At 39.4% G+C, this 72,089-nt stretch overlaps 1 long non-coding RNA gene across 1 annotated transcript; it reads right to left on the bottom strand.

Moving 5' to 3' along the window:
* Positions 1-43,562: 43,562 nt before the first annotated feature.
* Positions 43,563-49,210, bottom strand: LOC144994439 (uncharacterized). Its single transcript, XR_013657977.1, has 3 exons — positions 44,739-49,210; positions 44,501-44,631; positions 43,563-44,402 (listed from the first exon to the last, which is right to left on the bottom strand). It is a non-coding gene; the product is annotated as an uncharacterized LOC144994439 (long non-coding RNA).
* Between the last annotated feature and the right edge of the window lie 22,879 nt (positions 49,211-72,089).

Raw genomic sequence — 72,089 nt, 5'->3', positions numbered from 1 at the left:
ATGCCACAAGAAAGTGTTAAATTTAAACGTGCATCTTTAAGATGTAAACCTTCAAAATGCTTTCAAAAACCACAAAGGACAAATCAAAGATAATATAAACCCAAAGATCACATTTTAACCTGTCTTACCATGTCTTAAGGAAGCGAGTTTTCTGAGTAACAGTTGTTTTGATTCGTTTGGCTGATTTAAGACTTAGCAATTTGTACAACTTCAGTCCTATTTCTAAATGTGAAAGTCACTAGTGTTTTTCCTTAAACTTTACTTCATGTTTGAGTTTTTCTTCAATCAGTATTTACGACTGACAGTTTCTTGAGAATACTCCAATTAGATGAAATGAAGGTGGACATTTCTAAAAGTAAGTGCTGCCTCTCAATCTTTCATAAACAAAATAAAAATTGGGCGAACGCATCAAGTACCTATTGAGTCTATGGCCTGAAAATTGTCTCTTTTTTTCCCTTTTATTAGATCGATGGCAATGCCATGATATTTACCTGAAGTCTGCAACACTTTATTTCCACAGGCATCCGTACCGACCCATCAGCCGCACACAGGTTGAGCAATTTTTAGCATGACATTGAAAATTCCCTTTGATGTTCATGTGGAGGAAGTCAGAGCTGTTTGCTAATCAGTGAGTGCCAACAGAATAAGAACTGTGCGTTTCAGTCGTACAGAAGCGGATGAAGGAAAACAAACACGTTTGAGCCTTTCTGATTCAGCCTCACTAAATTTACCTGATATCATGCAACTTTTATATATCACAGCAATTAAGGGTTTAAATGAACGCTATATTATATGTAATATTGTAGCCTGGACGGAATTGCAGTAAAGACAACACATCCAGATTAAAGGAGATGAAAAAAGAAAGAGGGGAAAATGAAAATGAACAAAAAAGGTTGTCAGTAGTGTTTTTGTTGGGATTCATTCTTTTTTTATTTTTTTTTACCTTAATAAGCAAAATATTTGGCTGATATTTTTTCCACACATACTCTTACCTTTTTCAGTAACCATAAAAGCCTAAAGCAGCACCTACCCCTTAAGTCATTGTAAAAACCGATAGTTTTGAGCTTTAAATGATGGATGAGGAGGAATAAATCAGATGGTGTCTCCTCAATCTTTGCTACCTACTTCCTTTTTCAGATTTTCCCCCAGATGGACTTCCTGTGTTGCCCGAGAGACTATTCATCACCATGACAACCAAGTACACCACCTGCAGTTATTACTTGAGTCCGTTATTATATGGAGAAAAGCTTCTTGATGTGCAGCACCCTGCAAATTGCACACACTGTAACTTTGGAGCTTGACTGTTCACACAAAAGAAAAACTGAATTTGAACAACTTCCTGTCCCTTTTAAATTCATTTCCAGTTATATTAATCCACAGAACTCAGCACTTTGGCTTCATTATTATTATCTTTTTTTTTTTTTTAATTGCCACCATAAAGCAACTTTTTGTCATAAATTGAGCTTTGATGCTGTATGAAGAACTAGTGAACTGGTAGCGAGGAATTTAGTCACAGGCATGATAACACAGGAGCTGAGAGGTAAATACCCAATTAAACCAGAACACTCACACATGCTCTGTAGTCCAGTTGTTCCGCTGATTAAAAAAAGATTCCCTGGGCATTCAGTGCAGTCAGACGCTTTCATTAAAATACATACAATTAGACCAACAAGTACGAAACTGCTGATAAATAACAAAAGAATGCACTCTTGGTAATAAATAAAGAACTTTAAATATAATAAGCAAACTCCCTCAAACAGATGTTCTCCCATGCTAAAAATCCAAGTCATTATGTCAATTTGTTACTGGTCATAGAGGGACACAAAGGACACAAAAGAAGGAAATGAAATCCGACAAAGCATTTAAATGCTAACGACAGTATCAACTGTAAAAATATATAAAGAAACATTTTCTCAATGTATAGAGTGTGGAAGATTTTTAATGTGTTGTATAATTTTTGGGGTTGGGAACAATTTTTTTGTCCTTTTTTATTTTGTCTCTAAATATGTGCCCTATATGGACCCATCAGATGTGAGGTTCATCTTCAAAAGACCCACAGTTGGTCTGCAATGGAAGAGACTCCACCACAATGTCAGAATCTTTAGAAAAAAGTAGCCACGTAACTGTTTTGTGGCACCAACTAATCACAAACATCATTAGTGTCGCAGTGAAGAAAGACAAATGACTTTCATTATATCATTTCACAGCAGATAGAAGGAAAAGAGATCATTAGAGCCGAGTTATTTCCCAAGGTAATCTTTTGTCTTTTTAAGCAAACAATCACAACATATTTAATAAAAGGTTTTTTAACTTTAATTTATGTCATAATATTTGAGTCTACTACTGATGTTTGTGTCGTCAGTGTTTCTTGCGTGGTCTAGAGGGATCCTATCGCACAATGGGATTTCAGGGACAAAAAGGATGAGGACTTTGTCAAGCAACTGGATGACTGCAGCAGTCTACGACAACTTGCCATCTTTTTGAAGGAGACAAAATCCAGATGTCAACACAAACTTGCACACTGAAGTATAGTTACATGTGAATATGGCCATGTCTTTAGCTTCATCCAAATTTCTACTGATTGCAGTAGTAATAAATTCTGCAACTGCATCAATTTCTACTTAATTGAGGGAATCATTCTCCTATTAATGAACTTAGATAAACTTTTACCTATTAACATGTTTGTAGCAATTATTAAAACCTTAAAAACAGCTTTACAAATTGTTAATATCCGTGTTACTCAAATGAAAACATATTTAACATAGATATTTAGCAATTTAAAGAGCTTACTTTTAGCAGAAAACATGACCCACACACCCTTTTTGCAAGCATGCTTCCACAGCAACATTCAACACTTCCCAGGTAAACTAATTATGCAAGCCGGCAAAGATGAGAACAAATTGAATAAAGGGCTTTTGCTTAAAATAAAACAAGCCACTAATGGCTGAAACATAACACAAATTCTCATGATGTTAACAAAACATCACACAACAAATACAAAACATAACAAATATCACGATCTACATGACTGTACAAAATGAAAACCATACTCATCAACCCCTCCCTTACTCATCAAGATAGTACAGCACAATATCTCAAGAATTAAATTATCTTGCGTCCAAATCCTCAGTTACAGGTTGTAATTTTTACTTTTCAAAGAAATGTTACACCTTTTTGTCCCATCCACTTTAGTATACACACACAAACTGTGGATGAGAAGGTTCTACTTCCTTCATTCAATCAATTCAATCCAATAGAGCAGATACAGTGGGACAAATACCTGACAGTTGCTGACCTTGACAGTTCTCCCACTGAACTTCAATTGTGAAGAAGTTCTTTCTTCCTGTTGTGTCGCGAGGTTGGTGCAGGACCCAGATGTAGAGAGGCAGGGTGTTCCAAAAAACAAGGGATTTTAAATTTAACAAAAGGCGCCTCCAAGCAGGGAAACTAGAAAACCAACTGACGGGTTACACAGAGAAACAGGGTAGCAGACAGTATGGACTAGCACAAGAGGAAGGCAAAGACAAGACTTATATACAAACAGAACTGATGAGACACAGGTGAAATCGATCATGGGAGATTGGGAACATGGAAGTAAACCTCAAACTAAGACAGGCAGGAAGAAACCTTCAACAGAAGACAGAAGGTTAAATTAACACACAAAAAAAAAAAAAACTACAACACTTCCACTTGCTACCTGCAGTATTGTCTCTTGGTTGAACTGGTTAACTCTATCAAAAGACAACTGTCTAATTACAGACCTCTCTCTTCTTTTTAACTGGGACAACTTACTAAATCAGAGACTGACAAATACTTATTTGTCTCAAACAAGTTTGAAGTAGCACACTTTCACTGGGACACATTTCCAGAAAAAACTATGACCCAAAAAGCACAAGAATAAATAAGAGCAAATCTTTGGAATATTCTGAAGTGGCTTTTTATGAGTGCTGATTTAAGCCCAATAAACATCAGTGTTTTTCTTTTTTTTTTCTACCTGGATAGTGCTCGCTTTGGAGAATGCTACCACCAAAGGAGCAGCTGTGGTAGCTTTTCTTAGTGATTTGGTCTACGATAGTCTTAAGTTAACTCCTAAAAGTGCTGTGTATAAATCCAAACCAAATCTGCAAATAAAAAAAAAATGTCTTCAAATGGTCTTACCCAGAATTCTTATTTTAAGAAAAGACTCTAGTCACTGCTACCGAAAAACTGTCTTGATAGGATCGTTTTCTTGCAAGAAAGAAAATAGGACTAATTTTCTTGAACCAACAGTGTATTTATTTTCTTAAGGTTGAGTTTTCACTATGCAGAGTTTTATTCCTGCCCATTATAGTTTTTTTTCTGTATAATATACATTTTATGCTCCATGTGTCAACCAAGCTGAGGAAGTACATTTGTGAAGTTGCATAAGAAAGTGTGTAACAAAAAAGCAGCAAAAGAGACTCAGTGAAGCAGCATGTAGGATGACAAGTGGTTATGCAAGTGGACATTTCTGTATGATATAACAATAAATCCCAGCTTGCTGTATAGACTTCTTTTTTAAGTAGACACATGCAGCAAGGAATTGGGTCACTTTCCATGTTATTATAATGTGACAGATCAAGTCTTCCCCTACGTGTTTCAAACTGCATGGTACCATTGTTTCTGTAGACACTTGACCAAACACTGTTTATTTGGAAGTGATTGATTCGCCACTTTAGATAACTTGAAATGGGGACCAACAGATGTCCGGTTGGAGCTGGTAGAACTCCAATAAAAATCTGTGACTTTGTCAAGTGTTCTGCTTCCTCTTTGTAGTGGTACTTATTTATGAAAGCAGTTGCTTTGCTTTGAAATGTCTATTTAAAAAAAAACAACAATGATTGTAGACAATTAAATGTAAATGTTGTTTTTGATCAACTCGGAGCTGCAGTCTGGGTTAGCTAAAACAAAAACAAGAACAATGATGACACAAACCTACAAAAATACATACATACATACATAGACATGATACATAAGCATATTCTTAAAAAACTAGATGAGCAAAATCTGTTATTTAGATGATTTCTTGTAAAGCTAAGGTCATTGAACTTTTACAGAACATAATGAGGGGAAATTTTGATCTGGGGAACTGTCACTGCTTTAGGGCCAAGGCCAGAAGCAGAGCTGGATCCACATAAGCATTGAGCCCTCAGGTGATGCCGCATGAGAAACCTTCATGCCAACATTATCAATATAGACACACATGCTCAGCAGAGCCTTCAAAAGCAAGGTCACACAGCACAATCCACAGCCGAATCCATAAATTTGGCCTGAAGTCATGCTATTATGCAATCTGGAAGACTTCAAAGTTCTCACACAGACACTTGTTATTCACAGTTACTGTTTGTAAAATAGGAGGTTGCAACTAAGAGGAAAACACGGGGAAGCTTTATGCAAACCAAGACTTTAGTCTGTTCAGCTCTATCATGGAAGAAGATGGAAAATCTCCCTTTTCTCAATTCCTGATTCAAATAAATGAATCATTGTGAGACTTCTGCAAAGTAGGATGAAGAGATGAACAGCAAAGTCACTTTTTTAAAATCCTTTGGGTAGTAAAGACTCTTCTGCACCCTTTATGAAAGTCTGTCTAACAACTTTAGCAATAAATTTCAGTTTAAAATCTGAACTAAATCTGATGAATAAATTTCAGATTTTGTAAATATAGTGTTCTCATGTGTTTTGTGAACTTGGCAAAAGCCTTTGACTGTGTTGCCTGAGAGAATTTGTGGGTAGTATTCTGGGAGTACAAAACAAAGATCATTGCTCGCAAGACCATCTTATGGAACGGAATTGCCCCGATCGCTGGGAAATCTGACACAAGCTGATGACATAATCCATGACTGGAATTTTACATCTGTAGTGCAATCAAACGCAAATCGCACCATTTAACCTGGATTTATTTTGAGCAATTAGAGTTTCCAATGATGGAGCAAACTCTGTCTACAAAAATGTCTTTTGAACACAGCAAATGATGAAAACCTAAGTGCAGAAGTTAGGAAATACCTAACTTCACACACAGACGCAGAGAGACAAAGAGACACAGAAAGAGCAGATGATGAGAAAAAAAGAGAAAATTTGCCTGCCTCATTGTGCACCTGCGTGTTCCTAGACACAGCAAGTGGATGATCAAGTTGTCCTCCACCTTTAAAATAAACCCTGGAGACAATCGCATCTCTTGAAAAGCATAAATGTTACTCAGAAGTGCATCGTAGTTATCCTAGACAGCAACCTTCAACACCTAAAGAGCTAGTTGGGGTTTGTCCCTTATGACAACCCAGCAGGAGCCACAAAGTCTTATTTCACCATTTAAAAACAAAGACACCCATTTGCATAAATGTTTTGGTGCTATAATGACAAATCAAATGAACTATGGTTCTCTGACTTAAATAAAACATAAGGAATAAAAAGCATTTTCCAAAATATGAAACTTTATAACTTTTGACAGATTAGCATGACTTCCTTTCCACATTAAAGACACCGTGTCCCACATAGGATCATCTCAATGCAGCAAATGTAGTATTATAGTGTGATGTCAGCAGTAATAATAACACCAATAAATAAAAATAAAATAAATAATAACACCAATTTATTTTACTTTTGTGGTGCATCTTAGACAGAAATGTATAAGTCTAATGAACTAAAAATAAAAAAGGAGCTTATCATGTGACCTTTACCGTATTTTTCCAACCATGAGGCATATTTGAAATCTTTGAATTTGTTCAAAATTAAAAAATCTGCCTTATAATGCGGTGTGCTGTGAGTATAAATTCCGATTTTGCTCACTTACTTTAAATTTATTGAGCTCAAAAATCTGTGTTTCGGTCTGACTTTGGTGAACACAGAAGGATTGTTGGATGGAGATTTATGACTGCCATAGTCAGGAGTGATGCATACCCTCCTGCAACTGTTGGTGAATGAGTTAAATTAAGTTGGAGTTAGTTTAGTTTGCTACTTACTTTTTAGCTTTACAGTTACTTTTTAAAGTTAAAAACATTTGATTTTTCTTCAACCAAAGAGCCTCAACGGAGGGCTCAACCGCATGTTTCAGACCCCTGAACTACACCACACCATTGTGGATACAATTGATGCATTGGGTGATTGTTGTAAAGTATAAACTGGGCTTTAGTGAAGTTAAGCCAAAAGTCTACACCTGTCTCATCCCAGACGGCACGTGAAAACACCTCTTCTTACTTTCTGATTTATTGTTTTATACTAGATTCAGACCATTAGTGAGTCACAGCCTTTTTGTGGCAATCCGAAAGAATCTTGAATTTAGATCCCTTGTTGTTTCAAGAGGAAGACCAAACATGAGGTTCATGAATGTAGTGAATAAAGGCCTGAGAGTGGTCGAGGAAAAATGGGATTAAATAGACGTGGGAAAATCCAGAATTTGTTCTTGACAAAGAATATAAAACATTTTCATCATGGGAATGTTTCTGCGTCTTCCCAGAATTGCAGGAAGAAGTAGCAGAGGAGCGGGATGTCTGGGCTTTCTTAATGAGACTGCTGCTTTGTCACCCAAACCCCAGAAAAAGAGGTAGATAATGGATTGATGGAGCCTTTATTTTTGCTGAGCTTCTTTAAAAAATGACAATAAATACTCATCTTAAGAAAGACAATGACAAATTAGCTTTTCATAACACAACAGTTACAGTAAGGGTTAAAGTCAGAAAAGAAGCGGAGGAGTCTATGTCCAAAACTTAATCTGTGATGGTCTCACAGGAGCGGGTAACCTTTATTTGACTTCATCAAATGACAGAGACAACTAGAGGATGTGAGTTGTCCTCTTAAAATATGTCTCACTGCACTGATTTTATTGAAAGGCTTGGCTGTTTGTTTCTCTTGAAGTCTTTGATCAGACATATTCTTTTAATCAATCATGCAGGAAACAATTGCACAGAGTTGTTTTGTCTAGATAATTATGAGCACATATTTGATCATGCATATTTTAATAGGCAAACTGTGGCACAGGCACCTTGGACCAACATCTGCCAAACATGTCATGCGAGTTTGGAACAGCATGAATTCAAACTGCGAAAATGGGAGAACTTATTGATTTTAGTGAATGCTCTGGTAACATTCAAACGACAAATATGCGTAAAATCATCCAAGGATTTAGAACAAGCAAGTAGTTTACACCAGATTAAGAGAGGGATGAAGGCTTCCTGCTGGGGCTGCAGCTGGGAAGAGCGGCCTCGGGGGGACTGGTTCACGTGTAACCCTGTGATTTTCATTCACTATCTATTGTGCGGATTATGAGCTTTGGTTTAGGTTTTGTCATTTATGTTGTGGTTTTTGGTCATCTTTTGAGTTGTTCCCCTATCAGTCACTCCAGATCCGTGTTGATCATCCATAGCCGTTTTCCTCTCTGTCAATTACCTTCTGTGTATTTAAGGATCTAGTTTTCAGTTGCACCTCGTCAGATAGAAAAGGGTGCTGTGCCACCCTTTTAGTTTCTCCATGTTATTCGTCATTTTCTGGTTTATTTATTAAATGTTTAAGTTTCTGTCACCAAGCCTGGTCTCCTGCATTATGGGTCCTTCACCAACAGTTTCTGACATCTATGCTGTCAGTGGTTTAGCACAGACTGGATTCTCCACCACATGTCAAAACGTTCGCCTCACTCACGAATCTTTAACACATTTGTTACTTTCTAAAAGCAACTTCTCTGAGAGTTAAATTGTAAACCCCAAGCTAGCAAAGTGGAAAAAAAAACACAAGTATCTTTGGGCAGAAAACAGTAGAAGAACGTTTGACTTCACCATAGCATAAGGCTTGAAGTTACTTTCACACACCAACTCCTCACTGCATTACATGCTGTGACTGACTGAAACGTACTGCTAACACTGTGGATTCATATTTATTATTATAAAATTCCAGTAATGTAAAGTTTTTATTTTATTTTATTTTGTTGTATTAATCTGATCACAACTTAAAAGTCAGATAAGGCTGAAGTTGGCGTCTGGTTTGTGGCTACCTCTTTAACAATTGAGGGAAAGTGAATATTACTTATCATAATAGGTCTTACATGAAATCTAGAGTACAGAGAAAGTTTAAATTGGCTGCAGATATTTTGTCATGGAGGATTTATTTTACCTTAAAGATTTGAGGAAACCAGAACCCTGATCCCTCGTACAGGCAGTCTGGGAAAATATTGTCTGACATTAAACCACTCTGTGGCCTGAAAAAAGATTGGGGATTGGTGCGTTGATTTATTGAAGAGGCCCGTGTTAGCACCTGCTACTATAGTTGAAAAATCCTTTCAATAGTCTCGAATAAAAGCAGAAAAATCACAAGCCAATTTGATGTATACTTGCTTCAATGGGTCAGAATTCTTGCGCAGAAAAATCATAAAAATAAAAGACAGCAAACCAGTTCCACATTTTGACAATAAATGAAGCTTTGATGGGAAATAACATGTGCATGTGCTATTATCTTTGTGCTGTTTTTTATACTTTAAATTGTTACAAGTTGCACTTTTTTGATAAAATAGTCTTACTTTTGCTGTTTTCCTTACCTTTAAGAGTCCTTTTTTCCTGTAAAAACCACAAACCCATTTTGGATAGTAACAGTTCAGTCTAATGGTATTTTATAATTGAAAAAAAAAAACATACAAGCGATCATCCATGTTCCTGTTTTGCTTTGATTTTTGCCTTTTAGAAAATGGCCACGCTTTACAGCTTCTGACTTTCTTTCTTTCTTTAGAAGAGCAATTTTATTTTAGCCAACAGGTGGTCTTTCAAGGTCCAACTGAACCCTGTTACCAAATATTGTGATGAGGTAAATAATACCAGTAGTTTTTAATCATGCATGTTTTTCTGAAACTCTGGGCCCTCTGAAAAATCTCACAAATGCAAAGCGAACAAATGGAAATGTCACAAAGAAACAGACTTAGTTAAAAAAGTTTTGGAAACGGTGTTGCTGCACAACAGCAGGAGTCAACCGTGACACCCGGTTCTGCTTGAAACCAGCAAGTAACAAATAAACTTGTCATATTCTCAAAAACTTGGGAGGGAAATAATCATGTTGCCACCTGCCTGGAGCTTTTAAGACATTACTTATAAAAAATAAAAAGAATATTACCAGGGGAGATGAAACACACATTCAAAGAAACACAAAAATAGGTGAAGGTGCAGAGAAAAGCGTTCAACGTTTTGCAGTTGTTTTCAACTGCCTCCGGCTAGCTGACTCATCTAATTCTAAAATCACCCTTTTCTCAGTTTCTCTGTATGCCACTTTTGTAGCTCCCAGGGAAGATAAGTATACTATCCAGTTCCTACCACCAGAGTCCCAGCGCATTTGTGCACCTCCATTATTGTCAAAACCCCTGTGGCAAGTTGCAATGGTTTTCTGGAACACATTTTCTCACTTTTCACCAAAATAGTAGCATCTTAGCATATGTTATCCCATAGCTTTTTAATTTAAATTGAGCAAAACGATCTCTGACAGAGCCTGTAAAATGCAGTCGTCCTGAGACAAGCAAGTTTATCATGTAAACAGTTCCTTTGTGTCCTCCTGTGTAGTTTGAATGAAGTGTTTTTTTGTACATTTCTATTATTTACTATTGCTGTTATTACTTTCTAAAATGTGATATGATGCGAATGCCCTGTGGATAACTGCAGTGGTGAAAAAAGACATGTTTAAATGCGCAGCAGCTAAGTTTATCAAAAAATATCATCCAGGTAACAAATTGCTTAAATTGCAGAAATGCTTTAGAATTCAATTTCGTGGCATCATTATCCACAGCGCCACCAGGGGGTCTATTGCTATCAATCACTTTTTGATTGCAAGTTCTACCTTCTCAAATATAAATGATGCATAATGATGTATAAATAAATCTTTCTGAACAATAAAGACTACACGATTATATTTCTTAACCCATTCATGCCAGAAAAACTTATTTTTTAGATAATTGGGGAAAAAAAGTCCTTTGCAAAACACAGCTGAAAACAACGGCTGACAAAAGAGCGTTTTTACCACCTGTCAAACAGACTTTCTTTAGAAAAAATTAAATCTACTTCATACGGTTAAAGTCAGAAGCTCTTTTATAGAATTTAATTTCATATGGTTTTGAGTAGAAGTGTTCTGCACATATTGAATAATTTGACAACTCGAATATTTCTGCTCATTGTGATTATCAATCATCTTTAATTTTAAAATGAACATAATTGAACATCTCAAGGTCACCGCTGCCAACAGTACAATGCCTAACCGAGTATTTGTGTTCCTTGAATGCTGTGTTGTACAAATCTAATTGTTAGCTTTTAGTTTGATTAACAGATGTTCTTAAGTGAGTTAGCATGTATTGTGTTCATATCCCTCTTGTTCATTTGATGCAGTTAAAAGATTATTCTGAAAGTCAAGAGCTTTTTTCAAAACTACATTATAAATACTTTAGAAAAGATTTAACCCGCTGTTTTTGAGACGCCCTAATATGCTGTAATCTTATGCGAGCACTATAATCTTAAAAGACCCACTCCAAGAAAAGTCCAGATTTTGGTGTTTTAGCACATTCTTTTGGCATTTTTGTCATTTTCATCACAATTTAAAAAAAATTAAGCTTAAAATTGCATTTCTGAGTATTTCTTTGTTCAAATCGATGTGAATAATAGGGGGCTGCAGATGGAGATGACTAGATATGGGGGCAGGTTTACTCTGTGCCAACAGTTCTGCCCACAATTTCTAACGAACTACTGCTGCTCTGCAGTAACTATGTCCTTGGAAATGACACAGATTTTTTTTTTTTTAATTTTGCCTAACAACAGCACAATCACATTCACAATAAATCAAAAGATGATTGGGGAGAGACTTCAAAAATAACCAGTCGGAGGAGAAATGACACGGTGCCGCTCACACACGTGTCATGAGCTGAATTTAGTCTGAATATCAGTCATTGGTTAATCATGCCCAGTCTTCTGTCAGTTGCAACTGTCGTTCTCATTATCATCTTCATTAGAGAGGGATGTAAATTCACACAGCACACTAACAGGTGCAGATGTACACAGTACGATGCACTCCTCCACCCGTTCTCTAATCACGTTCCAGTCTTGTTTTCAGTAACAGTTTGTGATGCACCACAGTTAATGAACACAGAAAGACTTGGCAGCATGCACACAAGTCCATGGGTCTGCAGAGTCATGGAGACAAACACTGCTGTGCTCGTTATTGTTCATGCACATCCATGAATGTGTGAGTGCGGAGCTCAAAATGTCAGCGTGTATCCATTCATATTTGCATGAGTGGCTTTCTTATAAGCACACTCGGCTGTTTTTTTCTTTCTCTTAAGATCAAGCACACACAGCTATGTGTGCCATCGTTTTGGGATAAGACGGGAAATGATCGCTCTGAATCGCACCCCCCACTCACACGATAATGTTTGATCTTGAGCAGAACGAGAGAAAAGAGAAAAAGGAAAGAGGGAGGCAGGCCGTTTGAGCCTTGTGGGCACCTCTCAACGTGTGGTCCACAAGTCTGCACCCTGCCTGATAACAAGGGGTTGGAAAAAAGGAAAGATTTGAGGAGAGTGTGGAGAGTCCAAGGACAGAGAGAAAGAAAGACATCTGCGGTGGCAGTGGGTATCACACAACAATGACACACTGACACTGCAAACATTTGCTTCTCCCATGTCTGTCAGATGTTTTGGCATGTTTAGTTCATTTTTCAGCCTGTGCACAACATTGAGAAAGTTTAAAAGTTCAAGTAAACTACAGATGGAATCTGAAACTTTTATTTATGAAGTAAAAAAAAAATTAAGTTTGGGGGGGACAATTATATTATGTTTAAAAGAAATCAGAATGACTTTCATTTCCATAAAAAAATTAACAAATCTGTAAAAAGCTAACATAAAAAATTAATGGATTTCCTGATTCATCTTTCATTTTGATTGAATATTAAAGCTATATCAATCCACTCTGGTAGAAAAAGATTGTAGAAGAAAGGCTTTTGACTTGTTAACATGGCGATTCTAAAGAAATTCAATGATACTGAGAATATGCTTATTTATAGCAAAAACATTGGTGTATTTTTCTGTATTGTCTATACAACTAAACTGAAGTGGCCTCTAAATTTAAGACATCAGCCCCAGTGCCATAGAGGAACTTTCAACAAGGTCTGACAGTGAAAGTTCAAGAAAACTGCATTTCTGAGTTGTTTTGTTGTTATTTAGCATGTTGTCTTTGTGCAAAATGATCCAGAACCTCCAAGGATCTAGAACTGCACAAAGAACTTTCAGGTGGATTCTTTTAAACAAGTGCAGATTGGTCATTCATCTCATTGTCTTTGCAGTGTTCACCTCGCTGGAACAGTTTCAACCTGAAAATATCAAAGTCAAACCATCCTCTTTGCCCGCTTATTCCTGCTTTGGGGTCATGGGAATGTAGGATCTTATCCAGCTCCTGTCGGGTGAAGGTGGGGACACACTGGACAGTTTGACAGTCCACTGCCGGGCAACAAAAGTACAGAAAACAACACACACTCACATTCACACCAAAGGGACAGTTTAGAGACACTAATTATCCCATTAAGCATATTTTTGGGTATGCACTGTGCTGGAGTGCCAGAAGAAAACCCACGCATGCACAGGGAGAACATGCAAGCTCCACACAGACGGGACCCAGCTGAGAATTGAACCAGGGCCTTCTGGCTGTGAGGCAAGAAGAACAAAAGTGGTTCAAATCCTGATGAGAAGGTCTCCTACAGGAAAAGTGGGGCTTCCTAAGTTTTAATCACTTAAATCAGTTTAGAACATGTTTATTAAATGCAGATAAAATGAAAATGAGATCATCTAAACCTGAATAATTTCTACAATATTAGTATTTCAAATACGAGTTAGCTGTCCTACTGTCGTTGTTTCCTTGTAGAAAATAATTGTGTAGCATTTTTGTGTTTGTATGCATCAGAGTGTCTGTTTCAGATTAGTCAGGTCAACAGGAAGGCATTAAATATTCATGGAATTACAAAATTATAAAAATGGAACATGAGTCAATGCTGAAATGAAAGGAAGCCAGCCTTCCATGGCTTCAAAGATCCCATCAGAGGCAAGTTATAATCTGATCACATGGCATGTAAAAGTGTGTGTGTGTGTGTGTGGGTGTGTGTGTGTGTGTGTATGTCTGCGTGCAGTCACACTGAATGTGAGAACAGAGAGAGCAGACAAGACAGAGAGAAAAAGAGACAGAAAAGAGCTGACCTTCATTGAATCACTTCTGTCTCTGAAGAGACCCGTAGGAAAGCATCCTGTTTGGCCAACTGTTCTTGTGAAGAAAAAAAAATAGACAAGACAAGAAAAAGGGAAACCGGAAAGAAACAAAAATGGAGTCAAATGCAGACTAGAGTTACAGCAAAAATCAAGTAAAAGAACTGTTGTCAATGGTAATAAAGATTAAGAAATGAACCAACAACAATCAACAAGCCAAGAGTATTCACAGGCCTGTTCAGAGGTGTTGACATTTGAATGCCTGATTGGCAACAGCAAGGGACACGAGGAATTTCAAACAATAATAATTGGATTTAAAAAAACGAAAAAAAAACGTGTATTTGTCCCTAGATGGGGAATTGGCTCAAAAGCCAATTTTCCATTTTTTCCTTATATTACAAATATGTGTTCCTTACAAATCCATGTACAGGTAGTTGTGCTTTAGTGTCTGGAAAAAATGGTGTTCTACTGATAAATGCCTCTGCCGGTCACCCCGGATTTATGCTGCTCCGTGTGCATCTCTGTTGAGTTGCAGGGGAGAGTCTGTCTCACGACTGTCAGTTACTGTACAATAGCTGCATTTACTTGGACAAAAGTATTCCTAAAGAACGCCTGATCGGAAGAAAGACGCGTCAAGTAAACACGCCGTTCAGAATAGTCTGCCCCGATCAGACTCGTTCGGATCAAAATTTCTTTCCGATCGAAATAGGTGGGTTATGCCGATTGTTGATCCGATCTTTGTTCATGTAAACAGTTCATTCCGATCGTGTGTCACTACTGCTCTGGTTCTACGTCATGCACATATGGTGTTTCACTCCAGAGAAGGCTTTGGAGCTCAAACAGGACCGACTGGCTGCTCTGTGGACACCCAGTGCGAATCGCTGCTCCACCCAGCGGACTGGAAAAATAACTCCTGTGTAAAACTTACGTTGCAGAAGAGCTGACATCAGACACTATTGCAGCTGCAAAACTTCCCATCTTCAAAGCCTGCTTAATCGCTTTCAGGGTCATTGGAATACTCAAGCCTATCCCAGCCACTGTTGGGCCAAGGCGGGGTACATCCTGGACAGGTTACTAGTCTATCGCAAGGCCTCCCAATCACACGCAAACAGTCACACCTAGTAAACAATTGATCTATGAAGCGTGTTTTCCCATGGTGGGAGGAAGCCGCAGTGCCCGCAGAAAACCCACACATGCACGGGGAGAACAATACTAACCACCTCTCAGCTCTGGAACTTCCCCACATATTTAAATTAATCTTTTGCGAAGTAAACCCTAACTGTAACATTCACCATGAGCAGTGCAGTGGTGGACACTAATGCACAAATATCTATTGGCTGGACAATAACACTATTTGCAGGGAACTAATGCACAAAACACAAAAATGTACATTAACCATTTAGATCCTGTCTATATTGTGTTGTTTCAGTTTGTTTCATGGTTTCCTGCAGAAATGCCATAACACAAAGATTATGTAATCCCCATTTATCATTCAAATAAACTGTAAAGGAAAAATCTATGCTACTTTCAAGTATACTCATAAGTTTTATTTGGGAAATTTTAAATTTTAAGGGATCATTAGATTCATAGTGTTTGAAAGGAACTGTTTGTTTTGGCATCATTAAAGTTATTTTAACATGTTTCTACTGCTAGGCATTTTTAACCAAGTATCAACATGCTGTTTTCTTTTCCATACCATTACCCAGTAAGTGATAAGGATATAAGTGTCAATTAAAAGTGTCGCCCCCATGCAGTCGTCTTGCCACATACTGCTGGTTATAAATCAAACATGATGGTCATTAAATAGGGACATTTATTATTTATACTTTAAGCCAAAACACCTTTAAAAGGACGAAAAAAATTGACGAGTAATAAGTCATATCAGGACTTAGAGGGCAGAAGCTCCATTACCACAGTCTTGATTTATGAACCTACAGGGGACTTTAGAAGTTGAGTCACCAATGGTGATACTTTGGATGAACAACACGCAGATCATCCCTCTCTACAAAAATAAAAGCTTTGAACAGTACACAGGTGGAGGTGAAGGCGTCTGAGCTAAAAGCACCATGCTGTTCCCGTCCTGTTACCAGGAAGCAGAGCAACTACAAAACACATTTCTGCTTAACATCATCAGGCTGAGATGCAGCTGGCAAGAAACTACATGTTACCTAGCAACAAAAACAGCGCAGTGCCATTCCTTTTTTTTCTTCTTTTTTTTTTTAACCAGTAGCTTAAATAGAAACGACTCCTTCAAATAGTAGTTACACATATGACATCTCTCCATATGTGCAGAGAAAAGAATAAGATTCAATTGTTATTTCAGAATTGAATGACTGATTTACCGATAAGGATGATGAGCCATCTTTATGTGTGAATGTATGTGTTTGTTTACCTATGAGTGTATTTTGTGATGCCCCAAAGATTTAGAGTGAAACGTTTCCTCTTAGTGTGTGTTTTTTGTGTCTTGACATTCTGAGAAACTTTAATGTCCCAGAATTCCTCAGTCTCTGTAGGGACGTTAAATTATTGTTAGGTAGATTTGTTACACAGCTGGTATTGGTTTCTCAGCGTGAACTGATGTTATTTGTGGTATTGGCTTCACTTTCTAAGGTTTTCAAAGGCATTTTGTGTCACACAGACAGAGCTGTCCTGAGCTAAAAGATCATGTTCAGCCTCGTTCTTCAGAGTCACACAGCTGCGAGCCGGATTAGACCTGATGAGGATGAAGTGCTCTCTTTTGTGACTCACATTAGGCTGTGAACCACAGCTCAGCTCAGCTCAGACAGCTCCTTCCAAAAAGGTACCTAAAAGGAAGCATCAACATCTCATTCAAGATCACTTCAGTAAGTCTTACTGAAGGAAAAAATGTCATCAGCTGTTGACAGTTGGTCAAATATTCCTTTTCGACCTTAGTTTATAAATGTGTTGTAAATCAGTAAATCTTTGCAAACCAGTTCAACTTTCACTCTAAAAGTCAATGCAATACTCCCAGACATCCAACATTAAAGGCTTGGACAGACGAGGGAGGATGGGTGAAGGCAGCGCATTTCTGTTTTATATTGGGCTCAACTTCAAGTCCCATCAGAATTAGAAGCGTTCCCATTTGGCAGGACCCCTGAGATCATGGGTTTACCTGAAAGATATGAAGAGTCCGAATGCGGTTCAGTTCTGAAACTTAGGCACTCTATGTGAAACACTTCCTGTCTGATTAACCCGGTTTATGGTAATAAATGTAGATTTTAAAGGCAGCAGCTCTGGTTGCTGCATCTAGGGGGCTTTTCAAATGCAATCCCTCACATCTGGTGTGGCATATAAGGGCTTCATTGTCATCAGCAAGTTCTAGTTTTTATCTGTTGAATTTTTCCTCCCATGCACGAAAATAAATAGTATATTTCTCATACAATGTCCAGGATGTTACAAATGTCTTAATTACATTTGGTTTCTTAAAGTTTAAAAATGCTTTGATAACTTAGTTACATACAATGCTTAGAATGCTTTAAGATGGATCTCGTAAAGAATTACATTTGTTTTTTTATGCTGCATGGAAGATCTTCAGGGACTTTCAAGGGATTTTGACAGGGACAGAGTGAAAGGAGAGATTAGACACATGAGTCACCAGCTCAGGAAGATCAAAACCCTATTTGACAGCAGACAGCAATAGCCTGGAGACGATGAGTTCCATCTCTGACATTAGATTCCATGTCAGATCTTGGCATCAGGTTATAGTCTTCCACCATGCTTCATTGGGGTATTTTCCTACTGTCCACTTCAAGAGAGTTCGGAAAATTCATGAATGCTGAATAATTTTAGCAATACCTGCTTTAGCTTGACATCACTGTGTCAAACTCAAGAACCAAAGTGAAGAGGAACCAACACTTGGGTGCAAATAGCTCATGGCCTCTTATTTAAAGCAGTGGTTGTCACAGCATTGTTTGCAAAATGTGGCGCTTTTACATTTGTACTTATATTATTGGAAAACAGTCAGTAGAGAGAACACTTGAATTAAATGTAATGAAACGTGGTTTTTCCATCACACTTTTTTATATTCATTTTTTTATCAAATATCATCCCTACAGTCACATGTAATTTTGCGTGTTTCTATACGTAAAATGAACACAAAATCATTGTATTATAGCTTACTTTTTATATTTAATTTCAAGTGGCAACAATATTTTAAATACATTTATTAGAAGGACATCTTCATTTCTATCAAAATATGGAACCTAGAAAGTTCTTTAAAAGAAGTCACAAGAAATGCACAAAATCCAAGATATTTTGAGTGTCATTTCTGTAGATTTGGGGTGTGGACATTGATGAAATCCTCAATGAGATTCAGCATAAGCATACTGGCTTAAACTTTAGCCCTGCAGTAGTAATTATAAACACACCACCAGTCCTGTGCGCTCTTTTTTCATATTGCTTTCATTTTTCTCAGCCATGACTTTTGCACATATTTGCACAGATGGAAGCGGTCTTTCGACATCAAGCGAGAGCACACAGAATCAAAGCTGATCTGCATGTCAGCAAGGCAAGTCGGGATGTCTGCAATCGTCAGCCCCTGTCTCCAAATAAAATCAAAGCACAGTTAAATGAAAAGGAATAATCACTGAATTATCAAACTGACAGTCTTTCAATGCGCTGCATTTAATCATTAATGTGAGTTACATCAAGAAAAATACATGTAGAATTCAAACATTCTGCTATGACATCTCTAGGATTTTGCATTCATGGTAATTAGTGTATCAGATGACATGAAATGACAGAACATTGTGGCGGGTTTATCTTCATCGTTATCTTCATATACACTTTGCCTTTTGGCCTTTCAGACTGCACTAAAGGCAAGATTTGGATTGATACAACATTTAATCTGATAATGTAGAAAATTCATCACACTACAAAAGAGTCGTCCTTCAATCTCTTTAGACAGTCTCATTTATTATGAAGACATCCATAAGTCTGATGAGGCGCTGTCATGTGATGGAGACTCCCGGAGATATTCAAACAGGGAAAGGGCAGCATGCAGAATGAGGCCAATCAGGACAACAATATTTTGTGAGGTCTGTGGTAATTAGGTGGATTAATGAATCAGAAACAATCCCTGAAATAGACATTAATTTGTATGACATTGCTGTCATGTTATGCATTTATCAGTGTCAAGCAAGGGTTGAATTTATAAGTCAGAGGACTGCCTCATGCTTGCAGCTAAAAATAGGACACTATGTAAATTTTAATAATCTCCTGTAAAAAAAAATGCCTGGATTGAAGGGAAGGAAGGAGAGTTAGAAAGGATCCCTGCTAAAAAACAGGAGTATTATCATGAGGCGATGCACATAAATTCAAATACAATCGATACGAATTCAAATTTTTAAAATAATGTTTTCCTTAACCAATAAGAACCCATGGGGACATCAGCACAACAGAAAAATATCAGAAATGGAATCTGTGGTCCACTTTGTTTGTGGTAAAATATGCAAAATGTCCTTTTCAAGAAAAAAATTGGTCTGGATTGTCATGGGTTGAAGGAACATCTGAACAAAAATGTAGCCATGCATTAAGTTACTGGAAATTCACAAACTGTTTTCGCATGTCCTGGTCAGAGGGGTCTGAAGGAAAAAAATATCAAAGGAAATCAGTTTGGTAACTGACTAAGTACAGTGGTGCCTCGCTTGACAAACAAGGCACTGGACAAACAATATGCATAACAATTGCAATAGCAACCATCCTACTCCCTCACATACTTGCATCACATAACAAACCTTTGAAGAAAAAAATTTTTAGAAAAGAAGACAAAATAATTAAACCTGTTGGAACTGAAGGGTTATGCCTATTCAGCCACTCCAGCTCTGACTCTAACAAAGAAAACTTGATTAAATACTCCTCATCGATGTTCTGTCCTCATTTTTACCTTATTTCCTTGATTGTAAACAACGCTGTGACCAACCATTCCACAATCCAGAGTTATTGATTATTAAACATCTAAGGAAAGGGGATCCTGTTCAGCACTGGACAGCTCCTGTGACACAGCAGGCTAAACCAATGAGGAAGAGGGAGACAAACAGAACTAGAATCAGAAATCACAATAGTCTTTATATGAGGGTCTAAATGAAAACCAGATCTTCGGGGGTGGGGTGGGGGGGGCAGTGAGGTGGGGGGATTAATCTCTTTGTTACTGCGCCTCATCATTGACAGGTGGTCGTCAGGAACAAATTATTTTTGTTAAGCCAGGTACCAATGTAAAAAATAAAAATTTAATAAATACAAAGTACCTATAAAATAAAATCTTAGGAAAAATAGTATATTAAAAACAAAAGTAAAGTCACACCACGAGTGTATTTAAAAAATAGTTGAAAACTAGATGGGGACTAAGGCAATTTTTTTTAATTATGTGTGGCAATTTTCTTTTTAATGATCTTTTATTGTTTATTTTGGTATCTTACCATCAGCTTCATCAACCAAAGAGGCCAAAAAAGTTGAATTTCTGAATAAGGGGAAGGGATTTATTCAACAAGCTTCAATTGTTATAGAAATTAGAATGAACACAACTCATCCAAAGCACAGTTTGCTGAACACATTCCTTTGTTAATGTTCAATAATTTGGTTTTAGTATTTAAGCCAGAACATTTGAACATGTTTTCCAACATTTGGTTATAAGAGATGAAAGGTAAATATACAGGTAATACAAGATAATTTAAAATGTCATTTTCTGGTGTGTTTTTTTTATATATACAAGAAAAGACATCTGCTTTTGGGCTGAAATGTCTGGAGGCTCATAGAAGCTTTCAAAGTGCAGCAATAAGCATTTCCAATGAATGGCGACTTAATGGCACCATCTGTGACATTTACTTGATGGAGGCTAACAGTCCAAGGATGGGAGAGTTGGACAGCTCTTATCTTTCAAGGTGGGATTCAGCCCAGGAAGAAGGTAACACTTGATAAGGCATTATATCTAAGAAACTTTCTGTCACAGGCTGTTCTCTTGCACAGCATTTTAAACCATAGAAACTTCAGAACAAAGCACAAGCTGCTACTTGTCCTGAGAAACCAGCAGTCGGTCCTAAATGTGACTTACAACCTGTGATTATGGATGACAATTATGTCTTTAAGCCCACTGCCCAGAAGTTTCCAAATCTCTATTGTTCCTGTCGAATCAAGATCGAAAATACCAAGTTCTTGTCCAACAGCTTTTTCTCATATACACAAATGTAGCATTTGTCTCTACTTCCTGACCACAGAATCCATTTAAACCCATGTTTAAACTTCCCAGCATTACAAGTATTCCCAGAAATCCACGTTTTTTCAAGAAAATTGCTAATAAATCTAAATGTCACTGCCCGTCCTTGAAACCACTCAGCATGTAACCCCTCTCTGCTGTCTGCTCTTCCATCAGTGCTAATTACTGTAAATGAGTTGTAATTGGGGATTCAGAAGCCTGCCTGATGTTTCAGATTTAAAGTCAATGGCCATGTAATAGCACTCTCCCTTTGTCCATCATTAATCACGGTTTCATATGACGCCGCAGCCTGCAAGATCGAATGAACACGTGTTAATAACTGTTAAATACAGATTTGGGATGATTGTGAAGGTGCAGCATTAAAAATCAAAAAAGGTCTTGGATAAAACATTTTTAAACATATATTTTCAACTTAAAAAAGGCTTTTTATTTAGGAGTTGGGAACCATGAATACTCAATCTTATCAAAAGTGCAAATTGGACACTAACTACTTATACAAAAAACAAGAACAATACACAAAATATTGATCCTTTAAAATTCTGTTTATAAACATACATTTGTATATAGCTATCCTTAATAAAGCAACTTGAGGATTTCCATTAACCCAAAGATTAAAAGACACTACTATGATTTGAAGCAGTGTAAAATGCACCTGTGATTCCTAAAAATATTGATTTATATAATATATAATATAATATAATACAATAAATGTAAAATAACACAAAACAGTCCTAAGACCTAAACTCAAACACAAACGCACAAATAATTATGCCTTAAATTTACATATACTCATACCGTTTTTTTTTAATATATTAGTTTTGTGTGTCCTAGACTTCCCTTCTTTTTCCTTTTTGGTTTTACCAAAACAATGGCAAGGACTGAAATGACTAACAAGAAAGACATATTATTTGCAGAGCATCATAGTTTTAACACCGTTTTTGTCTGAAATCAAAATTATGAGGTTTGTTAGAAGTCAGAGTTCCAGAGCAGCTGGGCATTTACATTTTACCATGATGACTGTAGAACAAACACTCACTAAATTAAAGCAAGTTCATAGCAATTACAACTTTTTATTTTAATGAATCCTTTAAGTATTATTTTGAGATTTCCCTTGCAAAAATTAACACGTTTATTTTTTTTTTAAATAAAAAAGCTTTTCTCAAAATGCTCAATGGTCAGTTTGACTACAAACTTTCATTTGCACATTTACCTTCACAAAAATCTTCTTTAAAATCACAGTAAAACTTAATTCTATACATTTCTTTATTGATAATCCCTATAAAGTGAACCAATAATGTTTTTTATATGGCCAAAAGTATCAAAAATGCACATTTGTAACTGGTGCCTTGGTTACCTAAAACAATAAAGATGCTGTCAACACTTATGATCACCTGACTGTTTCTGCCATGGCCTTTTTGTCTAATTGCACTAGTAAGATTACAGCCAAGTTTTGATACAATTTTACTGCTGGGGAGCCAATCTGAAAATTCCACCAATCCGTTTTTTAAAATTAGTTATACTCAGTTTCTGTCGAGAAGAGAATCACCTCCGGGGTTAGGTGAATAACTACAGTTAGAGACAAGCTGTTAAAAAAGTTTGTGACTTTGCCCCAAAGTAAGTATTTTCGGCCAAATATTGTAATTCTTTCAAAAATTCCAATTCGGCACATGTACACGAGCACTAATGCTCATTTCGCATGCAGGTTTTGAGTAATGACCTACTTGATCTAAGTGGATTCAGTTTTGCTTATGAACCCCACAAACCTGAACAAACATACCTCCATAGCCTTATTTCTGTCTGGGGAAAAAATGCATCCACTGCTGCCAAATTTGGAAATGAGGGAGGACTGTTTGCTATTCGGTATTTAAAAAACACATTTCTTTAGTGCCTTGATTAACACAAAATATTAGGTGTTTTCAATCAGAACATTCCAATTGCTTGCTTTTTTTTTAAATGAAAGTTGTGAGTGAATGCCTAAATCAGATGTTTAATCATATTATTTATTGCAAGTTATTCAAGTTTTAAACTGGCCAATCAGATGCCTCAATAAAAGCATGTGGTGCCCGCTGGCTCACACCTTGAGCGTTTCGAAACATTTGACAGATTCTCCACAGCCCGCTTTCAGTGGTGGGGGTGTGGGCTTCCAGCAAGCTCACTCCTGACTGGCGACAATAGTTGCCATAGAAACGATTACTCAGACTGACTTGGACCAATCACAGCTTACTGATGTTGTCTGGCTCCAAATGGCGACATCCGTATGGTGGAAAAATGTCTTCGCTAGAAGTAAGCCATTTTCTGTGGGTGACATCACTCTCGCACGGTCCAGCTCTTATCTGCTGCTTAAGGTAATAAAAGTTGCTAATAAAAAGTAGCTCATTTTCTAAAGTGTGTATTGCTGACCATGGTCAGATGGTTAAAATCATTAGTTTATAATTAAATCATGGTATGAATTGTAGGATTCAATGTAAAAAATTTATTTTTTATTTGTTCATGAGTTTAGAAGCTTCCAGGATTTGAAAAAGACACTTGAGAAATGATAGACACTTTCAAAGTTCATAAAATAGCTACATGCTCCAACTAAAACTTATACAGTCACCTGATAATGTCCTGACTTTGAGTCATATTTTTATCTCCCATTAGCGTGGCCTTCTAGTAAGCATTGTCTATTAGCATGCCACTAACGACTCTGACCTTCTCTGCTGTTAAACACCAAGGCAGCTGAATAGAAGAAGATGAAGACATGACTCTCCGTGATGACTTCATACCCCTACAACGACTTGAATAAAAGGCAGCAAACGAGAGGACAGAAGAGGAAAGAGAAGAACTTTTAGGGGCCTCCTATTCACCAAAGCCATAAATCTGGGTTTTATGGTGAAATGATGGCAGATAATGTGAGTAAAGGTCATTTTGGCGTGTCAGCCAACAATAGATCAGATGGACCAATGATTGTGGTCACACACCCCTTGAACTAAAAACCTGTGCAATTCAATTTTAACAATGCTATGCTCCTTTTCCATTGCACTTTCTTATTTGCCTCTTTCCAGCTATACATTCAAGTCTTATTTTCCAAACATATCAACTCAGTGGAAAATTGCCATAGATTACAGTTAGACATAAAGTGACAGAATTGTGTTTCATAGTGAATGTCCTTTCACTACATTGAGCACTCTGCTGTGAAGACTCTATACATTTATATTTTCAATTGGCTGTGTATCTCAGAAAGAAAAATAAATGATTGGATAATAATTTGGTAATTACACACCTTGACATGTATGAATTTCATCCATTACATCAGATAATAAATTGCAAATCTGAAGTTCATTTTAAGGTTGAAATTGTCTTATTCCAATTGTGCTCTGGTATGTGCTCAGAAGATTACATTCTTTACCCTATATACACCATGCAAAATTACACAGAGATTAAAACCAAGATGTGTATACTACGACCTGCCTAAAGTTCTTTGCTTAGATGAATCACAAATTTGCTGTTTGTCCCTCCTGGGAGTTAGATTGACTTTTTTTCATCTACATAAATACTGGACATTTAGAATGACTGATGTATGGCGCTATAAAACGATGATGTGATTAGAAGCACACATGACAACTAAACTGGAGCCCTTTCTATTAAATTCCTTTGACTAGTTTTTTTTTTTCCTCTTTTGTAAACCTAAATTAAGTCAGAATTAGCGACCGTTGTTTAATCTTTATTTCAACTCTAGGGGCATTTTTAATTAAATTGAGAAACAGTATGTAACATGTCCAAAATTAATAGACTGAGGATGCTAGTTTAAAATCAGGAGTAACCAGAAGGACTATGGTGTTCTAAAGAGTTCATTTAACTAAAATCAACGTTTAGTTTTCATTTTCTTTTCTAGGTTTATGAGGCCCTTGGATGTAAAACTACTCTTTATTACACTTCTCTAGAGCCTCATATGGTTCAATATTGATTTACCGTTATGCACCTTAATTTTCTCCATAGAGTGGCAGCAGTTCTGAGACAAAAAGGCAAAGTGGATATTGACTCCAGATTAGACCGAGGGTTCCCATGTATGTTTTAACATAGACACAAGTCAATATAATCTGATACGAAGGAGAATTTAAGTTATAACATGCACAACCCAATATTACCTAAGCAAATTGCAAAAGTGTAAACCTTTCTCCAAGTCATTTACTGATATGTCTTATCACATTTAACCAGACAAGCTGCCTGTTGACTCAACCTGATCTTCCAAAGAGGAAAGATTCTTAAGTGAAGATTTATCATTTTAATTGGTAAATGCTTTTGAAGTGGCAGGAACTACATTTGATTAAGAACATTAAAAAAAACAGTATTAATTCAGACATCATCTCATGATCCAATAATGATTAAATCAAATAAGTTTTTTTTCTTACTTGAGTATCTAGTGTGCTTTCTATAAAAACAAACAAAAAAAACATTTTTGAAAAAAAATAAGCAAAATAAATCTTTCTTTGGGGCATATTTGTGTTTACATAAGCATGTAATTATCTGGAAATCATTAGATTTACATTATAGCAAAGAAGCCTCTTGTGATTTCTGTTCCAACACAAAAAGGAACTTCTAGATGCTATGTTTGTCCTGAAACAATCGATCTTACCAGCTTTAGTTTTGGAACCACTGTTCACAAACAAAAACCTCTGAGACATTAATGATCCATTTTGAGCTTCTGTTGACATTTAAAAAAGTTTTCCAAAACTAATTGATGATCATTTTCTCTAATAACGGCACAAAGACCGGTATTGACCAGACTCAAAACAGAGACACTGTATTGATTTTGCTTTCAGCTAAAGGTAAGTGTCCACGTTATTTTATTGTGACGCCAATAACAACCTCAAATTATCCTCCCTTTTATTCTTCTTTACTTCTTTCACTATTTTAGGCTCTTCTTATTGCTTCTGCTGCGTTATAAATGTATTATTTGCTACACAGTTGGTGGAACAAACTTATACCTCAGTAAGCCTTTTTTGTGCCCTCTGGACTTCCCCTTCTAGTTTTATTATGTTGGCCTGGTACTTCTGCTGTATATGAGCTTTGAGACCATATGGGCCCATGTGAGCATATTAAGGATATAGCTGAGCACATTTGTGTGTCATAAGTCTTTGTGAATCCCTTCCTGCAGTTCTGTGCTGCTAAATATAAATATCCAGTGCCATATATGTATATTTACAGCCTACTGCGCTTCTTTGTCAAATACGGACAATGTAGTTTATGGTGTGCACATCTGCACATGTGTCTGTGTAAGCAAAGACAATGTGTGCATATTTGTATATGCTACTGTATCTTGCATCAGCTCCTGTGCTGGAGTCACCCAGCAAGCATCTTCCCCCAGGTGTCACAGTATCATGATAAATGGGCTTAGCACCTCTGAGACAACCACAATAGCCGTAAGCAATATATTTCCATAACTCCTCACTACTTTGGAAAAATATATGCCATTCCTTGATGGTATGGAGGCACCATTATCACACATTATAGGATAAAACCTCTACTTTAAGAGGCTTATACAGATGCCTGACTGAGTTTGGAACAGGCCTGGTATATATTAGAAAAAGCAGATGATTTATGAAGACTTACCAAGGAATAACAGCATCAAAACAGTAAGAGCATCATTCCAACACACACACACACACACACACACACACACAAGCCTGAGTCCTCATTAATGCAGCGGCATCTGCGAAGATGTTTGAAAGTTGTGTAAAGTCTGAATTAAAAACCTTAAGTCCCACATATTATTAAGTTCTGTTCATTTTAATATTAAAACCAACAAGACATGTTAAAGCTTTGTTACTAGATTTGTGTCAACTTCATGTGTGTTTACCAAATAGATTCCTAACTACTGCAATATAACTGCAGATAAAATATACAGATCAAACTCATTAGGATCAATGTCAGTTTGAGTTTATGTTCAACAGAGGTTTTTTATCTGAATGGTTTCTAAGACAGAAACAGCTGTGAAATATTGCTCGGTTATGGGGGACCGATGAATGTGGAAAACTGAGGCTCGTCTGTGTGATTGATTCAATCCATGAGATACTGTAGCCACAGATGCTGGAAGGATAATGCATCCTGAGTCATTGCAGAAATATTTCATATACATTTAGAAAAGAATGACAAATTGAAAAGAATGACAAATTCCAAGTTCCTCAGATCACAACCCAATAGGGCACCTTCAGGGTTCGAATGAATTCGGTGTCAGGGCTGTTTCAAAATAAAAGAGAGGCAGTCTTGATAATACGCAAGTGGTCTTAAAGTCATTTCCAATAGGTGTTTTGGAGTCATTAATTTGTGGGTCTAAAGTAGGTCCACACATATTGTTGGACACCAGTGGACTCAAACTGCTATGACGGTGAACATTTTTTTTTAAATAACATAAAAACAAAATAAAAATATACAATGTTGATTTAGAAATGAATTATTTATATATTATCCATTGGTACTTACAGTTTCTTAGCATATTGGTATATACTCATTTGTGTCACAAACCTGGCAGGATAAAAAGGACAACACAGATGGATACTGATTCTTATTCTAAAATAAGCAAGTGTGCTTTAGCCTTTCAGCAAAGCAATATTGACGTGAATAGCTTTTTTCTTAAACCAATGACTTTGACGTTTGGATTTTTTTTACTATGTTTTCTGCATGCTTTTTGCAAGTGTTTCACAAATGTTGTTCTAGCTAAAACATCTTTGTAAAGTGTGTGCTGATCCTAATAACTTCAAATTAAACCTTAAGAAACAAGTGTGCCTTGTGCAAGCACTGATTTCTTCATTTTTCTTCAACTTGGCTGTATTTGTGAAGCAGCAGCAGCAGCAGCTCTAATCCACTGTCAGGTTGTAAAAACATAATGAGGACACAGAGGAAGATTCTTTGCTGATGCAACCTCATTAACTCATGGCTTGTGCTGATCTGCCAAGGTGGACTTGCCAATTTTTTTTCTTCTTTCCAAGCATTTCGCCTTAGAAGGTTTGGCAATCCTGTTATGACACTCAGTACTCGAAAATTGGTACATTAAATAAAATCATTGAGTTTAACACATTCGCATCAGTGAACTCAAGTGTAGTTGTACTGTTCAGTTACTTCCTGACATTAATAGTGAGACAATTCATTTTCATATCAGGCATGTGACTGTAAGGATACACAAACAGGATTTTGAGATAGTTTTGCCATGGAAGTCAACCATCTTTATGCATATCTATATGGGAATAGACATTTTTCACAATCAATATAAGGACGCAGTCAGTGGCAAGGAGTGTTTTTTACCCCCTTTATTTCTCTTTCATGCAATCAATAGAAAGTAGATGGCAAGTCACATTATTCTACAGTTCATCTGTAACTGTTATAGATAGCATTTACTCAAGAGCAGAAACCCAGCCTACATTAATATCGGTTGAGATGATTAATGAGCTTCCAATCCACCTTAAAATGGCTCAATTGATAAATGAGCAGAAAGAAAACAAAGTTGCTCAAGCACTTAGAATACACTTGGATGGATGCAACAAAGAAGTCCTCTGATGGAAATGAAAAGGAGTATTAATGCAGTACTAGTTTTCATTTATAAAAGCATTTTTAGATATTTTCTCTTATTTCTGTGTTTTGAATACTTTTTGATCTTTGACTTAAAAACATTTTGTCCCCACTATAGTTTTTTTTGATGGTCCAGGATTAGCTTTCACCCACTGATTGTACTGATGGAGTTCACTGCACTATCATCTGCACTTACTGCTCAGTAACAGTATACCACAGTAAGTAAACAGGTTGTGGCAGTTTACCTGCAGCTTCAGTTTCTCTTTTCGAGTGTTAGAGTTCAGTACAGTCCAGTCCTGGCTCTATTGATCCTACTAAGCCTCCTCATGTTTTCACTGGATTTATATAAATGGACTTAGATTGCTTTATACAGTGTTTTCTGGAGTATAGTATTCTTACGCTTATTCGCGTTTCAATATTCGCGGTTTCACATATTAGCAGAATTCTTTTTTCAGTCAGCGACTCCTCTGGTTCATCTCAAAAGCTCAGACACAACTCAAAATGCTTGTATGAGACTTCTGCATCCGAAGGAGGTGCTGCAGAAATTTCTGAGGAGGGGAGCGGAGAAGAAGAGCATGGCGGTCCATCAGCTTCCTTGCCGGCTGCTAAGGACTTTTCCTAATTGGTTCCACTGGTTTTTTGAATCACTACCAGCCGAAGTTTGTGCCACTGCATGGAGATATGGCATCAGCTGACTCAGAAGAGGCCGGAAAACATCCTGATATGCTGAGGAAGACTATCACAGGGAATAAACATCAACTGGAACAGGTGTTTACTATGGAAGAAGAGGCAATATCGCACTTAACTGATTAACAGTTTTTTAGAGACAGAGGGACACTCCTAATGTGCGTTACAAAGTACGCTACGGAACAGTCTATTGTTCTGATTAAAAAAAAAAACGTTTTATCTTGAGCATTATTCCAACGTTCTTTAATAAATATTTTCCATAGCATTAGAATTGTTTGATGAGTAAAGATTGGTGACAGATATTCTTCGGCCGCTGGGATGTAGGGTGTTTCTTCTCCCCCTCTTCTTTGAAAAAACACAACCCGAGCTTAAAAAATAAAAGATTTTCCCACAATTCATTATCCCATCTGGACTACAAACTCTTTTTCGCTCTTGGCTCTGCTTCCTTGACTCTCTCTTGCCACCTCCTGGAAACAGTGTAGGACTTCATTACTGTTCAAGTTTTTTTTCTACTCTGACTCAGTATTTACCCTGCACTTGCCTTCCAGTGTTGCCTGCCAGCAGCCGTCAGCCTCACTTGTCAGACAGGTTTTGTGTCAACCAGAACTGGAGTAAGACTGATCCTCCTGCAGTGTAATCCTTCTGTCCTCACTCAAAGACTCGCCTTGTCGTCCTTATCTTCAGGAGCCGGAGACTGGCTCATGTTGGCATGACCTCTGGTGCTGCTGCAGTGTGCCTCTGTTCCAGTTCTCCAAGCTTTTAATTAAAACTTTGAATCTTACAATCCCGGGTCTGAATCGGGCTGAGTTGATCATCCTACACACATATTTTAAACGTAAAAAGTGAAGAATTTCTTGTATGGTTAAGACAAGGTGGAGAGACTTTTGAGTAATTTCAGTAAGCCAACCGTTTGTTTTTGTTTTTTTCATTTCATCATTTTAGCGTACAACATGAGTCAAGAACATTAACAGTTCATTAGAAGCATTTCGGACTAAATGTGTAAGATTAACCTTCTTTGATAAAGACATATTTGCATTTAAACGATAAGTCAGGGTAAAAATAATATCAAAGTTTTTGTGAGGCAGATAATAGTTACCGTAAATTCCGGACTACAAAGCGCACCCCATTACAAGCCGCACCCACCCATTTTCACGTGTTTAATTAGTTTTATACATACACAAGCCGCGTCAGAGTACAAGCCGGGCATATGTTAGGCGATATTGTCATCCTGACAGATCACGGCCAGCATCCCAGAGTGAGTGCAATTCATTAGCACATTGTGGGTGGTGCCAGCTTTGCCTCTGGCTCATGTATTTGAGTGTATCGACATCTGCCAAACAGCATGGACCTCTATTCTGTTCACAAGTTCCTCAGTTATGGTGTTTTTATTTCATTTTTTTTTTACTTATTGACAATCTAGGTATCATACATAAAATTACAAACAGTAACCATATAATCAACATTACATCCCTCAGTTATGATGAGGAAATTTACATCCGCGATTCCACATTTCCCATGAGTCTTAGGGGCTAAAGGCGGGGCCAATGCCCGGCTCGCCATTCTGTTGTACGTCTTTAAGAATGAGCAAGTAGCAGCAGTGCATGGAGGGGTGAACGGGTACAGCTCTCCTTCCGCTTGTGTCGCGGCAGCGTTATGGGAGTAACAGGGCTGGTTAAAAAACACACCGGTAAAATACAGCAGCGGCGACTGAAAAGCCCGCGCCTCAGCGTGATACGCGCGCCTCAGTGCGGCGCGTGCGTCAGAATTCAGAAGCCTCTGCACTCCGCAGACACCTCCGCGCTCCGCTCCCGCCCCGCGCGCTCCTTGTCTCCCCTTCCTATCTACTCCGACACCTCTGGCCAGGGCGGCTTCAGGGAGGAGCACTTCGTCCCCGTTGCGCCGGTGGATGGAGCAAATCGTTTCTGTGCAAAGCAATCGGACTTAATACTGTACGTTTTGTGTATGAGGGGCGGGTGCGTTGTTACGTGTGGGAGCCTTCAGACTGCCATCGGCCCCGCAGCTCTATAAGAGCAGCAGGAGAAGATGTCTCCAGCTCACACGGAGGCTGTGAGTTTTTCAAAGTAAAATTCCGCTTTTACGGTTTCCTTAGAAACCGTAAATGGAGTGTAAATTCACTCCATGCGCTGTTCTCTCCGTCACGCAGCAAACCGGCTTTTCCAAACCCGTTGGTGACGGTGGACTTTTTTACGCTGCTTTTAACGATTGCTTTTAACTTGAAAGCTTCATCATATTGTAGCGGCGATCTGGTGCACGTTGGGTCTAATGGCACCAAAGGATTCTGGGATGCGGCCGGGCATGCGTGTTTCATTTTGTTGAACCATGACTGAAGTGTCTAAGAACTGAAGTCAAGTCCATGCTGTTTGGCTGCTTAGAGGTGTGTTGAATATAAATGCCTTGTGCTTGGTGTTAGATAAAGAATTCAAACTATTCACTGAGTTCGAAAGTACGTACATGGCGGCCGCTAATTAAATCCATAAATTAGCCGCGTCACTGAATAAGCCGCAAGGCTGTAAGCGCAGGAAAAAAGTAGCGGCTTGTAGTCCGGAAATTACGGTACTCTCTTACATTGCCCCATGCAAAACTACTTTCACAATATAACTTAATGTGTAAAATATTTAAAACCCAAGGGCAACTATGTTTAAGCAAAAATTAGTATTAGAGCTTTAGGCAACAAAAGAATAAAGTATTTTTTGATCCAAGTGACCTGTTTATGATACAACAGGGATCCTTTGAGAATAGCTCACGATCCACCTGTCATCACTGAGCTCCATCTGACATGTGGGGTCAAGGTTCTGCTCAATGGTCACACACGTTATTTCACTTGTAATTACTTTAGGGTGAAAATTAAAGATATAGAAACAGAACAAAAGAAGAAAACTAAGTTAGAAAGTAGATGGAAGTAGGTGAACTGTTTCCTCTCTGCTGAACGCAAGTCAGTTTTATGCCTTTAAATGTATGTCCCAGCTCTGTCAAAATAAGGAATCAAAGCATCCCTTTCTGATGATTCCACTTGATGTGCAGCTGCTCAAATGACATAAGATTTAGAACAATGAATATAGAACTGTAAAATTGAAAAGAGTGTTGTTACATTTATTTCCCACCGGATTCTCACTCAGGCTTCGAGTGCCTGTGTCTCACTGTAGTTAATTGTGGGCCTAAGCCGACGTGATGCCCTCCCTGTCTATTATGTCACGCCTGGCCATGTCTGAATTGTCTGTGTTGATGTGAGTCACCTTAGGAGAGAAATTCAATTACCTCCCTTTTGCTACTCAGTCATGGCTTTGCCCAGCTGAGCTGAAGTATGACAGATATCAGGAGGGGAGGAAATGGAAGAGGAGAATAGAGACAGTGAAAAAGAAGGGATGAACTGGATTGGTTTGTATTTGGTGGAATAATGACAAGCAAATCCCAGAGACATGTTCACAGTAACTGTGGGGAAAACGCATGGGTAAAGTCAACAAGAGATGCAAAACATAACATTAATCTCCCTTGACACTTATCATTTGGTCTGGGAAACATGAGCATGTCATTAAGGAAACATAGTTTCTAGAAGTGTTTGGGTTGTTTTACATTCATTATGAGAAAATGAGATACAGCACACCTATCAAAGCATTGAATCTCTATTGCTGCATTGTCATGTGTTGGGTCATGGAGGTTGCTATAGCTGTCTCCTTCTTCTATGGTTGAGGAAGAGGTATACTGCCTCCAAAAGTTCCTATTGTGCTTTGCAATCCCAATGGCTTTGTGGCTGGTGGTTATCATAATCATTTTTTTAAAAATGACACGTCAACAATACCGATTTTGCGTCAATGATTTTTAATCGCCAAAAAGTCGTCATTGTTGACTAATCGTTGACAGCCCTTATTACCACAGTAGTCAATTCTGCTTATACCATGGTCCGGGTGAATACTCAATTCCTATTGGCTGCTGGGTGTGCATTAAAAAGTGATAACGCACGATGATGACCGCGCGCCCCAAAAAGAAGTTCCAGTCACCTATCTCAAATCTTCTGTATCACTGCGCCGGCTTCTTTAAAACAGCCTTAACTTCATCATCTGGGCAAAAACAAGTGGCAAATGGTGAACTTTCTCTCTGAACTGATGCTTTATTCAACCCATCGGGACGAACATATATATATGCTTTATATCGCAGAATCTTGACTGCAGCGGTGGTGTTGCGCCTTGTCACGTTACCATGTTACCATGACAAGGCGCCGCACCACGTGACAAATAGTCCGCTTTTCGTGAAAAAAGCGATCCAAATCTGAAAAAAAACAAATTCCTTTGTGAGTGACCAAGGTAACTGGCTCCCCAACCCCCAGCTGAGGACAAAGGACTCTAAACGACCCGAAACCATGGAGGCTAAGTTGGACAATACCATCCAGTTTCAGGTCTGACTCCTCCTCCATGAGCGCATATATACCAGCTCTTTGACCAGCTAATTCAGAATTGACAAAGCCTCTTGGATAAGAGGTGAAATTTCTTCTAACTTTAATTCCAAGTCCAGATGACAACCCCTAAACCTACTACAATTTTGTGATCAGTTCATGATATGCAGATTTCTAGGAGAGAATTTTAATTTTTGTAATAACAACCTTGAAATATAAAGTGCTGAGCATAATAAGAATAAATTAAAATGTCGTAACTCTTGTGCTATCCTAGGAACTTTTTCCCTGCTGTGAAATAATGCTCTGACATGCTAAAGACAAAGCCTGACATTACCCAGTTATACGTGACCCCGTTAACCTGCAAACATGCTTGCCAGACAGCACAAAAGTCCACTTTCTTGAGTGTGCTTGAAGCGAATATAAAGCGTCTGTCCATCTACCGATTGAACATCATCAAGCAAGTTTACAAAAACATACTGTACAAATCCTAGAGTTCAGAGAAGCAACTGTGGGACACAAAGATAACTAAAACAGTTACAGTCTAGTAACTACAGTGGTCTAAACTTTTAACATTAAAGCACTTTTTAATTAAAATGTCTTTTACATTTATTGTTCTACATAATTATAACAGTAATCAACTCCACCCACATCCAGAACTGGAAACATGGCAACAAATGCAGATCAATAAAACTGGCAGACCATTATGACATTAAATAGGATATTTCATGACAAAAAAATGTGATGTGTTTTCCTTTGTCTATTGATAATATTGCTATTGTGAGTAATCAAAGGTAAATTATGGTACCTGTAGCCATAAAAATTTGGATATAATTTATCATTAATGATAGTAGTAGGGGTGCACGGTGTCATGATTTCGAGGACTCGAGGCAGACCCAGGTGCTGGAATCCGGAATGAAAACAGGAGAGTATGAGGTACAATAGATAATTTTTATTTTTGCAGGATGTAGATCCGACACGGTGGCGCAGTGGTTAGCGCTCCTGCCTCACAGCAAGAAGGCCCCTGGTTCAAGTCCCAGCTGGGGACCCGAAGCAGAACATCAATAGGGGACCTTTCTGTGTGGAGTTTGCATGTTCTCCCTGTGCATATGTGGCTTCTCTCCGGGGACTCCAGCTTCCTCCCACCGTCCATGCTTCATAGGTTAATTAGTCACTCCAAATTGTCCATAGGTGTGCATGTGTGTGGTATATGTGTGACCCTGTGACAGACTGGCGACCTCTCCAGGGTGTCCCCTGCCTTCACACATAAGGTAGGCTCTGGCAGCCTCATGACCCCAAAAGGGACAAATGGAAGAAGATGAATGAATGATAGTAGTAGGTCTAAAGGTTGTCATATGGAATTGGTTTTTGAAGTTGTCAATTGTGAAATAGCTTGTAAAAGAGCTGGTTTATATGTGCTCATGGGGGAGGAGTCAGAGCTGAAACTGGATAGTATTTACTGTTTTAGGTCTGACTCCTCCCCCACGAGCACACATAAACCAGCTCCCCCACCAGCCATCTCACATTTGACAAAGCCTTTTGGATAAGAGGTGAAACGTCTTCAACTTTAAAAACCAAGTCCAGATGACAACCTTTAAACCTACTACTATGATGGAATCTACCTGGATGAATGAGTCTTCGTAGACAAATATAGCATTAATGCATAACAAAAACTACATTTTAGACAAACATTTTCACCTTTGCATTAAATTGTATTTCATTTTCTGATCAATTTTTTTTTTAAATGTGATTACATCGTCGGTGTTGTCCTTTAGTCAAGGCATGTGCTTTAAAAAGTTGTTAAAACCGAAACACATTGGTGGTTTTCCTGTGGAATTCCGGTAAAAACAGTTTTTCTGTTGAAAATGAGACCCTCAAAACTGGCAGACATATTTATTATCAGCAGTGCTGTCATAGTCCCAATAACAGCTCAGCCCAGAAATGAAACACATCATATACTTTATGGCACCAACTGCCAGAGAGGGTCATTATGGTAACAGCAAAACACTTTAGTCCATGGCATGTTTTCAGTTTTACCCACAAATGTAACAAACTGGTTAACATTATTGTATTCTAGGACATTAGAAAAGCTCTTGTGGACATAAAACGCTGCAAACTTTGCAAACACCTACGAAAAGATGACACTATGTCAAGAAAAAAATCCATAGAATGGACACATTTTCAGGGGCATGAAACCACATTGGGTTAATGTTCTGCCAACCTTTAACACAGTCATTTAATTTATTGGTGTAATCAATTGCATATGTTGGATGTCCCTTGACCTTGAAGAAGAGTCAACTCTGGTCAACATATGCTTGTGTGTATGGACTGCATATCCCGAGATAGGATTTTTAGGAAAATGCATGACTTAAACTTTGATTAAATGGACAATAACATGTTACATGTACACACAGCTACTCAAAATATAAATCACAGAAATGCACTACTGCAACTAACTCGTCCCTAATTGCAGTCCCAAGCAGCATTTTATGTGGTGCATGTTTTAATGAATCTGTTGAGCATTTGATGACCCTAACATCTAATCGGATCATTCAAAGGACTTGTGTGAAGGGGAATTGAAACTGCTGAATAAATTGCACTAAGCCACATTGCATGTTTTTGCAGCCTGTTTCAGTATCTTAAAGCAAGCCTATAAATCAAAAATACTACAACAAACTGAAGACAAAGTTTAGACGTGGTCGTACTGTCAGGAAAGAAAGAAGCCATTATTGGACAAATAAACGGGACAGATACATTCCCTGTGGTCAAAAACGGAGATTGTTTGATAGTTTGCCTCATTTTTCATAGCTCTTTAGTGGTGAATCTAGATAATCAAAATGGCTGACGGCCGGCTTGTCAAAAGCTTGTGAAGGAGCAGCTTCTCTTGCCTTGGCATTTTTATTCATGAGCATTCCCACTAAGTGCTTTTTGTTGTATGACAAGGCAAAGCCGAGGCCCATTTTCGCCTTGCTGAAAAGGCAGTTAGTGGAATCAAAGCTGGATCACTGTTGTCACAATGCCATTACAGTGAATGTTACTACAGCATGACACTGGCTCCAAAAATCACTGCCCTGTCCATGACGGCAAAAAAATAACAACAATCAACAGTGACGTTACAAATTTGCTGAAGTGGAATAATGGAACAAATATTGAGGTTTTCAGTTTTTCAGGAATCTTTAAAGAGTGTTTGTGTGGAGGAAAGGTAATGGTTCCTTATTCAAATGTGTGAAGCTGTTTATTTCTAACTTGACACACTGAAATTATTTCCTAAGGACATCAAGAAAATCCAAATTAAGTAGTTTTATTGTTTTATTGGTAACACTGACAGTACTAAAAATATATATCTAGTTTTTAAATAAAAAATAAAAAAAATCTGCTAATTTATCACAAAATATAATCTGAAATAATTTTCTGCCATGTTTTTCAATGATAAATCAATTAATGCTTTTCACTTTTTAAATAATAGCGAAAAACATATGATGGCACTGTGGTCCTTTAAACTCTAAGGAAACCTTTATAAATTAAATGTAAAACCCCAAACCTAATACATTAATTGTGAGGGGCAAATATTTGTGTCTTAAGCTTAAAATACTTAAAAGCCAATGTTTCTATTACAACTAAGCGCAGCGGTTTCCTGATAATTTCGCCAGTTTGGTCAATGCTGAACAACTTTAATGTAGGAGACTAAAAGGTAAGCAAGTGATGAAAAGAGACTTATTCAAAATGTTTTGTGACGAAACCTAAAAAACATGGTCGACAGAATAAACCAAAATTCGAACCCTAACCCAATTAAAGAAAAATAACTTGCCAAGTAGTGACGGAACCTTAAGAATATAATTTAAGATTTAAGATAGTAACAGATTTGTTTTACTCATTTAATGTTTTCTGGAAAAGATTTCATATATAATTTAGGAAAATAAAGAAGTATTGCATGACAACCCAGACATTCATATGGACAATGCTGCCTGTTTTTGGGCACTGAGCAAGACATTGACAGAATTCACGTTTCCTCACCGTAACACATGGATTTTCTCAAGCAATGAAAAACTGTTGATTAACTGACGACACTGCAGGGCGAAGAGACTGACAGTACACGTTCAGACAGGTCAGCGCAGCAGTGTGTAGCAGTGGCGAGGTCAGAACAATCACGAGAAAAGGGAGAAATATCCTGCTTCATTACTGTCTGACAGCAGAGTTATCTGAGATCCATGAACCTGAACCTGTGTAGCTAACAGAGTTGTGCCTGTCACTTTCTGTTCTGTTCTGTCTCATCTCCTCTGCCACAGGCAGACAGAATCCTGTTAGCTTCTGCAGCACCCAAAGGTGTCGTAGGGCCTGATCGTCCAGTCACAGCCCTGCAAGTTTAATAAGCAGTCTAATGTCTTTAAAACACAAATGAGTGTTTTACTTGTCTACATTTTTTGTGGTGTTTTTTTTTTTTGTGCAAAAATATGCATGCTTGGTGTGTGTTTGTATCCCAAAAAGGGTGTCTTATGGTTGGATGACATCGCAAGGGTTAAAACTGCCAGAGACAGCAAAACTAAATAAACAACTGCACTGCATGTATCTCTATGGTTCAATACTATAGATTTTACAATAGGCCCTGCTGCTGTCTTTTGCACAAAATTAAATAAAAGTTAATCACATTACAATAGATGAAATCCCAATTGATCAGAGCTTTCTTTGGTAAAGGTCGCATTTTAGGTTTCAGACACCAAGCTACTGTCATAAACATACTGTATGAGCAAGAAAATCTCTTTTTCCTCACCATTTTTTTGGTTTTCAGTTGACGCTTATAAAGAAAAGAATCAAAGCAGCAGTCTGCAGGGCTCAGAACATTACCTTATGTCATCCAATAGCCCTAGCTTACATTCAAAAAAAATATTCGGACAACTCAATGTTAAAAAGACCTAGCCCTTATTCGCTTGCAGACAGAATGATGATGTCTAAACACGGTTCATTTGGAAGTGAAGTACAGTATGGTGTGTTTACAGTTGCATGTGATTGTGTGCTGTCTGTCCATTCACAACACATTCCTTCTTCCCTGTTCAAAGGAGAGGATTAATACGTTGAAGATGGCATTTTCTTGTTCTTCCCACCCATCCCACCCACCTTTGCCCTCCCATACAATTCACTGCAGGAGGAGGGTGACCTAGGTGGTTTAAAACGAGGATAAGTTTACGGAAAAGATGGTAGATCATTGGAGATTGGCGTTTACTGCGCTTAAAGGAGACTGGTGTGTAATTTTTGCTGCGACATCTCTTCAAACTTGGTGTTTATTGAAAGTGACCAATATTAAGATACTGACCAGTGCTACAAGAAATACATTATTTTGTATATCATGCTACAAAAGTTGTACAACTGCAGCAGTAAGATCAACATGATGTGGCTTTCAGACAGTGAAGCTTCAATACACAGAATCAGTAATCAGTCACGGACATGGATGATTGGTCTAACCAAACAAGCAATCAGAAAATATTGCGGGAGAAGGAGATGGTAAAAAACCCAGAATAAAATCAGAGAATGAAAACATAACCCAGTCAAAGTTAACCACTGTGAAAGCTTGTTTCATGTGCAGTGGGGTGAAGTCCAGTTGGCAACTAGCTTCAGAGAATATGTCATGGTGGATTATTAAAGCCTGGTTCTGTCTGTATTGATTGGTCTGAATGCCCTTGAGAAAAGCAAACTGTTTAGTGGTTTGACAGGCACTCTGAGTCATAAACACAGCGACAGGATGTCAATGAGCCATAAACACTTCTATAAAAACTATGTCTCTGCGCTGCTGCTGACATTTGCTTTACACCACATAAACATAGTGGTGAATTGACAAGGCGTATCAGTGCGTGTATTTTTCCATCAGCACATTTGGCTCAGATAGAAACTGCACAACAAAAAAAGAGAACAAAGGGGAGATGCTTTCGTGTTATTAATTAGTTTTGACATAAAACATGAAGAAAATCATTAACACAGATAAAAAAATTGATTTTTCTCAGCAAGAGGTTGCTCGACATAAGCACAACCAAAAATACTATTTTGTAATAACAATGTTTAAATAAAATGATGTGGTTGTCCCACATATTTCTCATGTGACCTGATGAATGTTTGAATATAAATGAAGTTTTACAGAAAGTATTGAAGTAAAGCAAAAAAAGGCAAATATGTGGTTTCTTTTACATGATAGTTTGACGAGGAAAAATCTTTTTTAAATCAGACCTAAGCCCCTTTTAAGAACAATTTATCCAACCAACTTTAACATCATTAAAGTGTGGCAAATGTTACCACTTTTTTCAGTCAAGTAGAAAGCAACATCTTAAAAAACGTAAAACAGCAAAAAAAACAGCTGTAGGCCACTACAAGGCTGCAAGTCATTCACATATATAGTTCATCAAATACATTGGGAGTTTCAAATATATGTAAAATAAATTTCATCAAAAAGTTTGATATACATAGCAGGTAAGCATGGATGTCTTAGCAAGGTTAATGATTTACATCTTGATAAATTAGCATGTTCTGCCTATGTAGCTTTGTTTAAATGGTGATTGCTAAATTATGTATGAGAATAAAAATGTTCAAACTTAGTTGGGGTTTCACTTAACTTAATGATAACAATAACAAGCCTCAGTGACCATAAAAACCAGATAAAGCATGTTTAGATACGTGCTTCCTGTAATAAATGGCACTCACTTCCATTCTCTTTCATTACTGTTAAGTATTTATGGTGTGCGCAGTTTCAGTCAGTCTTCAAAGGCCGCACTAAGAAACTGTTAAAAGCAAAATAAAAGCAGATCAGTGTAGAAAAAGAATGATGAATGTTAAGATGGAGATCATTTTTGAAAAACACAGAGCATAAACATACGCAGGAGCAAGCAGAACAGAACAGAGTGTCTTCATTTGGTATCAGTCTGGAGCCTGCACGGTGCCAAGCTTGATGCTGGGGGGGCTCCCCTAAAGAGAAGGTCTTGGCATAAAACATGGAGGCAGAAGGTGTTCTAGGCCTCTGCTGCATCTACTCTCATACACACACACACATGCAAACACACTAAATCAAGCCAGCTTAGATTACAACAGCCAAAAGAACTCATGAAACACAACTGTGTTCAGCTATTAATATACTGTAGGTAACTTTATAAGATGAACAATTAGAATAAAAAAGATCTAGGTGACACTTTAAAAAGGGATTAAATGCAACTAACACATTATTAACATTTATCAAAATTAATGAATGTTTGAATATCTGGTAACACTATAAAGTTTTGAAATGCAAAAAATAGAAACTAAAGATAAAGAAGCTTGAAAATAATAAATCCAAAAGTATAATTAGAAAGCTGGATTCAAACGTTACTGTAGATATTGAGCTTCTCTCCACAGTAGCACAGGTCCTTGAAGAGACTGATTCACAAAAGAGGACTATTGCAGCAAAATGATGTCTCGATGTGGCTTTTTCTTCACACACTGCCTTTTTTCAGATTTGAAAGGCACGAAGGAGCAAGAGCATTGGATGGAAAGATACAAGTAAATTACTGTGGAGTTTTAAAATCTGATGGGTAGTCAGTTCAGAGGGTACTCAGGATAAATGGGCTTTCTTTTTGATCAAGATTTCGGAGTATGGATCTCATGATACAAGTACAGCTTAAAAAGGAAGAAGAGGAACATAAGGAATCTCTTGCCAAAGCCAGTCTGAGAGTAGTGGTTCATTTTTTTTTAACAAAAAGTTTCAAAATGTATTCATTTTACTTCTTAGCTCCTTACGTTTCTGCTGTACTTTCACTCACAGTAGAGAATTATTTTTTATAAAGTTATTTGTTAAGAATTAACAGTCCTATGATATTAGATTCCGAATGTATTCGCTGAAACATTTGCACGGTGGAATAATTGCAATTTGTTCAGATTATTGGGTCCAAGGACATTTCTATCTTTTATGCTTTTCCTTTTCCCTTTTAGCTAATGCTACTCTCGTGAGATTTTGTGAGATTTGGCGAGATCAAGCTTTCAAAAAATCGCGGTGTACAACTGTAAAACCGCCACAAGATACAATCGGAAGGTTCCTGGATCATTACTATCATATTCTGATACATCTACCGTGTAAGTTTAACAATAACAGCAGTAAAGCCAAAGTCAAACTTATAATTGAATTTTCCATAGAACGGTTAATGCTAACGCTCGGTCAACCTAAACATACATTGCTTACTAAATGAACAGCTTTAAATACTCACAGGCAGGAATTCTCCAAACTATTTTAGGGAAACTTTTTTTTTTTTTTAAAGTAACCATTTTTTTGTCTAAGGCTCAGTTTTTTACTCAAATTTTCTGGGCTAAAGTGGAATGCTTTATAGCGTGAACTTCACCTAGTGGCCAAACTGAAAGGCCCTCCAGGTGGGGCAAAACATTTATTTTTGTAAAATGAGCCAGTTTAGAGCTTTTACAATTTTAATGATCCACACATTTTTGTTAGAGCTTCTCCGTTTGAGAAACAATGTAACACTGTTTGATGTTAACAATCTCATTGGTTTATTGTTTCACTAATAATTTGTACAGTATGTGTGAATCGAACAGATCAAAAGAAAAAAAAATCACGACTCAAATTGATACAAATCTAGTAAATCAAGTCAAATTAATTCTGGAAATTATTGGTGATGCCCAGCCTTAGTCAATACTGTTTTGATTTAATAGTTTATTAATACCAATAAAGCGTTCTCATTCTAATGAAAATGTAAAAAGAAAACTGCTTCAAATAGGGTTTCATAGACCACAGAAGAAGCTACATTATCTTGAAGATGTTTTGTGAAAGTGAACATGTGCCCCTGTTGATGAGATTAGGCATGAAAACATCAGCTTGGAATCTAAAGTGGTATTGGTGTGTTCCTCCCTCGTTAAGACTTTAAGATCTCTGACAGAAGATAAAAACTGAATTTACCTTGAAAGGGCTTGACTCATAACATTGACAAGATTCATAAATGTAATTGCATTTGGTCATGAAAACTGATCAAAGGAAAACACAGGGTTTCCAGTTACCTTTAAGAGGCAAAAGAAAAAAATGGGTGACCAAAAATGTCAAAGCCTGTTCTAATGTCTCACCATGACAGCTGGATGTGAAAGGTACTGTTCCAATATTACAATGGACACTGACGGAGGCAGAGCAGAACAAAGAAGAGACAAAGATATAATGAGGCATACAGGTTGGACACGAGCCAGAGCACCTGTCTGTAATGCTGGCTGCTTGGCCCGCATGCAACTCTGTGTAAAGAAAGGGAAACAATAACAATATGATTTAGAAGTTCATTGATACCTAAACAAATAGAAATTACACTTACAAATAGAAATTACACTTGAGTGACAAGTCCCAAAGAAAGGAGAGCTCCTTTGATTCAGATGTGTTCACAGTGCAATAATGTCCAAAAGCAGCAAATAACACAGAATATGTGTCATTGTGGCATGAGGTTCTGATCATGATAGACTCTTTCTGCTCTAAAGTATCTGAATGACTTGGTGTCCACATCTGAGGCATCAGCTGCAATGTTGGTAGCTGGAGTATTAAGCTACGTTCACACCAGGCGTAATTCCCACAGTGAGGGTGTACAGTTTCAATGCTAAGTCAATGTACAGATGCAATCAGAGGTCCTGCGGTGTGCTTTGGGTGTCATTTTGGGCAAAGAATTTGCCCAAATTCTGCATTAACCATCAGGGACTTAACTTCAGCCCGTGATGTAATCAGCGATTGAAGCCTCGTGAATTTTATGATATATTTCTTATTTGTATCAGAACACTAATAAAAAGGTCCTTTCTTATTTATAGTTTTTCCCTCCTCTGACAGCGTTAACAGGGTCACAGTGACGGAAGTAAAGCTAAAAGCACATCTCCTGCGGTTGATGGTGAACCTCACAGTACTGGTAGAGTAGCTGAATGAACTTATAAACCTAGACATTGTAACGTGTGCACCAATGCTTTTTTAGAGCTCTTCAAAACAAAGAAACCTCATATTGCAACATCATTTGTGTGTTCCATACCTATACTGTGTCTGAGATATATAAAGGGTCAATGCTTCCGTATAGTGATGAGGCTAAAAACTTTTGACAGTCTCCGACACACATCTGGAGGGTCAAGTTCATAAAGACATTTTTGAATAAGAGTCAAGCAATGAATTTGATGTGAGTCAAAAGAGAGATAGTGGACGCAAATTTGATGATATGGTGCCTCTGTCAGACTCCTCCCCCTCTCCTCTCCGTTTGGCTGCTGATTCTCCCCAGGTGCGACCACTTACCTCATCACCTCATCCGCCTTCATAAGGAGCTCCAGGATCATCAGTCTTCGCCAGTCCGTTGCCCCTGATGGTGCATAGTTGGTCTTATTGTCAAGTTCTAGTTTGTCAAGCTCTAGTTTGTCACTCTACGCCAAGCTTTGCCTAAACTCTCTTTCTGCTCACCTCCAGGAATCCATTCCCACCAGAATCAGCCTCAGCCCGGATCCCCCACTCTGTCTTCACCTGCGGTCACACCTCGAGCCTCTGCCATTGCCTCTGTTCTTCGGACCTCCACTTCAGACGGCTGCTCATTCCTGTGGAGGAACCCACCAGTGACGCAACTAGCATCTGCCTCACGCCAGGGACCTACCTCACGTCCTGCTCACACTCTGCCTCCAGAATCTCCCATTAAATCTCTTACCTGCCACGCTTGTCTTCCGCTGTGTTTCTTCTGGGTTCCAGCATCTGGGTCCGATAGTGTTCTGTAGCCATGACATTTGATGCACGAATGAGATTTCGATTTATGCAGAGTGAATGCAGCGTTTCCAGTAAAACGATGGCTGCACTAAAACGATTAATCTATAGCATAAAGAGAGGTTACTCTTTCCAAGGAAGCAGTATGACAAGCTACCTGTGTGCAACAGAGAATAACACTAAGGTGGGAGATTGGATCTTCACTAAAGTCCATTACCTTTGTCACTTGAACTTCAGGTTTTTGGTTGTTTGAGCTAGATTAAGAAATTCTTACCTGCTCCTGTTGTACTACTCATCCCCATTAAAGACAAATCCAATGAGTTTGGTGTCCTGAGCACAACTTCAGGACTGGTGTCCAGGTGTGTCGCTACTGTAGCAAACTGAGAGAGCACAGAACAGGAGAAGGGATCAAGTGTAGAGTGAGAGACACACTTGCCTGAAAACCTGCTAGAAATCTATAATCCATGTGCACAAGGAGCCTGGTTTATGCAGTGTGCTTGGAAACAAATACGTATAACCAGTAAAGTGTATCCCTGCTTTGCTGAAGAAACTCCATAGTAATAAAACAGAACACATTCTTTTTTGTGTCTGTACTCACATGTTTGTGTTTGTTTAACCTCAAACATGCTGTACAGATTCTCCCCCACGTTGAGAATGGATTTACAAAAGATGCATTTATCTAATGGTGTTTTTTCCCCTCACATGAGTATTGCAATTGCACTGAGTGGGAGTAGGGTGTGTGGGGAGGTAATCCTCCCTAATGGTTCCCTGTAATGTTCCAGTCACATGTCATTAGAGATTCTGACAGGCAACATATATTTAGAGGAAGTCTGAGTAATTAAAGAAACTGCATTGTGAGAAGAGGATTGGCTTTAATGGAAAGTTCTATTAGTCTGTCATGGTGCAGCCTCATGGCTGGCTGCAGTACTATTATTACAAACTCTGTTCTTGTGTGTTGACCAATCTCATAATTAAATGGACTATGAGCTTTTTCACAGACAAGTAATGGGAAAACAGCCCTTTTCCCATTTCCTCAGCCTGTGCTTTTGTTTCTGACAAGCTTCTGTCCTGATCTATCCTTGAAGTTTACTTTCACCCTCAGCAGAAAAAAATGTGATTTAATTAATTTTAATCTGTGACTCCATGTTTTCCTGATCCATTTAATCTGGTCATATTAGTTCTCCCGTGTTCCTTCTTCTCTCTTCCCTTTGTTGTTGACCTAAAGGCTTTCATATTTTAATCTAAATCTGACTTTTTTTAAGGCTCATTAGCACCCCCCCAACCACATCTTCACCTTTTCAGGTATGCCTTAATGATTGTCCTAGCGTGACTCCATCGTATGTTCAAGTCGGTGTGTTCGTTCAGCAGTTGGTGAACTATTTGATGAGCAGAAGTCATCAGAATCATATTATCAGCCCCCTAAAAGGTCTAAACAGATGGTGTCTTCTTACAAAATGCTGGAGGTGTTTTTCCCTACAGCTGTGCATGTCTTCTGGGTATCCAGAACATATTTTTAACTGACGTTTAGCTATTCCTTTCAGTGGAACCTTGCAGGTGTATTAACAATAACAGAGACAATAGCTTGTAAGTGAATTGAAGACAATGAAATCTTGAGAACAAGCAATGCAATGTACTCAAAAAATGGTTAGGAAAAAATACAAAAACCTCACGTCTCTTTTGTTAATTTGGTAGAGAATTGAGTAAACTATACAGGACCAACAGTTGTAGGCAGACAGCAGGGAGAAATACTTAGGGGGAAGGTCACACTCACCACATGCTGTTTGACCATTTTTTTTTAACCTATACAACATGCTTGGGTATGTCCTTCAGGTGAAGGAGTAAAATAAGGGTAATGGAGGCAGACTTACCCTAAGACCCACAACCAAACATAAACAAAAATACTTTTTTTTGTTTTTTTTTTACTTTGAAAACTTTGTTTTTTCATCATTAAGGAACAGCCTGAACTTCTCTCATCTTCACATAAAGCATTTCTGAAACAAAAATTGTGTTTTGGGAGCCTGGGATCTGACATGGGTAAAATAAATAAATAAAGCGTTCCCACAAAATAATATTTCTTTCCCACGGAATAATTAATGCGTGGGAACGGAATATTTAATGCATGGGAACGGAATAATATTCTGATATACATTTATCCTGTTGTCTTTGAATGCACCACATTTACAGGGACACGTTGATTGGTCGAGATGGCTATCGCATATATGTGTGATGCATGATGGGATACGTAGCATGTAGCCTTCGAATGTTAAGTGACTGCTAAGGAGTTTGTTAATAAAAGACATGTCCTGAATATTATTATTCCTATTCGACCCTGAACTACAATATCCCATACCGCAGCTAGCTTTCCGTCTACCGGGCTTGTCATGGCAGTTGCTCGAATGCCGGCATGACAAGCAAAAGAGCTCTGCGGCGGGTGAGAGCTCGTAGCACATAGCTCATAGCTCGAGCTATCTATCTCCGGAATTGCTGCGGTATGGGGAAAAAGCAAGCTTGGGCATCCTAAATATAATGACATTTTTCCTATTTTCATCGAAACAACAATAAATCGATCATTCTTGTTTTTATTTTCCCCCACTTGAACGAATGTGGGTCACAGAGACACGGAAGTAGCGGCGGAAAGCGGCTTTTGAGGCAGGACAGAGATAGTACCGGGATGTGAATGAACGCAGACATGGAGACATGATTGCCGATGCTTTTGTAGAGCTTTTTAAAATGAAAAAAATTGGATCTCTAAACATCCTCAGTGTCTTCCATAGCAATGTAATGAGACACACAAAGACAGAAATGAGAACGTATCTGCTGTAAATCCAAGTAATGAGAACGTATCTGCTGTAAATCCAAGTATTGCTAACATCCATGTTTATGAATGACTAATCATGTGAATAATTATTTCGTTCGCACAAATTAATTATTTCGAGGGAACGTAATATTATTTTGAAGGAATGTAATATTTCGTGGAAACGGAAGATTATTTTGTGGGAACGGAATTTTTATTTTGTGGGAACGGAATATTTATTATTTTACCCATGTCAGTTCCAAGGCTCAGTATTTTTAACATGTTCTCGATGGAGATATTTAAGTTCAAAATTGAATTCCTGAGTATTTCTTCTTTCAAAAAGTTGTGAATCAGGAGCAGATGGAAAATGCTGTTTAAAAAAGCTTTTCGTTGTGACATAGAAGATACAATCGGTAGGCCACAGGCTCCTTGCTCCGCTCCATTCTGATGCATCCACTTGCAGAAGACTAGTTCCGTGTATGTCTTGCTTTTTCTAATCCATGCTGGCAGATGATAGAAATGGTGCTACTTTTTGCTAAGGGTTAGACAAGGCTACAGTAAGACCATATCAATACTTGGGTTAATACTGGAGTAAAACACAAACATAAAAGCTTAAATGAATTTTAAAAGATGGTAAGTTACGATTATTTACCAAAGTGGTGAACAAAATATCTCAGGAAAGAAAGAAACTCAACATAGCTGGTACTGATATAGAATATATAAAAATAGATTTTCATTTAAAGTTTAATTAGCATGTTATCGAAAAGCTGTTAATGCCCCAAATCTTCTTAAATCAGGTCTGTTCACGCTCTGCAGAGAAGCTTGACTGTTATCCCACTACCATCTTGTAAGGTCTGTCTGAGCAGATGGCTTCTCCTCATGAAACTGTGATGATAGCGCAGTAATCTGACTCAACAGACAAAAGAGTGCTGGATTAGCAATTACCTCCATTCAAGTGGAATACCTTCACAGGTGCTGGCGACCAAGATGGAATGTTTGCTGAGCAAGACACAGGGTGTCTGGAACAGAACACCAAGCAGTATCTGAAACAACAAGAAAAGAACAGTTCAAAATAGTTTTAAGGCCTGCGAAGAATAAATCAGCATATGCAAACCTCCTGTTTTCATTGCTGGTTGGTTGGTCAGCTGACAAATTGGTTGTCTTGGCTGTTATGTGAACCCCAGGCAGAGGTGATTGGGTCACAGCATCCATAGCAACTGTGGTAGAATTACAGGGAAGGGCAGATGGGGGAGCAGCAAGGGGTGATGGGTACCATCTTCTGTTATTTCTCACAACAAACAGAATGCATATATATGTGTGTGAAAAGTATTTTGTTAACACAAGTAACACATAACAACTTCACAACAAACTTGTGAAAACATTTCAAAATAGATGTTTATGGGTTTAGAAGGTATTTTGCATTGCACACAAAATATATGTAAGTCTTTTTAGACTTATACACTAAAACTCACCAAAAAAATAAAATGTTTCATTTTGTTACATGTGTGGGAGAGTTTGACAGCATCTGAATGTGGCCTTGTTTTGGCCCAGTGTGTCCTCAGCAGGCCTGTCAGTTCAAGTCATCTTTACCTGAATGAACCCCCTATGACTCCATCTGCTGCCAAGCATGGGTCCAAAAGATGGAAAAAATATTTTAAAAAGACAGGACAATGAGGTGTAATACACAAATGTGAAAAAAAAGGTTAGTATTGTTTTAACTCAACTAATTGGATAAGGGTGGGGCACAACATCCAACAATACCATCAAAAAAGTGTAAAAGTTTATTAAAAATCTTTCTCCATCATTTTTTAATTAAATTTGCCATAAAGCTTTCCACTTTTATTGACAGTTTTGATGTCATTTTGGGAACTCTAATTTTAAAGATAAAAATAAACCTCTACAAGAGTTTCCCTCTTTTAACCCTTGTGCTATCTTAGATGAAAATACATGCAAACACAGTGCTTGATTGACTCTTCTGTTTAAAAAGATACTTTTTCAGATGTTGCCTGGCACAACAGGAGAACCAAAGCATGTTGATGACAAGTAGGCTATTGGGATAAGATAGAAATGGATAAGATGTAAGAACAAGGTTCTGTTGGAATGCTAACTAATCCTTATCAGGAAGGTGTCATGCATAGAATGTGGAGTGAATCTTCAAATCTACAATCAGGGCTTATCACAAGAGTCTGAAAAGATACAGATGCAACAGCAGATGCTAGGGCATTGGAAGAGCCAGAACACCTAATTCAAAAAGCAGTCTTGTCTTGTCTTGTCTGCAACCATCCTTGATTATATTAATTAGACTCTTGAATTATTTAATTGTCTATGACCTTCACAGCACTGATGACACTCCTCCTAACTTCAAGTTCAAGTTACAAACTGCAGCTCAAGCTAAATTTATGACTCATCCGGATCCAGGATCAGACCATCCAGACTTGTGTCTCTTTCTTTTCCTGGTGTCATATCCTTCAACACATTTGTGAAGACTCTCATTAATCCAGGATAGTTCTATGGTTGAAAAAAGTTTTGAAAAAGTTCATCTGGACTTAGTTTTTTAAGGTAAAGATGTTTCGCCTAAGTTTCTTGAGGCATTCTCAATTCAAATTTAAACAGAATATTCCCTTAAATAAAACAGTGCAGACGGAACTCAACATTTGATTTTGCTTTATGCTAGTGGGTGACTTTGGAAAAAGGTCTTGTGAAATGTATAACATTCCTCATGTGTCATGATTAAATATAACAAATCTTTGTTTTAAAGCACAGAAAAGTAACACATACTCTTACTTTGTAAAAACATTGTAAAAAAAAAAACAAGACAAGCTTGAGCAGATGGTATGTTTTTTTAAAGAAATAACAAGATCATAAATGTTTCTTTTATATAGTATATATAAAAATAGATTTTATTTAAAGTATGATTTACATGTTATGGAAAAGCTTACACTTACAGCAGCTCTTAATTCTTTAAATCCTTGCAGATGAAGGACCATTGTTGCTTTACTGATCCTGCCTGCACTCTTTGCTTGTAAACTGTAAAAGTTCTGATTAATGTGGGTCACATTTTTACAAGACCGCTCAAATAAACTGTCATAAAGCTAAACTTGTATAAATTGCTGAAAAAAACCCACACAAGTCTGTAGAAAACTGAAGATTTAAAGATCTCACACATAAGGAGGCAAACATTTACAGTCTTTCAGTGCAGTGGAGCTTATTATATATATATATAAAAAACACTGATTTCATATTGTGTGTAGTAAAAGAGAAATAAGTCTAATAAAAAATGATCACATTGATCAGTACTGACATTTATGGTCGAAGGCCCACAAAGCAGTTTGACTTAATTCTGAATTTCATGCATGTTTACTTTGAGTGTGTTCTATTTATAATCCTAAATGGATTTCTCCCACACTTCTTTGTCACTTTTGCGACTGTATAGATCACAATAATGTTAGTGGTGACACTCCCTTCCATGGCCATTCATCTAAAACAGAATTACATAAGCCATTTACCCCCAGCCTCGATGATGGATTGCAGAAGCCCCCAGTCAAAGCTCTCAGGTCTAAACGCTCTCTGCTTTTCACTGTGACAAATGTCATCGGATAGTCATATGACAACTCGTGATTTTCTGGGGGGTTTGAGCATGTGTTTAAAATCCAAAAAGAAAAGAAAAAAAGGTTATCAATAAAGTGTATATGCAGTAAAGTATCACTTTTTTCCCAGTTGTTGTTTTTCACTTCTTATTGTCTCTTCACAATAAATGGTGGTTAAGGTATTCTACACCTGAAGGCCAATACTTCTAGTAAAGAATCAATCACTTGAGTTGCCACCAGATTCGTTGACACCTGTTCAACCTCTAAAACTTTTAGTTATAGAGTATAATGATATTATCAAATGAAGATCTGATACCATTCGTTTGCTTTGGTAGAAACTAACTTTGTGCTCCTTCTATGTTTAGATGTTCCTAAAACTGCAACTGAAAGTCCTTCAACAGACACAATACATGTCCTGGATCAACTTGGACCCTTTTCACTTCAGAATCAGTGAGATAAGCAAGATATATAATGTTCTTTTATAAAGTTCTTTTGTTTTAGTCCTTAGGTTTACCCAGTGGTCAACATAATCACTGTTATAAAGCTCTTTGACTAAGAATTTGTTGGAGCAGTCCTCAGGGTTTTTGTTAAAGAAGAGACAAAACTTTGAAATGTTTTGACATTTCATGAAATAATGTGAAATGCTTAGTTTGCCCCGGAGAACGTTTGCAAGTCTTACATTTAGAGATTTTTTTATTAATGTTAAGGTCAATTTTACTTTAAAACTCAATACTTGATAATACAAAAATTAACAATAACCTTTAAAAAACCATCTAAGTTTAAGAACAAGTCTTATTTAAAGTGTTTTTTTTTTCATAAAGATTTCATGATGCTTCTGGCACTTGTAGACTTGTAGATATTTCAGTTCTGATCCACTACTGCCTGCTTATGGCTTAGTTTCAGCCACTGACAGCTTTTTGAGGCAAATATAACATTTGATGAGAAATGTTTGAGTATGCTTTTGCTATTATTACACACTGCTTTAGTATGTCTGTGTTCCTTTTCAAAACTATTTTTTACTTAATTTGCTCAAGTTTTTGACTTTTTCAAAAGAAAAGTAAAACTGTGCAAGTGGTTACCTGGTGAATTTAACACCAGCTTTCAGACAAGCTTTAGTCTAGAAGTTGGGTTTTGTCTGTGTTGATAGATCAACATCTACATACTCTCATTTCCCCTGTTGCCCCACAACCACATAAAATATTTGACTGTGGACAAGGAGACTGATTTTAATTATGCGGTTTATATGACTTATAGGAAATGTTCATATCCTGTTTGTATGCTCATGGAGGCATATTGAGTTTTTAGTGAAATGCCTTTCCCTTTTTCTGTAAACTTGGAACAATCCATGTTCATAAAAATTGACTTTTTGACAAATAAACAACACATTTAAAACATTAAACTCTTTAGAGCACTAATGCAAAGTTTATGTGTTTTTAAAGAGAAAATGGGCTGGTAAACTAATTTAAATGACTGAAAACTGTTTTTAAATAAGACTGGCAGCACAGGCAAATTCAGCCAAAAATAAATAGTTTTGTATATTTATTTTTTTTTGTGTAGGATGGGTGACAGTTGTAAATAAATGTGCGGCTAGCAGATATTATTCAGAGCAGTCTGACAAATGATTTATAGCCGCAATTTTACCAAGCTGTCATTGAATGCTGTTCAACTGGACATGCTATTTGGTGTACCTGTGTGTGTTCTTTTAACCGCACTTTTGGTTTTTCTTTTAATAAAAGTGCACAATGCATGGAGAACAGCTGGATTTTCTTTTAATTTCTTTAATATTTAATATTGTTAAAAATATTGCAAAGAGATTTTTTTGTCTTTCATCCTTTTCAGGAATATTTCTAAATATTTTGATAAATTACTAACCTACTGTTTATAGAGTACATACTTTGATAACATATGCATTAGTTTTAAGGTGTAACAAGAACAGATATGTAACGAACTGCACATGAATAAATTGGTAGAAAATTTCTTGAAAACATTTATTGCTCTAAAATGTAATTAAAGAGTGAAAAAAAGAGACACGAGGCCCACTGAACACAATGGGATGATTACCTGTAAGTTTACATTTGAAAGTATGAATAATGATACTGGGTTTGACCTCCCTTCTCATGTTTTCATCACCTAGTTTGCCAGGATCTTGTCTTCTCTTAGCAAATAAATCCAAGTGAAGTCTGACAAACACAAAAGCTCCAAAAGTGTATCTTGCTGCAGTGAAAGACACATGCTCCCTTTTCTTATGTAAAACACTTATTGTCAATTTAATGTCAAATTTATCAGTTTTTTCATGGGGCTGGGTGATAAAAACGATAATTCAATATTTTGCGATATAACTTTCTCGATAGAAGAATGAGTCTATTGAGACAGAATTTTATTTTGAAGGGTCTGAATTCAACACTCGCCAGTTGACAGCCTAGTCGGCACATGGTGAGTAAATGTTTGCGTAAACTTAGTCATGTCCATTTGCTTTCCTTTTGGGGAATTTCTTTTGTCCTCACCTCCTCTAATATCTGCACGCGAGATAAACAAAAGCATGTGGGGAGGGGAGATTTTTTTCATATATAACTGTACAAATAAGATTCTAAAAAAAACTATTCAATTCAGCTGAGCAGTTTTTTTGTTTTTTTTTAACCACACCAAGACAGGCAGTCAATCGGGCTTTGTAAGTTTGGCAACGGTACATCAAATAATCCCTCTTTTCTCTAGTGATGGTTTGTAAAGCGACCAAGTGGAAAATGGAGTAAATAACTGTTACGGGGGGAATAGGAGGGACGTACCCAGGCGCAGAGAGGAGAGGAGGCAGAAGTTCCAGGCGGAGAAGGAATTTAATAACTTAAATTAAGGAAACCAAAAACCACTGCTAAAGCGGGCAAACCCCAACTCGAAACACTTATCACGCAAAACTGGGGAAGAGGAGAATATGGACCAGCACAGGAGGAAGGGAAAGACAAGACTTAAATACATACAAGGGAACAAGACACAGGTGGAAACACTCAGGACTGATGGGGAAAGGTAACACTTGAGAAAACAACAAAACAGGAAATGCTACAAAATAAAACAGGAAGTAACTCAAACAGGCCCGAACATAAAACAACTAGAACATAAAGGCAAATAACCTAAAACCGTGACATAACCCCCCCCTCAAGGAACCGCTCCGAGGTTCCAAAGTAAACCAAAGACGAGGGGGGGCCCTGGGGACCAACCGCATGGGTCAACAGAGATCAGGGAGTCCGGGGGACGGCCGGGAGGCCGCGCAGTCCGACGGGGCGGGTCCGGAGAGTCCGGAGCAAGCGGCTCAGGCTCAGGATCCGGTGCAGAGGGCTCGGGCCAGACGTCTGGAGCAAGGGGCTCGGGCTCAGGGTCAGCGGCAGGCGGCTAGGGCTCAGGGTCCGCGGCAGGCGGCTAGGGCTCAGGGTCCGGTGCAGGGGGCTCGGACCCGGGCCAGACGTCCGGTGCAGGGGGCTCGGGCCAGACGTCCGGTGCAGGGGGCTCGGGCCAGACGTCCGGTGCAGGGGGCTCGGGCCAGACGTCCGGTGCAGGGGGCTCGGGCCAGACGTCCGGTGCAGGGGGCTCGGGCCAGACGTCTGGTGCAGGATGGGGTTCAGGCGTTTCCAGTTCCCTCCGGTCTGCCATCCCCCTCACCAGGAGCCTCCTGGGAGCAGGAACGGGTCGTGGTGGGTCCGGCACCCACCTCGGAGCAGGAACGGGTCGTGGTGGGTCCGGCACCCTCCTGGACGCAGGAACGGGTCGTGGTGGGTCCGGCACCCTCCTGGACGCAGGAACGGGTCGTGGTGGGTCCGGCACCCTCCTGGACGCAGGAACGGGTCGTGGTGGGTCCGGCACCCTCCTGGACGCAGGAACGGGTCGTGGTGGGTCCGGCACCCTCCTGGACGCAGGAACGGGTTGGGGTGCTTCCAGGTCCACCTCCGGAACTAAAACGGGGCATCGAGAGGGGCGGTTGCGACGACGGCGGCCCCTCCTCACAGCCAGACGACTCCCGTTGAAGACGGAGGCGGAGAGCTGAAAACACTCCGAGGTCCACTGGGTCGCGGCCCCCTCCTCCTCCAGAAACAAGTCCTCCCAGAGCCATAGGTCCTGGTCCAGGGGGTCCAGGAAGGACCTATGCCGGAAAACATCCTGCTCCATCCAGGAAACAGGGGAGGACTCAGAATGGGGGCGGTGGTGATGACGACGACCCCCTCTCACGGCCAGGCGACTCCCCTTAAAGTCCTTATAGATCTGGGAAGACACAGGGGTCCACCAGAGACAGGTCCCATCTGCTGGGTACTGGTATGGCTGGTCCATAATGTTACGGGGGGAATAGGAGGGACGTACCCAGGCGCAGAGAGGAGAGGAGGCAGAAGTTCCAGGTGGAGAAGGAATTTAATAACTTAAACTAAGGAAACCAAAAACCACTGCTAAAGCAGGCAAACCACAACTCGAAACTCGAAAAACACTTATCACGCAAAACTGTGGAAGAGGAGAATATGGACCAGCACAGGAGGAAGGGAAAGACAAGACTTAAATACATACAAGGGAACAAGACACAGGTGGAAACACTCAGGACTGATGGGGAAAGGTAACACTTGAGAAAACAACAAAACAGTAAATGCTGCAAAATAAAACAGGAAGTAACTCAAACAGGCCCGAACATAAAACAACTAGAACATAAGGGCAAAGAACCTAAAACCGTGACAATAACTGCAGTTTTTCTATATGTTCTCTGGAAGTCACAACTCTCAAACCATTACCACAAATTTCTGTTACCTTCAGTTTGGGATCAGGGACTTGCACAGGATTTTAGAGGGGCAAGGGCTCAAAGTCGAAAAAGGGCAGCAAAAAAATTTATACAAATGGCAATATTTTAAACACACATATCCTACTACTTCTATGCACCTAATGCTGAAATTATTAATAACATTTAATAATATCCTACTGTTGCTGTGAGGATTCTGCAGTTTAGTTCAGTTTTTCAGTGGTAATTTTAGTCGTGTTCTGCCTCTATCAGTCACTCCTGGTTCATGCTAATCATCCACAGCTGTCTTCATTTCTTAATTGTCTTCAGTGTTAATTGTCTTCAGTGAGTAGAAGTGTCTGGTTTTCAGTTCTACCTTGTTAGATGATCTGCTTTTTGTTTCTCCATGGTTTATTAAATCTTTACATTTCTGCATTTTGGCTCCTACTGTCATGATTTCAAGGACGTGAGGCAGACCCAGGTGCTGGAACCCGGAAGGAAAACAGGAGAGTTCGAGGTAAGTTAGAATATATATTTTCTTGCAGGATGTTGATCCGATGACAAGGATTTTCGGCCGTGGAAAGCAGGTAAGTAGTAGGATGATGAGCGTGAATCTTGGCTTGAAGTCGTGGCGTGGTTTCTGTTATGGCTGAGTCGGAGGGTTGGCGTGAACAGGAGACGTGGCGAGCTTGAGGTGAACCGATAGGTCAGGAGGCAATCCCAGGTTAACACGCGTGGAGGTTTCTTCCTGAAAACGTGTGTAAGAAAAATATTTACTCAATGAGTTAATTTCAAAAGCGAGAACAAGAGAGCCTTGACAAGCACTATGGAGGAGCTACGAAGTGGCGATGAATGCTGGAGGTGGATCTCCTTATGAAGGCTGCAGATAGATGAGTTGAGTGGAAATAGCTGGGAGTCCTCAGGAGCAGAACAGAGAGGGGAGGGGGAGGAGAACTGCCAGAGGCACCATGTCACCTACACCTTCAGTTCCTGACAGCTGCACCTAGTGTGATTCTAGTTCTATGTTGGGGTTCACAGCTAAACTCTGTTTTCCATCTTATCCTCTAAACACAGGCTTTTGTTGTGATTGGAACCCAGAAGATTGTGAAACTGAATAAAACAGAGTTTAAAGAAGGCATTTCTAATCATAAGATATTACGTTAAACAGATACATTTAGTGTCAGACCTGAAGTGAGGAAATTATGAACCCGCCATAAAAACTGTTCATTTATTTTGAAATATCTCCTATGTTTTATCTTGAATTTAGTACCCAACTTCTTGACCCTGCATGATCTGCTCTGTGTTAAATTGATGCACAGTGTTCAAATGTCTGGCTGAAGTATATGAACCATATTTAAGCTTGTTAAATCAGTGGAGGGCGACTAGTACAGTTTTTCTCAGTCGCTTTAGTACAATTCTCAGATCAGAATGATATTCCCAAAACTATTTGTTCAATCTTCACGTCATGATGTCACTCGTGCACATCATATAAGCAGTTTCTCACTTCTTTGAATAAGTTGCAATTGCTTTGGTACATCCATGTAAACGATTATGTACAATTCTCTGCTCTTTGCTACATTATCAATTGTTTATGTCATGTTGATCAAAATGTATTATATAGTTTACCTAGTCACTACTGACTAGTAAAACCTAGTCATTAGTTCATCGTATAAGTCATTAACTGCAAAATGGTTGACCAAGTTGTCATAATGTGACAAACATATTTTGCTGCATTGCAAGAGAGGATATTCGCTGTGATGTGGATGAGAATTTGTGGCCTAACATACAGGAACGACAAGAGGTGTAGGAAGACCACACCAATTCCTACTGCACTGCCTGTCCTGTTGTACAGAATATTGTCCTTTATTTTTTTTTCCCTTTGTGTTACTGTGTGCAGTGGGTTTTTTCTATGTTGGTATAACATGGTCTGTCAACAAATTACAATATGAACAATAAAAGTGTAAATGTGAATCTTGTCCAGTCTCTTGCAATCAAACAAAAAAGGTGTAACTTACATTTTACAATAATTGTCATCAAAACTTTAGCCATAGTTTCCATCAGAACCTCCCTCTAAAGTACACAGTTATACTGACAACATGACTAAGCAATTTGACTGTCTTGTTCGTAGACAATGACACAAGGACTTGACATTCTGATGGCACTGACATGTTCAATGACATAAAGACTTAGTTCTGAGAGATGAACTAAAGATTTTGAGCAAGTTACAGGCTTTTGCAAGAAATCCATAGTGTTTTGCTGTTTGTACAAATTGTTTTGAGAAATGCACACATGAATTTGCAAACTTCAATTCTGATCTGAGAATTGTAGTAAAGCGACTGAGAAAAACTGTAATACCAGAACTTACAGGTTCAAGTTGCTTCACGTCGTCTCTTCAGGTCTCCATGGGCCAGCAACAGCTTCTCTCGCTGTCCCCAACTCTCTTAGCTGCAAAGAAAGAAGCACCCAGTCTTACAAGAAAATGGCTTTGATAGAATACCGGTAGGATTTTGTAGCCACACTTTTTTTTTTTTTTTTTTTTTTTTTAACTTGTCCTGTCCAACAGCTAGGCAAACAGATGAGAGCTGAGGGCCTCTTGTGTTGGACATATTTTATTTTAACAAGAGGGGTTATTCATCTTCAGACAAACCAAAGGTATGTCTGAATAAACCCCTTTTGTAATTGAGGCCAAAATTTATTAATTTCAATCATGTTTGAAAATCTTTGGTGTTGGACCGGACGGAAAAGGAAAGAGGGGAAGAAGAGAGAGGGACGTTAGAGAGAGGGGGGGGTAGGAGGGTGATAATAGGAGGGGAAGGGGGGTAAGACCATGAAGCAGCATAGAGCAGACAGGTTTACTGGTTGTTTATCGTTACCGTACGGTTCAAATGTAGTACAAAAAGGGCGGGGCCTGTTCACACACACTCAAATATTATCAACACACCTGCTAGCCGCAAAAATGTCCACATGTCAACATGCACACAAAACAGATAGTGTTCACGAACGCATACCTATGCCTTTAAACCAACTAGTGTGAAATCTTTCATTCATTCAATCATGCAAACTATTAGTGCAAAGGTGAGCTAACACCTGTGCTCAGGTGAGTGTTTATGTTCTTCTAAAATGGATGGTGGAATGTGAAAAGAAGGAGGAGGAGCGCCCAGCCACCCCCACACCCATACCCCCGCCGCAGCAGCAGCGGCAGCCGGAATTCCCCCAACGCCACACGGGAACAGGCAGGGAACAACCGCCCCCCGGGCGACCAAGACCGCCACCCAGGCCAGGGCCAGCCGGACCGCCGCGAGGCCCCCAGAGCCAGAGAGCAGGGAGGCGCAGAGGGAAAGAGAGCGCCGCCCCAGCCCAGCCAGGAAAGCAGCCCCCCGCCGCGCCGGAAGAGCCCAACGCAGGGCCCCACCGGAGAGGGACGCCCACAGCCCCAGACGAGCACCCCACCACCACCCAGGAGTTCCGGGCATCCCCCCGCCCCGACCCCAGGTACGAGCCAGGACCCCCCAAGGGAGACCCGCTCCGCACTCCAGGCAGCCACCCACCCGGCCCACGGTTGGTCCAGGTAGGAGCAAGGCAGGGGCCCGCCACCCCCGCCCAGGAGGGGGGAACCCCGGGGAAAAAAGGGCGGCCCACAAGGGATGTTATAAATATGGCCCGACCAGGCTCGGCCATGTTGGAAGTTTGGCGGGGCCCAGCGCCCAGGGGCAAGGACCAGGACCCACCCCCCAGGGACACGAACACCCCCGGCTCAGGTGTAATATGAACCCCCCCACCGTGCGGAGAGAGCACCGCCGGGCCCAGGGAGCCGGCACCCAAGGGACACGGCCGCCATCGCCAAGGGGCCCACACCCCCCACCAGGGAAGGGGTAGGGGACAGATGGACCCAGGTCCCACCTTCCTTGTAAAATGTGTGTGCGTGTATGGGTGTTTGAGAGGGTGTTTGTGTGCATGTGTGTGTGTTTATGTTTGAATGTATATATTGAAGGGGGAGGGGTGTGTGTACTAAGGGGGGTGCAGTTAAAATTGGCGAGTAGGGCACTAAGGGGACATCTCCTGATTACTCACAGTGATGTCCCCTCACCCTCCACACCAAGGGGCCCTAAATGTCTAAGGTGCGGTTAAAATTGGCGGGTAGGGTGCCAGGAGGACATCAGCTGCTTGCTTGCAGTGATGTCCAAGCACCCCCCCTACCAAGGACCCTACATGTCTAAGGTGCAAATAAAACCGAAAGAGGGGGGGCCCACTCCATACGGCAACCATAGGAGGGGGGCCACTCCCAAGTAGCCCCCCCCCAAGGCGCATCGCAGGCTAGACCCCCCACCCCCTCACCCTAATATGAGGTTATATAAGGAAGGGGGTAAGTTGGGGACAGCTGGTAGACTGTCCCCCGGTGGTCAAACAGCCGTCCCCCAGCCCACCCCCAGCAAAGGGGCCAGGGCCACCCAGCCCAGGGGCCCACCCCCGGAGGCGCCGACACCCCAGGCCCGGCACCACCCACCCCACACAGAGAGAGAGGAGCCAGAAAGCGTCGCCCCCCCCCGGAGCAAGCCCAGGCCCCCACCCCCAGACGCCGGCCCTAGAAGAGCTCTGGTCAGGCCTCGACGGGACCGAGGAGGCCAACCGGCCGAGGCAACCACTGATTGCCTCAGCGGAGACCCCGACCCGCTAGCCCCCCCGACCCGTACTAATAATGGGCCCCCCCTCCCCCCCAGAACGCCCCCCCACAGGACAGGGCCGACAAGCCCCCCACCCCACCCCACCCCAGACCCCGCAGCCGAAGCGGGCGACACCCAGAGCGACCGGGGGCCCCGAGAGGGTTGTCCCGTCCCGCCCCAGAGCCAGGGAAGGGCCGATCCCAGCCCCAGGTGCAGATGGGCAGCCCATCCGGCGCCGCTGGGCCCCCCCACCCGAGCAGGGCCCCCCGCCAACCCCCCCCAGCACAGGCAAAGGGACCACCCCCCCAAGCCAAGCCAGACCACCACCCCACCCCCCCACCACGCACCCCCACACCCAAGCCCAGAGGACCACGCAGCGCCCCAGCCCGCCCCACCCAGGCACCGGACCCGACCCCCCGACCAACGGAGCCCCCCACCGCCCCCGCCAGGCACCGGAAGCCCCGACCCCCACCCCAAACCACGGCAGAAGGGCAAGGAGCAGCGACGACCAAGCCCCCCACCCCCTAAGTCATGGAGTCAACCACAGGAGACCAGAGAGACTGAATTCTTTCAAAGTTACTTGAGCTTTGGGCTGACATTTTTTCCAAGCTGATATGATCAAACAGCAGATTTCTGTGTTGACTTATGTTTATATTTTTCTTGTTTTTCCAATTTATTAAAATAGTTTTTTTGGCAATACAAAGAGTTATGAAAATGATAGAAGCTAATCCTTCTTCTATATCGATGGCACTCATGTCACCAAGCACACAAAGTGACGGTGAGGCAGTGATTGAAACCTTAAGCCAGACTGATAAATCGGCACATACCTGCTGCCAGAGAGCCTGGACAGGCGTGCAGAACCACAGTGCGTGCATGTAGCTGTCGGGTAGATTATTATCACAGTGCTCGCAAATGTCTGAGTTACTGAGACCCATCTTGAACATCCTCTGTCCAGTGTAGTAAATTCTGTGAAGAGTTTTGAGATGGATTAGCTGCAGATTTGGACTTTTTGTCAGTTTAAAGGTGTTTAGACAAAGTTCTGACCAGAAGCTTTCATCTGTGCTGATGCTCAAATCTGCATCCCATTTTTTTGTTGGAAGGGCAATATTGTTATCTAAATTACATAAAAGTTTGTATATTTTGGAGAGAGTTCTATTCATTGAAAAATTAATCAGAGTGGTAACTACATCTGGTATCTTTAAATCGTCGTCTTTAATTTTATACTTTTTAGTAATACTTGATTTAAGTTGCTGATATTCCAAGAAGTTATTTATTCCATGTTTGTCTTGAAGTTCCTGGGGGGTTATGAATCTTCTATCAATAATTACGTGCTCTAGTTGTTTTATGCCCCCTGCTTGCCAAGCTGGGAAGTGAATCATTTTTTTGTTAATAAGGATGTCCGGGTTGTTCCAGATGGGTGTCATTTTGCACGGTTGAATTGATGATTTTGATATTTTGAGAAATTCCCACCAGGCTGTTAAGGTGGCATTTATATTAATGCTTTTGAAACAATCCTGTTTTTTAACTGTTTGGCTAATAAATGGTAGCTGTGACAGGTTGATCTTTCCACATAACGCCTGTTCCAAGTCTAACCATGAGTTGGTTTCTGGATTATTTTTTAACCATTTTAAGATGTATTGTAATCTATTTGCAAGAAAGTATTTGTGGAAGTTAGGTAATTCTAATCCTCCACAGTTTTTTGCAGATTTTAAAGTTTTTAGACTAATTCTTGCAGGTTTGTTGTTCCATAGAAAGCTTGATATGGATGAGTCTAATGTTTTGAACCATTTTAATGGCGGTTGTGTGGGAATCATTGAGAAGAGATAATTAACCTTGGGTAAGATTTTCATTTTAACCGTGGCTACCTTGCCCATAAGGGACAAAGGCAGGTTGGTCCAGCGTGTTAGATCGTCCTGTATGCTTTTCAGTAATGGGGTGTGGTTTAGCTGCACCAGTTCTGATAGTTTGGGGGAAAAGTAGATACCCAGATATTTGATATTTCCTGTTTTAACTGGAATTGTGAGTCTTTGTTCCATATTCCTGTTGAGTGGTAATAAAACAGACTTATTCCAATTAATGGAATAGTCTGATATGGAGGAGAATTCATTTATGATCATTGCTGTTTCATTTACAGAATGTAAATTCCTTAAAAACAGTAATATGTCATCCGCATAAAGACTAATTTTATGATGGCTGTGTTTGGTTTTTATTCCTATAATGCTCTCATTCTGTCTTATTGCTGCAGCTAAAGGCTCAATGAATATAGCAAAAAGAGAAGGAGAGAGTGGGCAGCCCTGTCTGGTTCCTCTTCCAAGAAAAAACCTGTTTGAAGTCTGTTTATTAGTTCTAACTGATGCATTGGGGTTGTGATATAATATTTTGATCCAATTGATGAATGCTTCTCCAAAACCAAACTTCTGGAGGGCGGCAATAAGGAACTTCCAATTAACTCTGTCAAAGGCTTTTTCAGCATCCAGCGATAGTACCGTCATTTCCTGGTTTTTAATGGTGGCAAAGTCTATTATATTAACTAGTCTACGGACATTATCATCCGAGTGTCTGCCTTTGATGAATCCAGTCTGGTCGAAGTGAATTATGTGAGGAGTGATTTTTTCTATTCTCTGTGCTAGTGCTTTGCAGATAATTTTTACATCTGCATTGATTAGAGAAATAGGGCGATAGCTTGAAGGACTAGTGGGATCTTTGTCTGGTTTTAGAAGAAGAATTATGTTGGCTGAGTTCATGTTAGGTGGCATTGATTGGCTCTCATTAATAGATGTGACAGTTTTATAAAATGTTGGTGCCAGTTGTTCCCAGAATTCTTTATAAAACTCAGCAGGAAAGCCGTCAGGCCCTGGTGCTTTACCATTGGGCATAAGTAACAGAGCTTCATGAAGTTCAGACGGCGAGAGCGGAGAATCTAAGTTTGTGATTTGATCCTCATTTAGCCTGGGTAGGTTTACATTATTAAGAAATGAGTCAATACTTTGCTCTGACGGATTGATCTGCGGTGTGTACAGGTTTTTATAAAAGTTTTCAAATGCGTTATTAATTTTGACCGGGTCATGGGTGACATTTCCTGTTTGGTCCATAATAGAGGTGATTGATGATTTTTCTCTGTTAATTTTAAGCTGATTAGCCAGAAATTTGCCAGATTTATTAGAGTTTTCAAATCTTTCAAGTCGTAGCCTTTGTATTTGAAATTGTGTTTGTTTATTGATGATGTCATTTAACTGCAGCTTTAAATTTTTCAGATCTCCCAGAATGCGTTCCTGTGCAGAAGCAGCATAAGCAGTCTCCAGGGTTTTGATTTTATTTTCTAATTCTAATAAATCTGCTTTCTCTTTGCGTTTTTTGTGCGTTGAATAAGAAATGATTTTCCCTCTCATGACTGCCTTTGCTGTTTCCCAAAGAACGCACGGTGGGATGTCTGGAGTATTGTTGAAGTCTAAGAAGGTTGCCCACTCTTTTTTAAAGAATTCAAGAAATTCCTGGTCCTTTAACAGAGACGTATTAAACCTCCAGGTTGTACCAGAGGGTGTGGATTTTTCCCTAGAAATGTTTACAGAAACTGGTGCATGATCACTGATAATAATTGGATGGATATTGGAGCTTTGAATATTTTTTAAAAGAGAGTTACTGATTAATAAATAGTCCAAACGGGAGTGTGAATAGTGAACTGGAGAAAAAAAGGTGAACCCTTTAGTGTTTGGGTGACATGAGCGCCACGCGTCGCAGAGACCCAGATCATTCATGTACTGCTTTAGAATACTTGCAGATCGCCATGTACGCTGATTTGCTGCTGTGCTGAGTCTGTCAAGTTCAGGGTCCAAAACAAGGTTGAAGTCTCCTCCTATAATGATTGTGGAGTCAGAGTGAACTGAGAGTGAGGTGAAGAATCTGTGAAAGAAGGAAGAGTCGTCAACATTGGGACCATAAATACTCACTATACAAAAGTCCTTATTCTGAATGGATATATTAATGATTACAAATCTGCCTTCTGGGTCAGTAACTGTATCCTTATGAGTAAAATTAAGATTTTTATAAATTAAAACAGCAACTCCTCGTTGTTTGGAGTTGTAACTGGCAGAGTATATAACTGGAAATTGTAAGCAGCACATAAGGTGATCCAAAGAATTTGATAAATGGGTCTCCTGCAGTAGAGCTATATCTGCTTTTAGACCATCCAGGTGATTTAACACTTTCAGTCTCTTTGGCTCAGAGCCAAGTCCACGCACATTCCAGCTAACGATATTAAGACTGTTCATAACTGCTCTGACTGAAAAGGTGTAAAGCTAAGTAGTGCTTGTGTACCAGTCCGTGTGCGCGTGCCCGCATTGAGAAGCGCTGTGCGCGTGAACGTTTTCTGGCTATGTGAGCTGCGTGTCGCGTGCGTCCTATGAGAGCCTGTGTGAGGTGATTGCAGTATGTCGGCGTGTGTGTGCGGGATCGCATGTGCACGCCCCTGTGTGCGCTTGTGTGTGCGCGCGCCTGCTCCGTGCATAAATAAATACTTACCGAGGATGAGTTGCTTCCAGGTGATTTACATATAATGAGGGGGGAGAGGGGGGGGGAGAGTAAAGGAAAGAAAAAAAGAGATAGAAGGGAAAACGAAAACAACAACAAAACAATAATAGAAACATGAGTGGGACTGAGGTGACGAAGAAAAAAAAAAGACTGTTTTCCTGCGATCGAGGTGTGGATTATTGATGATCCGGTTTTCCATTCATTGAAGTAAGTTTAGCGGGTTTCTTCTGGGCAGCGCAGATGTTCTCAGCGCGGATCTGAAAGCCTTCAGCACAGCCAGGGGGTGATCTCCGGGTCCCGGAACAGCCGGCCGTCCACGTAAAGTTTGTCAACGGCCACAATCGCTCTCGAACCAGCAGCAAGATGCTTCCTCCTCAGCGGGAACAGGATCTTCCTTCTGCGAAGGATTTCTGCCGGGAACTGATCATTAACGCTGTAATGCGTGCCTCTCAGTTCCCGTCCGCGGCCCTTCACCAACTCCTTCTGTTTGAAATGTTCGAATTTAGCCACAATAGGACGCGGGCGCTGGTGGTCGGACCTTCTTCCTCCGAGGCGGTGAACCCTGTGGAAGGAGATCTTCTGCACCTCCTCCTTGGGGAGCTTCAGGTGGACCTGTAAAAAGGATCTGACGGTGGCCTCGGGGTCTTCTCCTACCTCCTCTGGAACCCCCGCGACCACTAGATTGTCCCTCATGCTCCTCGACTGAAGATCCAGGAGGGTTTCCTTTATGGATCGGTTCTCCTCTGAGAGACGGGCGGTGTCATTGCTCAGGGTCTTCACTGTCTCTTAGGGCCTGGTTCTCCGCTGCGAGCTCCCGCACCTGCTGCTGGCTGAATTCCAGAGACTCCCGCAGACCTTGAAATTCTCTATGGAGGATCTCCAGCAGATTGAGGCGGCCATCAAAGCTGGAGAGCTTTTTATCAATCGAATCCAGGATATCGCTCATTCCGCTGCCCGGAGAGGACACAGCCCCGGGAGAGTCCTCAGGCCGTTCACGCTTGGCGGAGGGGGTGGTGGTGGCGGTTCTGGGCTTCACCATGTTGCAGGTATTAAAACACTCGTCAATGAAATTCTCCAGGTCCTCCAGGCTGACAGAAGCTTAATACTCTTAACAGGTTGTGTTAGTTAGCAGGAAATATTTTAATATGGCGGAAAAATGAAACAAGATCGAAAATGTTTGTTCAAATGCTTACGCGCCGCCAAGTCGACTCACCACACTCGTCTCGCTGGGTCTCGCGATACTACAGCATCACACTCCTTTTTTCTTCTTGTATCTCTAACAGAAATGCATTGATGTTAATACAAAAAAAAAAAAAAAAAACAGAGGACACTTATTATCATAAGGCAAAAAGGGCAGGTGCTCAAGCACCCTTAGGGCCTCATGAGTGCACATACCTGTTTGGGATTACTGCCGCTTCTGCAATAGAAGAGCATACATCTGTTTATCATTTGAAGTGATCACTTCTAAACACAGACAGAATTAAAAAGCACAAGAGATCGTTATTTCCTCAACCAGAAGGAAACACAGTTTGGACCAGGACTGCTCAATCCTGGTCCTGGAGATCTACCACCCTGCTCCTTTTCCTTATTGCTGTTGAAAAGCTGATTCAGGTGTCTCCTCATTCCAATTCACTGAGCACATCTAATCCAGGTAAGTAAAAAATGCAGGGAGAGCTGGAAAACAGTTAGGGTGGTAGATCTCCAGAATCCGGATTGAGGAGTCCTGGGTTGGACTGACAAAGACTTCTCTGACAAGTGTAATGTTTTTTCTGTCTCACTGTCCAAAATTTGTGTCATCTTGTGTTCAGTGAAGCTCAAATATTTCAGAACCAGAACGTGTGGTTAAGGTGGAAAGCAGGGTGCTGTTTGTGTAAATTTTGAACTGATGGGGCTGAAATGAATAACTGTTTATTTTTTAGTTCTGTCTCTACTCAGTAATCATTTATGGCTACAGCAAAATTTCACCCTCTGTTTCAAAACATAAAGTTTTACAGCTCTTGAATTAACTCAAAACAACAATTTGAGTCACTGCAATAAGATAAGAAAAGATATTCTTTATTGATCCTGTGTTGGGGAAATTCAATTGTTACAGCAGATCAGTGCAAAAAAAGAACAGCAATGTGCAAAAAGAATGAAAGGGTATTTTGTAAAATAAAAAAAGTAATAACATTTAACAAAAATAAGATTCTACACCTATATACACTGTTACAACTTAACATATGTTATAGGTAATCATAAAATAAGGTAAAAGACAGAATATTAAGATGGGCTATGGGTGCATGATAACCGGTTTTGTACATGTATATTTAAACTGTGGCATTGTACAATCTAACAGCTGTTGGAATGAACGACCTGCGGAACCGTTCCTTCCTACATGGAGGGTGTAACAGTCTGCCACTGAAGGAGCTGTTCAGCGCCTCCACTGTCTGATGTACTGGGTGAGAGGTGTTGTCCATGATGGATGTTAGCTTGGCCAACATCCTCCTTTCACCCACTTTCTCCACAAAGTCTAGTGGACAGCCCAGGACAGATCTGGCCCTCCTGACGAGCTTGTTGAGCCTCTTTCTGTCCCGGTCTGTGCTGCTTGCTCCCCAACAGGCCACGACGTACTGGATAGCAGAGGCTAACACAGAGTCATAAAAAGTCCTTGAGAGAGGCCTGCACACTCCAAAGGACCTCAGTCACCACAAAAGGTGGAGGCGACTTTGGCCCTTCTCATACAGGGCATCGGTGTTGTGAGTCCAGTCCAGTTTCTTGTTGAGGCGAACACCCAGGTATCCATTTAAATTTTTCCTGGAAAACATTTGGTGGAGGGAAAGAAAGCTAACTTTTGTCTTTTAATTTTTTCAGATAATATATCAAAAGCTGAGTATGACCTCTATCACCTTTATTCTGATTTTTCAAGATCTCACGGGTGACAATGCAATCACATATGTCCAAAAACTTTGTTTTAAGTGTTAGGGGAGAAAGAAATCCATATTTTATAAGCTAGATGGGATTTTTATTCTTTTAATTTTTTTTTTTTTTTGGTAATGAGGATGTACTAGCTTGGTAAGTGCCCAGTCAAGTCAAGTGTCCACTCCAGTAAACATCATTGCACACACACTTCTCTCTCAAAGCAAGCTCAAAGAGACGGATTTCTCACACTCATTGCCGGTTGGATATTGATTTTATTTTACTCTGTCACAGCTGCAGTGTTCATCCATCACAGTCACGAGTTAGAGCAGTTAATACCCTGTTCTGTAGTAATGTAATAGAAGTTCAGATAATCAAGAGCTTTTTATCTCATCCTGTTCAGACTGAGTGAGTCTTTGTTGCCTGACAGCCTGTCTGCTCTCATCTAAACCTCAGGTTCCTTCGTCCACTCTGATGTTGAATCTTTTTACTATGTTTGCTGGGGTGATCTTCATGGTAAAAGCTCTGACTTCTTCTGTGTAAAGCCATGAATGTCGATCTTTGCAAACCTTCAGTGTTACCTTTGCTAGGTGAAACAAATGCAGTCTGAAACATGAAGCGAGTCAAATTTAGTATCTGAGTGTGCTTTTTGCAGAAAGTTTCTTGTAAGCGATGAACAAATATCTGGAACAGATCTTGTGTTCATGCTACACTTCAATATTGGTTTAGAAATGCTTCAATTTTTACACACATTTCAGAGTTTTTGCCGAATATCCTGCATCAGTACGGAGATTTTAATCTGGGAAAACTTTAATCTCTGAGAAATAAACGTTAAAAAATGTTTTAGATAAAGTGGCTGTGGAAAATCTGCTATGCAGGAATTCAAAACCCCTTTTGTTGTTATTTAAATGGGGAGTTTGTCTTTTTTTAAATCCTGTGTTCATTGAATCTTCAACCCCAACAAACGCAGTGAAGCCGACAGATCTGCCTTTGATTGGCAAAGAATATTTTAATTCAGATTGAGATGTACAATTTTAATTTATTGGCATATGGATGGATGGATGGATGGATGGATGGATGGATGGATGGATGGATGGATGGATGGATGGATGGATGGATGGATGGATTGATGGATTACCTCTCTGCTCTGGTGAATAAAACCTACACCAAAAGGTAAAGGAGTCAAAATGATCTGTTGAATAATCTGATTCCAGGAGAAAATCTGCTGTACACTCCTCTTTGGATGAAGATGCCAGGAGAAGGAAAATAAAGTCAGTACAGCTATGATGAAATGTGACATTTCTTATGTCCAAGTGATGTAGATTAAGACTGACAGAATGAAAAAGGCTAAAGTACTTGACAGGGCTGTGCTGCTTAGTGTTGCCTCACAACCAAAAGTTTGGTTATGTTCCTGAACATAGGTTACTTTTACTCTTAAAAAAGTCAAAATTTTGAGAGAAAGAAATGTTAGTGTTTAATTAACCTTTAATGGTTGTCATGAACATTTCCGTTTTTCTTCCATTGCATTTTGAGGATGGTGCATTAAAGTCAGCAAAGCTTTTAAACTAGCCATCAGAGAGAATAGGTGGAAATGAAAAAAGTAGAAACATGAAAAGATGACTGTTTTGTTTGACACAATGCAGTGATGTCATCATTTTTTGGACGGGGTCATTCACTATGTCAAACATTCATTTTCACCAGGTATTACGTGTGTGCAAATTTAGATGAGTTTTCAAGTATGTGGCTGGGGCACAGTTTTCACTCAAATGCGCAGTAAGAAAGAAGAATTGCGAAGACAATATGGTCGGCTGTGGGACAGAACTATAACCCCCAAACTGGAGAAATTGTAAGTTTGTGAGTAATAGCAAATTTAAATGTATCTCAAGAATGTTTAAGTCAAACTACACTTTCACAGATTTACACACTTTCACTGATTTAGCCTTTCAGTCTTTAGTCTTGTAGGCAAAATTAGGCAGTTAGGCCCCAGAGCATTCCCTTCTTTTATCAGGAGATTTCTGAGCGTGTGTGTGTGTGGGTGGTTGGATGTGTAATGAACATTTCATGTCTGTGTATCTGTGCATGTCTGAGAATGGATCTGGCCTTTGTCCTCGGCTCTGCTGGTTGAGTGGACACTGTCCAGAATGATTAATTGAAAGTTCAGAGAAATCACTGTTAGAATTTCAGAGCCATCTGAGGAGAAAATTGGCAACATTGTGTAAGACAGAAACCTTCACCACCAACATTCATCATCTAGAGATAAAAGGTTAGATGGGTAGCCTTTGTGGGTGTGTTTGTATGTGCCCGGTTTCTCTCAAAGCCTGTTGCAGTGAACATGAACACATTAACCATTTAATCCTTAATCACAGCATTGATTCCCTTTTTTGGCTAATCTGCATGCATCCTTTAGCAGTGTGTGTGTGTGAATCTTCAAATGTAAGGCTGACATGCATCAGAAAAACATTCAGTAAAATAATGCCCGTCACTGCAGGGACACCAACACGATTATATCATTTTTAATATTGTAATTTGTTGTTTGAGTGTCTATTTTCCTTTGTGTTTCCTGGAGCCTAATTGTATCCACTCCTGCTCTGTTTTGGATTGTGAAGGTCTTTCTTCTGTTTTTGTCCTCTTTATTCAGTGACAGTCATACTGATGGTGCTACATTAATTAGGCCTGCCTGTAATTTCTTCTGTCTCTGATTCCAGATACACATTGGTTTCAGCGGAGCATGAAAACAACTTGTTCTTTTTTTTCAATTATTTTACTTCAGTAAATAATTTGTTGCTTTAGTCCATGTATTTGTATAAGCGACTCCAGCTTGACTTGTGCTAGGTTGTGTTTTCTATTAATCCACTTTGTTTATTATTCACTGATCTAGAGATGTGTGTCAGAAAATTTAATTCAAAGATTTTCTCCAATTTGTATGCTAATGCTGGCAACATACACTGTGCCTGGTTCTGCCACGGAAGGTATCAAAGAAAAACACAAACCAAAACAGAAAAGGGTTTTATGTTGTTGCTTTGCTAATAAGTAAGTAATGAGAAACTTGTCCTTAATAACCATATCAAGCTGCTTTTCGTTACTACATTACTAAATCTCTATCTTATTATTTTCTACTGTCACTGCTTTTATTAGTTTTGGCAGTTTTTATTTGCATCTTTTTTTTGGTTTGTGCTCGTTTTTATGCAAAAAGAAAATAAAAAACAGCAATTAATTTATTGAGTTTTAACAGTCTAAATATGATCAAATAAATACAGAAAATAAAAGAGGAAAATAGTTCATGCATCAAATTGGCTTCTGACCTAAAATAACTTCATATTTACCTCCATTTAAGCAGCACTTGCTCCCATCAGCTCCCATATTTCCATGTAATTGGTTGAGGAATGAGTGTGATCAGCTAACCTTTGTCCTCTGGCAGTCAGAGTCATGAGGAGAATTACTAAGAGCTGCTTGACCCAGATGAAAAAGTAAGAGCAAGCCGGTTTTATGAGGGCAAGGTGGACAGAAAAGCTACACTGTCGAAACAAAGTTCAGAAAACATCTAAGAGTAAAACGCAATTTTTGCAGTCACCTCAAAGCTTTGGGAAATGAAGCACAGTGGATCTGACTTCTAACACATACTTTTTAGCTAAACATGAAATTTTCTATTCCAATAAGTAATAAATTTGTGTAACTGAGAGGTATTGGATCATATTAAAAGTCCCTACTTAACCTTTGCCATTGTGTTTCTTTCTGATGCTTAGTTAAATAAAATAGCATAGTAAGGCTTTCTGTGTAGACAGTCAAGCAGAAAATGAGACAAAAAGAGGAAATGAGCCGTGACACACAAAAAAAGACTGAGTGAGTCAGAAGGAAGGATTCCAAGATTTAAATGGCACCAGAAAATGTGAGATAAGATATTTTTGGGGACTTTTCCATGGACACACACAAGAAAATAGCCATTATTATAGCAGTGTTGGAGACACTGCTATAATAATGGCACAACCTGTCCTAACAGGTGGTGTGACTGAAACCACAATCCAAAACATATCAGCTTTTTCTTAGTGTCTTGGATACAAGGTAACACCAAACCAGATAAAATGATATTGATGGT

Source organism: Oryzias latipes, chromosome 9 (assembly GCF_053564925.1).
Source record: "Oryzias latipes strain Hd-rR chromosome 9, Olatipes_Hd-rR_3.1".
NCBI classification, from domain to species: domain Eukaryota; kingdom Metazoa; phylum Chordata; class Actinopteri; order Beloniformes; family Adrianichthyidae; genus Oryzias; species Oryzias latipes.
This window is presented reverse-complemented; position numbering and strand designations above follow the sequence as displayed.